The 71,871-nt window shown below is 42.8% G+C and overlaps 2 protein-coding genes and 1 pseudogene across 3 annotated transcripts; all 3 read right to left on the bottom strand.

The window, feature by feature from the left end:
• Window positions 1-38,910: 38,910 nt before the first annotated feature.
• LOC118849368 lies at window positions 38,911-39,040 on the bottom strand (annotated as a pseudogene).
• A 1,602-nt stretch (window positions 39,041-40,642) lies between these two features.
• On the bottom strand, window positions 40,643-49,535 carry LOC118848618. Of its 2 annotated transcripts, none has more exons than XM_036757584.1 (6): window positions 49,417-49,535; window positions 46,897-47,085; window positions 43,913-44,242; window positions 42,889-43,035; window positions 42,583-42,712; window positions 40,643-41,195 (listed from the first exon to the last, which is right to left on the bottom strand). In XM_036757584.1, the coding sequence occupies exons 2-6, from the start codon at window positions 46,979-46,981 to the stop codon at window positions 41,114-41,116; spliced, it is 774 nt and encodes a 257-aa protein (XP_036613479.1). In that variant the 5' UTR covers window positions 46,982-47,085; window positions 49,417-49,535; the 3' UTR covers window positions 40,643-41,113. The 2 variants fall into 2 exon arrangements, with proteins under 2 accessions (XP_036613479.1, XP_036613480.1); XM_036757585.1 differs by having other exon boundaries at window positions 40,643-41,192.
• Window positions 49,536-59,816: 10,281 nt separating this feature from the next.
• Window positions 59,817-71,230, bottom strand: LOC118846898 (V-set and immunoglobulin domain-containing protein 10-like). The gene is made up of 5 exons (XM_036755578.1): window positions 71,212-71,230; window positions 65,755-66,093; window positions 63,725-64,054; window positions 62,490-62,662; window positions 59,817-59,921 (listed from the first exon to the last, which is right to left on the bottom strand). Exons 1-5 carry the CDS (start codon window positions 71,228-71,230, stop codon window positions 59,817-59,819), a joined length of 966 nt encoding a protein of 321 aa, XP_036611473.1.
• Window positions 71,231-71,871: the final 641 nt, after the last annotated feature.

The raw sequence follows: 71,871 nt of genomic DNA, 5'->3' as shown, positions 1-71,871 counted from the left end.
GATGGAGAAGATGGAGGAACAGAGCAAGAAGTTAGAAATCCTTGCCTGCCACTTTGCATGGCTGAGAGGGGAAAAGCTGCCCCAACCCCAGGTCAAGGCATTTGTAATAGTAAAAGGTGAGATGCAAAGGTTTGAATCCCCTGGGAAGACAGAGATACAGGGGAAGAATGAGAGGAGGAAGTTGAGTCATAAATGAGGAGGAGGAGTAGGGAGCAATACATAGTATAAATAGTCAGGGCTTTCCCAGAGTGAAAGCGTGCCCTATCCTTATTAGAAAGCCCAAATAGTGCTGAACAGGAGATCAGGAGGGAGGTTAAGAGACACAGCTGGAGAGTTATTCACACAGTGGGAGTATACTTTTGCTGAATTTATTGCAACAAAAATTCCAGTCGAGGATAAGGGAGAGCATTCTCACTTTGATGGTGCACAGGTGGGATTCAGGAGCTGAAGATATCTCCCTCACAGGCAGTGAGGTGGAAAAAATAGGTAACATCACCATCCACCCTGCCCCTGAAGGAACCGCCTCTTTGCCAGCCAGTCAGACAAAGGGCAGGTATTACCTGTTAGACTGGGATTTTTAGTTTGTAGGAGGCTGACCAAATGAGGTGGCTCTCTAGGGCTACCCAGGGAGCTGGAAAACAATAGATGACTTAGAACAGACACTAAGAGAGCTGGGAGTGAGACAGACCATGTATGCACACCCATTGGAGGGCATATCAGCAAGGCAATAATCACAATATAGATGATAATTGTCAATATTCCTATGTGGCTCTGTATCACAACATATTCAAGTTATATAGGATGGGCATAGTGCTTTTAACAGCCTTGTATGGACAGTCCCAAAACCAGACAGGTCATGGAAAATGACTGTGGATTACAGAGAGCTTAATAAAGTAGTGCCCCCATTTGTGCTGCAGACATCTTGGAGTACCTGGCAAGTCACCTAGGTACATACAGGTAGTACTCGACATGGCTAACGCCTTTTTTAGTATACCCCAGGCTCCAGAAGCCCAGGATCAGTTTGCCTTTCACTGGGAGGGTAAGTGGTAGGCCTTCCAGGTCCTGCCTCAGGGCTGTTTACATAGCTCAACCATCTGCCCCAGCTTGGTGGTCTGGGATCTCAGTTTATTTCTGTTTCCTGAAGACATCCATTGGTCTACTACACTGATGGCATCATGTTTACCTGTGAGACTATTTCTCTCTTGCAGGACACACTGCAAGCCTTGATAGAACATCTTCAAGAAAGAGGATGGGTAGTGAATCTGGCCAAAATCCAAGGATCTGGCACATCTGTCAAGTTCCTCAGGGTTATATGGTAGGGTAAGACAAGAATCATAGCAATGACTGTCATAAATAAGATACAGCCTACCCCCTCCCCACCACAGTAAAAGAAGTGCAGATGTTAATGGGACTTTTAGGGTACTGGAGGACATTTACACCCCACCTGGCTCAATGTTTGTGGCCTCTAGCCCACCTAATTAAGAGAATGCCAGGTGGGAGTGGGGAAAAGAACAAGCCTTTGAAAAGGCTAAAGTGTGGGTACAAGTGAAAGCTCTGGGGATTATACAGAAAGGAGCCCCTTTCAGTCTAGATGATATAGTCACTCTGGAAGGAATGGGATGGAACCTGTGGCAAAAATGGGGATGGCGAGTGCGACCCAGAAACATAAAGTCTAGCTTAGATGATTTCCAATGCACAACCTTTCTAACTCCAGTGATTATCAAATCTCTTAATTTCCTCATAGGTTGTCTGTAGTCAGGATTATTATGATCCCATTTCGGGTGGGTCGCAGGATATTTCTGATCATCCATTGGCACATCCGCACCTGGGGGGTGCCTCCTATCCCAATCTTTCATTCTTTCCTTCTGAATCATTGCCCTTCCCTCCTGGGAGAAAAATATATTGAGAATGGACATTAATTCATCCAAGGTATATATATTAGGTCCTAGAAACAGATCCAACTATTCTGCAACTCCCCAGGGGTCCTCCATTAGAGATTTCAGTTCTTTCTTAAAGCCCCTCACTTCAGAGGTGCTCAATGGGGCATTCACAAATCCAATATGTCGGGACCTCCGTGAGAGGATACAATTCACTGGGAGGTTGGGACTTCAACAGAAAATTCTCTTGATCTTTTAATAATTGTTTAAGCTCTCTTCTAAGGCGAGGGGGGGTGGTCCTGTGAGGTAACCACCTCTTCTAGCTCAAAACCTCCTTCAGAGGGGGCCAAAATGGGTTCAGAAGCTCTAGAGGCTTTGGGCTCCATCTGCTTGTGAGCTGCAGCCACCGCAGGGTGGGGGAGAGGGGGAGCGGCATAGGGAGGAGGAAGACAAGAAGGGGGTCCCACTGTGTAGATGGGCATTCCTCCTCTTGCTTCCCCTCCTCTTTCACTGCCATCTGCTTAACCCTATTACTCAGCCAGAGGGCGGTGTAAGAGCTTTCCTGCGGATCAAAGGGATCTTTAGCATTCACATATAAATTTAACTTTTGGCATACCCAATCTTCATAAGATCCATATTTTGGCCACATAACCCGTAGGAGGGTCCATCCATCCATCCATCCCTCCCCAAACAAAACAACAAAATCTTATCATCTTATTCTTATCCTTTCCTTTATACTTTGGCAGTTTATCCCAATTCTGAAGTCTATTTTCTAAAGGACTATCTACCGGTATATCCGAAAAACTTTGCTCTGACTTTGATTGGTTTTTTTCCCATTTTAATTTAAAAAGTCCATTGCTTTCAGGTCAGAGACCCAACCGAATTTACAGGAGTGGTTGCCCAGCTCCTCTCAGTCACCCGCGGGGCTCACTTGGTGGCACCCCTAATCAGGGTCAGCCTGTAATTTAAACGAGTCAATGACTCTCAAATTAAGACCTTATGGCCCCCAATTTCTTGCCCTCCTCCAGGTTATATGCTTATAACTTATGTGACTGTCTTCTGCCCTGGCTGGTGGGATTTCCAGATCGGAGCTTTCTAGTTTCTGTTCTCCCGAATCCCTCTTTCTTTGGGACTTTACCCAGCCTAAGCGAAAATATCTGAAATGGGTCCGGAGGACTTACAAGATTCCAGGAGAGCTTAATTTGTTTATTGATGGCTCTTCGAGAGTGGTGGAAGGAAAAAGGAACAACAGCTATGCTGTAGTAGATGGAAATCAAGAGTCCTTAATGGAAGCAGGAGCGCTCCCACTAAATTGGTCAGCCCAAACATGTAAATTATATGCCCTGAACCAAGTCTTAAAAGGGAAAGAAGAAAATGTGTATACTGACTCTAAATATGCTTGTGGCATAGTGCATGTGTTTGGGAAGATTTGGGAAGAGGGAGGAATGATTAACAATAAAGGAAAGGCATTAGTACATACTACTTTAATTGCTCAAGTTTTAAAGAATTTATTATTACCACAGACAATTGCAGTAATACATGTGAATGGCCATCAGGCAGGACATTCCTTTGAAGCCAGAGGAAACCAACTTGCAGATGAGGAGGCAAGGATGGCTGGGATGGCAGGATCGGAAGCAGTGGATAATATAAATAGCATGTTTGTTTTGATTCCTTCTTTTCCCCTGTGCCTTCCATCCCACTCTTTTACAAAGGAAGAGAAGCAGAAGGCACTAGAATTGGGGGCCCAGAAAAAATATGGAAGTTGGTTTCTTCCCAATGGAAGAGAAGTACTAACCAAGGCAGGAATGAGACAGGTGCTCTAATACTTACACCAAGGAAGCCATTGGGATGTTCAGAATCTGTGTGATGCAGTCCTAACCCGGTATGTATTGCCTGGCCTTTACATGTTGGCCTGACAATTGGTGGATGGGTGCCTTGTGTGTCGAGGGACAAACAAGTCTGCTCTATGCCAGGCTCTGTTGGGTGGCAGGTCCCTGGGGTTGAGACCATTTCAGTCCATTCAGGTGGACTTTGCTGAACTCCCTCCTGTTGGGCACCTCAAATACCTACTGGTTATAGTAGATCATTTAACCTCCTGGGTGGAGGCCTTCCCACTACCCTGTGCCACTGCTTCTGCAGTTAATAAGATGTTATTGGTCAAGATATGGAATTGTGGAAGGGATAGATTCAGAACAGGGAACTCATTTTACTGCTAAGATTCTGCAGTCTCTGATTCAAGCATTAGATATTACTTGGGAGCTTCATGCTCCTTGGCACCATCCATCATCTAGGCAAGTTGAGAGGATGAATCAGGAAATCAAGAGGCAATTAACAAAATTAGCTTTAGAAATACAACTACCTTGGACGAAATGTTTGCCTCTTGCCCTTCTTAGGATTCGTACAAAACCTAGAAGGGACATAGGACTTTCCCCTTATGAGCTTAATAGTTCAAACCCCACCTCTGGGATTTCCTGTCCATAGGTATCAGCCAGGGGATTGGATATTGATAGAGGTTTGGAAGGAACTTTACCCACTTGGGAAGGGCCATACCAAGTTCTATTGACCTTAGGTATGGCTGTCCAGACTCAAGAAAAAGGCTGGACTTACCATACTAGAGTGAAAGCACCTGTGGAACCCCCTTCAACTTGGACTGTTGAACCGGCTGAATCTGGAAGTTTGAAGTTTCACCTGAAGCAAGATCCAGGAGTCCATGAGATGGATGCATGAGATATTCTTTTTTTTTGTCTTTTAATTGTAGGAATCGAGATGAAATATGGGGACTATGGGAATACAGTTTGGAGTCTTTGTGAGTATGATACTTTTATGAAAGCATCATGAGTGATGAGAAAAGATTAGTGGATGACTTGTATCAAAAATGGTGTGCAAAGTCTTCAAAATAGTGTCAAGAGGAGGGGGAATTGAGTGATATATATATATATATTATATACATAATGTTTGAGAATCAATATTCAGAGAAAAGGGAAATGGGATAAGTTTGAATCTATGAGAACTTGATTACTCAGCCCTTAGGAATGTTTTTCTTCTGTGAAGTTTTTGTTCTTTCTTCTGGTTCTGGTCTAAAGATTTACCAAATGAGAATAGGGTCACTGTGACCTGCTTTTCTTTTACTATAAGAAAAAGGAGAGCATCTCTCCCTCCCCTTACCTTATTCTTTTTCTTTAGATTTATAGATGCCACCTCAGCAATAATCATTAACCAGGGAAAGGGGGGGTTAGGTTGTCTGTGCTTGGTTTCCCGGTTCCTTGTCTAGCTTTTCGCGCTCAGATTGTAAGCCCGCCTCCCAGCTAATGGTGAGAAGGGACAGAGGCAGGCAGGATTTTCTTGCATTAGGGGTACATTTATTTGGTGCTTTGTTCCTTGTGCTTTGCCTCCTTCTGCTAGCCCCATTCTGGCAGAGGACACCCAATTCTTGTGAGAACTGAATAAAGTTTTATTTCTGTTCCTACCTTGAGATGGCTCTTTATTAAAAATTAATTTCTTTTCATAATTGGTGAGGATCTTACACCCCACACAATGCCATCCAAGAGAGAAGTGAGGACATTTCCCCTGGAAACCTGAAGCAGAGTTTGTCACCAATATTTGCCATCAGTGGGAAGCATGGACACTTATGGAGAAGCCCACACAAGGAGCACATCTGTGCTCAGGCTTCCAACAGTGCAGGGGGAAATGTCTTTGGTCCATGTTGTTGGACTGCTGCTGAGTGGGCTGCTCTCAGCTGCTCTCCTGTGGTGTGCAGACTCTGGCCAGCATTACTCCTTCATTTTCTTGCGTGATTGGAGCTGGCAAGGCTCTACTGGACAGAAAGTTATATATAAATGACCTTCATATTCTGTCAAGCCATTAATAAAAAATTATACACCTGTCAGAAAACCACACTCTTTACTTTAAAAGATCTCAAGGGTGCTGCTAAGGTAGACTTTTCTTTCTGCACTTTTATCAGAAGTTGTGCTTTGGGATCTGAGGCTCCCATGTGCTTTTAGCTCCAGGCTCAAGCTGGAACCTTCAGCTGAGCTGCTGCCTCTTTCTCATAGGAGGAGGGCTGGATTCTGGCACTATTGCTCTTTTAGCTTACAACCCAGAGACCTTTTACCACAGCCCAGATCTTTTAAAAGGCAAGACAACCCTCAGACACCTAATGATGATACTAGAGAAAAAAAAAAACCTAGAGGATTTTCCCTAATAAGGTGGAAGACAACTATTTTTCAAGCCTTGGATAGAATGGGCATTTCCTGTCCATAAGGAGATTTCTTGTGCCAGGTGCCAATCACTTTGAAACAGAATTGTCTTTTATACCAAGTTACTTTTGACTTGATTGTGCTCTCTTATTTTGACTTTCTGGTCACCAGGATAAGGTCTTTGTCAGAGGCCTCTCTTATTTAGGATGAGAATGTCTTGGGGCTTGCTGCTTAATTTTGGATTGCTCAAGTGCGCCTTATCGTTGTCCATTTAGAGGATACCATTCCAGAAAATTATCAAGGGCTTTCAGCATTAGGGCACCCTCAGCTCTTTAAACTCTAAAGTTATGCAAATGTATTAGAAGATGAAAAATCAAAAGAATAAAACTAAGACCAAGAGGCAAGGTCATGTTCTTCCTGTCTACCCCTGACAGGCCTCATTCTTACCTTTGCCATCTATCCATACTTATATGTTAGCAAGGAGCTGTCTTATCCATGAGGCCTTGTCTGTGTTTCTTGATCTGAAAGGAAAGCCATCTGGACAAGTGCAAATCCCTCCTCTAGTTTTCTCTCCTCCCTATTGTTCAGTTCTGGTGGTATGTTTCTTCTTCCGTGGATGCCTGGAGATAAGAAGAGAGGTGTCAAAGAACAGGCTGGTCACATCCGTCCCACGAAGCTAGGCCATTGATGAGAATGTGCAGGGCTCAGGGCCCATCTCCTCCCTCCCTCGCTCCTCCACAAAGCAAAACCAGTGCAATTCTCTGCCCAAGCCCCATTGCCCCAGCACAGTCTTAATGTCTCTTGTCTTCAGGTTACCTTCTATTGTGTTAGGGCAATTCCATAGTTCTTGTAGATAGACATATACTGGTTTCAGGACCACCAATACCAGAACCACCAATACTAGGACCACCAATATTAGGACAATGCTGATGATGGCTGACCGACTCCTTGGGTTCATGTTAGACTCTGTATTCACAAACCCTAAAACAATGAGTCAAGATCATTTAGAATCAGTCACTGAGAAGTGGGAGAGAGGTTTGGAAAGAGGCATATGTGAAGTGAGAGAGAGTAGGCAGGAGATGGGACTAAGAAAGGGGACTAGCAGAGATTCCATTCCTTATAGAATTTTTGGATGTTTGGGTAAACAATGAACAGAAAAGTGGGGGGTGGGAAAGTATGGAAAAGAGGGTGATAAGAGAGAAAAGTGCCTACATGGTTTGAACAGAGAGCAGAGATACAGAGATGACCAGATAAGCTATGAATAAAACATGACAATGGGCAGTATCTGGAGTGACTCTCTTCCAGAGTGCCAGTCTTTACTAAGTTCCCTCAATTCTCCCCCATTTTCTCCCCAGAAAGCCTTCTTTTTCTCCTAGTGAGCACGAATCCTCTTCCTCTAGTACACTGTGTTGGTAAGCAAAATAGGCTCTTAGCACTTAGTTGGCCTTTGTTTCCTTTGAGTAATTCAGTGTATTTCATTGAGCCTTACTAGGTGCTAAGCCCCAGGCCCAGACCCCTATTAGGTGTAGAACCTATGTGGGTGTGGATTGGTGACTAGGGTGGGGCCCAAGGTGGGGCTGGCTAAGGGGAGGTGCTAACTCTAGAGCCAATCATAACAGCCTAAGTTCTGGTCATTCAGATGACATTTGATGACGTCTGAAGCCCTATAAGAAGAGAGGACAGGGCCATTAGTGCAGGGCTGTCACTCATGGTGGTGCTGAGGCGGAGACTCCGGGCAGCTGTAGCCAAGGGCCCTCTAGCTTGTAACCCAGATGCTGAGACTTTGTTAAACTCTGGTAACCATGTATTGGGATTTGAATCACACAAGGTCTGTCTGTTAATGTTTGTACTTTGGCCTTTTCCCCTGAACTAAGTGAATGATATTTTGTGTGCTGAATTAAAGTTAGCTTGTCAATCCCTTAACCTTGCTTTCCTTAGTTAAGCAGATCAAAAGAACCTGTGCTTTTGCAGTGTGCTGGTAGCATGCTTGTTGTTGGGCTTCTGTTGGTCTTTCACTCCCACAACAGCTGCTAGCCAGATTGTTGAAACATATACCTCCTTACCCCCTACACCACATGTCCTCTGTCTGTCATCAGAATGGGCACACCCAGAAGAAGGAGACATCTTTCCTGCTTCATTATTTTAGGGGCAGCACATTCAGCCTTCAGGGATTGCTCTTCAGTTCAGGGAAATTCCCAGGGGGAGGACTGAGGAAGGACTGAGTGATTGACAACTTCAGTAACTTTCATGTGGTTCTCCAGGGAAGGTAGGTCTGTAATTCAGTCAGTTCTCTTTATTCCTTTGGGTGGCTCATGGGTGTGACCTTGGGACAGGCCTTCCAGTCTCAGTTTTCTGTCCTCTATTTTCCCCTTACATAAGGAAAGAGCAGCTCTAACTTTCCTTCCATTTCTAAGGGGCAAAGTGGGAGGGAAAGACAAGTTTTGGAAAGGTCTGAAGGTGGGGGAGTGGAAGGAAGCTTTTAAAAGTGTCCAAGTATGTGATAGCAGGGTGGGGCCCCAAAGGGGGGCAAAGGGTTCATTTACCAAAGACAGTTAAATTGAACTTCTGAATACATATCTCTCCTGAGGCTGATGTGATGTGAGCTTCATACCATCCACTGTCTTCAGAGGTCAGATTCATTAACATCAGAGACTTATCATCAAGGACAGAGAGCCTCCCCTCATATTCCTTCTGGGGAATGATCCAGCTTGGACTGCTCTGCCCTGAAGTGATGGTGAGTAGGAGCAGACTTTTAGATAATGAATACCACTTAACCATCCAGGTCTCATTTCCTATTTTGGGGTCCAACTGGAATAGAGCATTATCTCCACTTGTCCTGTTCAGAGAGGACACCACTTCTGAGATGTGGTTGCCTGTGATGGGACGGAAATAAGTCTCATTAGGGCACAGGAAAGGTGGCCCCTTAATTACCTGAGGGAATACAAAATGCAGAAATTCCTGAGGGAGGCCCTGCATGTACCACAGGCATCTCAGACACATTGTAAAATAAAAGTCCTTGTCTTTCTCTCCAAACCTGACCCTTCTCTAGACCTCCTTTCTTCTGTTGCAGGCCCCTCTCTCAGTCCAGTCCCCCAGGTTGTGAGCCTTGGATTCAGCCTTGACATTCCCTCCCCTGCTCTCCATGGCCATGTGGTCCCCAAGTCTTGTCTCTCCTCCCTCTTCAGCCCCTCTTCCATTTAATGCATTCCTTCTGCTCACATGGCCTCCCTTGGCCATACTCTCACCACCTCTCACATCGACTATTGTCATAGCCTCTTAATTCATCTCCCTGCTTCTGTTCTCTCTTCTTTCTCCAATCCATCCTCCCCAGGACAGACAAAGTAACCAAGGCACAGCCCCACCCATTCCTCTCACTTGCTCAAAAACATCCCTGAGAGGCAGAAGGGTGGAGGTGGAGGGGTGGGGAGGTTTTGTTGCTTCTAGGATGAGTGTACAAACGAGTTCTAATTCCACTCCATTTTCCACCCGGGGTCACACAGCTGGTAAGTGTCTGAGATCACATCTGAACTCAGGATGGTAAGTCTTCCTGACTCCAGGCCCTGCAGTCTGTGCACTATGGCGCCACCTAGTGGCCCCATCTGAATGCTTATTTCCCTCAAGTCTTAGATCTTGGGGTGGGTGTAAGGGTATATTAGAAAATGGAGTGGAATTGGAGTCAATCTGCCCTTTGTTGTTTCTTATTTGTAAAATGAGGCAAGTGAAGTAGATAACACCTAATGTCGCTTTCAGCTCCAGGTCTAGGATCCCAGGCAGAAGCCTAGGACAGGGTAGAGGAGCATTTGGTGGGGTGAGACAGGGAGGGGGAACAATGGGAGGTTAGGTGACTTTTTCAGGGTCACACAGACAGCATAGCTCTAACTAGGAGGATAGAGACTCAGGAAGACCAAAGTTCAAATTTAGATTTAGCTTTAGATACTTCCTGGTGTCTGACCTGGCTAAGTCACTTAGCCTCTATCTGCCTCTGTTTCCTCAACTGCAAAATGGGCAGAACTCTTATATGCCCATGGATGTAAGTACCTGTGACATTGGCAGTCATGCCCGAGAGGAACAAATGAGACCTTACTTACCAAGGATGGAAAAAGGAAATGTAGGTTTGGAGAAGGTCTGGATGGCCTTTCTCTTTCTCAAAATCAGTATGCCCAAGAGAAGGCTAATTGTCAGCCCATCCCAGCCTTCTCCTTCCCCCAAATTTGCTATTTCTGTAGTAAACACCAACATCCTGCCCAGTAATCTAGCACTGAAACCACAGTTATCTTTTCTCTCACCTTAAATTTCCTTGTTTTAACATACATATATATGTATAAATGTGTGTATATAAGTGTGTATGTGTGTATAACACATGTATATTTTAAACACACACTCATAGACATACGTGCATATCTATCTCCAACATGCCATTAGTGCTGTTTTGGGGACACCCTATGCATTTATACACATCAACACACACATTTAAATAAGTTAATGGTATATTGGATAATACACAGACACAGACACACACACATATATCTTTATGGATATAGACGTAGAATTCCCTAGGTTATAACGTATAGGAAGACCTTGTCATTTTTGGCCCTAGAGGCCCAAACCAAGAGTGATGGATAGATGGGTGGACGACCAAATTCAGGCTTTATGTAATGAAAAAAAATGTCCTAACCATTAGGGATAAGTAGTTGTGGAATGGGTAATCTCAGCAGCCAGGAGTGGGCTCTTTCTTACTATAGGCTTTTAAGGAAAGCCTAGATGAATACTGGTCAGGCATATCATGGCAGGATTTGTTTTCAGGTTTGTGGCTTCTAATGGTACCTCCATCTCTCAACCTTAAGCTTCTTTCCTCTCCTTCATCCTTACCAAGCCCTTTATTATCAGTCCTTATTACCAAAAGGGCTTCCAAGCCTTCAGGGCCAAGGCTGCTTCAGAGGTTCATCCCTTCAGTGTGGCTGATGAGTTACATTAATAAAGGGAGGAAAGTCACCAGATGCTGGCACAATGAAAGGCCATGGCTCTGGGTTTGCCAGAACCCAGCCTCTACCTGACAAGTGGGGCTGAAAAAGAGCTCAGGACTTACATTTATGAAATCTATATTAAGAAGGCATCTCAGCTGGAAGTACAGTTTCTGTTAAGCAGTGGAAATGACATAGCTCAGTGGAGCTGTGCCTAGTCCCACCTGATCTCCTCCAGCTATCCTCAGCTCTTTGGTCCTCAGACCTCGGGAGCTGGGCTCTCATCTGTGAGGATTGAGGGTGCCCAGCAGTTTCCTCACCTTGTACCCTTCATGGCCTCCCTTCTTCTTTTTCCTGCGTTGACCTTGCTATTTCTAAGTCCTGAAGGTCTTGCCTCTCCCCCTTCTTGCTCTCATTTCCTCCTCTCCCCCCTACACCCTCCCCTTTCCCCTCTCCAGCACCTCCCCGCCCCCCCCCCCCTCCACAAACTTTGTGAACTCCAGCTGAGAGGCCCAGAGTATGGGCAGGACCAATTGGATGCAATCACTCACCTCTGACATGACTGAGAAAATACAGCAGAACCCAGGTAAAGAGGAATCGGGACAGCTTCCATCTCTGACCCATTCGGACATTGCTCTAGCCTGTGTGCTCTGGGGACTCTCCTCAGTAAATGATTCAGGCTTTTCCTGTGACAGCCTTTTATCTTCATTCTAATTGGTCTCTCCCACCTATGTGCCTGCCCAGGGCAGTAATGTACAGCCTCCTGAACCGTTGCCCGGCGCATTTACAGACATACTTTACATACATTCCCACATATTCAGTCATACTCCAAACTAAACAGTGAGATCCAGCCCAGGATTCCACTAGGAGGCAGGGACAACCTATTACCTGCTCTGACAATAGGCTCTCCCTCTTCTTCCCTTCCCCTGGAGCTCTTCCCCCTTCTCTACAGAGACCGTGTTCCTAACCTCCCTCTTCCCCTCAGTTCATCTAGTCAGTTTTAGAACTCTGCTTAGAACCGTCAGGATCGGTAGGTGGATGAGTGAGAGCAAACTCAGCTAACCCCCTCTATCTAGCCAGCCCCCTGCCTCACATTTCAGCCAGCAACCAGCACCAACACTGGCATCTTGCCATCTACCCTGTAGCCACACTAGTAATACTCTCCCTTCCCTCCACCCCCATCCCAATTGCTAGAGGCATGGAATGGAGCACCCAGTCAGAAGTGAGGAACACTGAAGTTTAAATCTTGCCTCAAATACAAGCTGTGTGATCCTGGGCAAGTCATCCTAAACACTAAAATGGGAACAGTAATTAGCACCTATATCCTAGGCTTGTTGTAGACCAGCTGGTATGTAGTAGGCACTTAATAGATGCTTGTTTCCTTCCTTTCTACTCCCTATTATCTACTGTCCAGGAGGCAGTAAAAGACTAAGAATATTCTTGCTATTGGAAAGGGCATGGCAGTCTACTGTCTTGGGTTCCCCTCATCATCTCTGTGACTTTCCAGATGAAATCTGTCTTCCATGGCCACTCACTACCCTACAAATGTTATCTCCCTTTTAAAATGTAAGATCCTTGAGAGCAGGGACTATCTCACTTTTGTATATGCATCATCAGTGCCTAGCACAATGCCTGGCATGTAGTAGGTACTAGAGAAAAGCTTTTTCATTCAGTCATTCAAAGCCTTACACAGAGTCTCACAACTGAAATGGCTGGTAGAAACCATGGAGATCACCTATAGCTCAATGAGAATCTTTTCTATCAATCAATCATCTTATAAGCATTTATCAAAATGATTACTACATACAAGGATCTATGTTAAGCAATTGGGGTACAAAAAAAAAAACCAGGTCTAGCCCACAAAGAGGTTAGATTCTGTTGGGAGAGATGATATGTACACTTAAGTACACACAAAGCACATACACTGTTCACTGTAGATGGAAGGTAACCTGAGAAGGAAAGGCATTAGCAGCTCGGGGAGAGGAATGGGGAAAGTCCTTTTACGGAAGATGGCATTTAAGGAAGCCAGAAAAGTCAGGAGTAATCACATTCCTGACATGGGGCACCCCAGTGAAAAGGAATAGAGACAAGAGTTGGAGTTTCATGTTCAAAGAAAGCAGGCCATTATGCCTGGATTGTTGAGTGTATGGGAGTAATGTGCAAGAAGACTGAAAAGATGGGAAAAGGCCACATTGGGAAGAGCTCTACCTGCCCCCACAAAGGAGAAGTAACAGAGAGCTGCTGAAGTTTACTAAGTTAAGGTGTATTAGACCTGAGTTCAAGTCCAGATTTAGACACTCCCTAGATGTGTCACTCTGGAAGGAATGGGATGGAACCTGTGGCAAAAATGCGGGTGGCAAGTGCAACACAGAAACATAGAGTTTAGCTTAGATGATTTCCAATGCCACCTTACCAGTTTGTAGTCCGACGGAAAGAGCACTAGCTCTGGGGTGAGAGGTTGCTGTTCAGTCATTTCAATTGTGTCTGACTCTTCATGACCCCATTTTAGGGTTTTCCTTACAGAAATACTAGAGTGGTTTGCCATTTCCTTTTCTAGATCATTTTGTGGGTGGGGAACTGAGGCAAACAAGGTTAAGTGACTTGCCCAGCATCACACAGCTAGGAAGCATCTGAGGCAGAATCTGAACTCAGGAAGAGTTCAGTCATCAGAGTCAGAGAACTTAGGTTCAAATTCACCTTAGACAACTCACTTGATCTCCATGGACTTCAGTTTCCTCTGCCAAATGAGGGACTTAGTCACTATGGCCCCTGAGGGCCTTTCCAGTTCTGATGAGGAACTCTAAGCCTGTGAACCTAAGATCCCAAAGTGTGGCTGCTGGTGGCTCATAACAGAATTTTAGTTTCGTGAGGGAAAGGCCACATTGGGATACAGTCAGGCACTGATTGAGGTAAAAGAGAGAATTAGAGTTTTTAACTGCTGCTACTAATTGAGCCTATAGATAAATGTCATTGACTATAGTGTGGCTGGGACTTGCTATTAGATACAGGTGGTGGTGAGCAGAAGAGAAGTCAGTGGGTTGTCAATATTTTCCATCTTGTCCTTCACTATGTAGCACCCGAGAGCACCTCCCACCCTACCCCCAGACTCTTATGCAGCAATCCAAAGTGGGCTATTTGAAGTTTAGGGGACATTATTGGTCCATACTTCCTCAAGATCGCCAGCCATTGTTGATGTGTTGACTTTTTCTAGGCAAGTAGAAACACACATTGGTTCGAAGCAAAGGCATTTAATGAGAGTTTGGTAGACAGTGAATTTAAGTGCTCATTTTGTAGCAGGCACTGTGCAAAGTGCTTGAGATACAAATAACAATATTAATAGTAACAACAGCTAACATTTGGTAGTGCTTTAAGGTTTGCGAAGTGCTTTACAAATATTATCACATCTTCACAGGGATCCATGATAATCCCCAAGGACTCATGATGAAAAATGCTGTCTGCCTCCAGAGAAAGAACTGACGCTGTCTGAGTACAGATCGAAGCATACTATATTTTAAATTTCTTTCCTTCTTTTTTTTTCTTCTTTTTGGTTCAAGTTTTCTTCAACAAAATGACTAACATAGAGATATGTTTTACATGATAGCATATGTGTAACCTATATCATATTATTTACTGTCTTAGAGAGAAGGGAGGGGAGGGAGGGAAGGATAGAATTTGGAATTCAAAATCTAAGAAAAGCAAATGTTAAAAATTTGTTTTTATGTGTATTTGGGGGAAATATTATTTAAAAACACACAAATATTATCTCATTTTCTCCAACTCTGGGAGGTAGGTGCTATTATTAATTCCATTTTACAGATGAGGAAACTGAGGCAAACTGAGGCTAAGTGACCTGCCTAGGGTCACACAGCTATTAAGTGCTAAGGCAGAACTTGACCTGAGGTCTTTGGGATACCATGGTCTATCTTGGTATTCACATCGTTCTCAGGGAACTTAAATGTGAATGGCAGAAGACAATACATGAAGAAGAATTAGAATGGGGTAGAGGAAGTGTTCTGTGGCCTGGTGTAGAGCTGGTCAGAAATGGCCTGGAGCCCTGGTTCTGGACAAGAAAAAGGGAAAACTCATTCATCAGGGATCAGCATTGAGAGGCTGGAGTTCTGGTAGGAGAGGCAGGGGATGAGGATAATGGGCAGAATGCCGTCCCAGAGGTCAGTAAAAGAGGACATTTCCCCTAGAAACCTGAGACAGAGTTTGCCACCAATATTCACCATCAGTGGGAAACATGGATACTCATGGAGAAGCACACACAGGGAGGACATTTATGTTCAGGCTCAACAGTTTGGGGGAAATGTCTTTGGTCCACATTGTTGGGCTGCTGCTGTCTGGGATGCTCTCAGCTGCTCTCCTGTGGGGTGCAGACTCTGGCCAGCATCACTTCTTCATTGTCTTGGGTCGTTGGAGCTGGCAAGGCTCTACTGGATAGAAAGTTCTATATAAATGACCTTCATATTCTGTCAAACCATTAATCAAAATCATATACCTGTCAGAAAACCACATGCTTTGCTTGAAAAGATCTCAAGGGTGCTGCAAAGGTGGCCTTTTCTTTCTGCACTTTTACCAGAAGTTGTGCTTTGGGATCTGAGGCTCCCATCTGCTTTCAGCTTCAGGCTCAAGCTGGAACCTTCAGCTGAGCTGCTGCCTCTTTCTCATAGGAGGAGGACTGGATCCTGGTACTATAGCTCTTTTAGCTTACAACCCAGAGACCTTTTACCACAGCCTACCTCTTTTAAAAGGCAAGAGAGCCCTCAGACACCTAATGATGATACTGGAGAAAAAAAACCCTAGAGGATTTTCCCCATTAAGGTGGAATACAACTATTTTTTCCGGTTTGGCTAGAATGGGCATTTTCTATTCAGAAGGAGATTTCTTGACCCAGGTGCCAATCACTTTTACAGAGACTTATCCTTTATACCTAGTTACTTTAGACTGAATTCTATTCTTTTACTTTAATTTCCTGGGCAGCAGGGGTAAGGTCTTTGTCAGAGGCCTCTCTCACTTAGGGTCAGAATTTCTTGGGGCTCCCTGCTTAATTTTGAATTGCTCAAGTGCACCTTATCGTTATCCATTTAGAGAATAACCTTTCAGAATACTGTCAAGCACTCTCAGCTTTAGTGCACCCTTAGCTCTTTAAGCCCTAAACTTAGGCAAATGAGTTAGAACATGAAAAATCAAAGGAATAAAGCTAAGACCAGCTTTACTGAGGCCTGCATTTGAAAGGCCTCATTCTTGCCTTTGCTACCTCTCTATATCTATATCTATATCCAGTGGTGGGATTCAAATGAATTAACAACCAGTTCTCCATGGAACTGAGCCGAGGCACTGCCCTGGCTGCTGATGTGGCGGGTGCAGTCCCTGGCCCCGCTAACAACTTGTTCACTGAACTCAATCTAAAATTAGGTCCTGGTTCTACTGAACCAGTGTGAACTGGCTGGATCCCACCACTGTATCTATATCAAGAAAAACTTGGCTATTTGCTATTCCCAAAGTCTTCTTTCCACTTCCCATTTCACTGTCTTCCCCCAGGTCAAACCCCAGAGCTAGAAAGCATACCTGCTTTGCCTGTATCTATCTGCATGCTTATTTTTCTTCAAGTTTCAGCTCTTGTGGTGGGTGTTATGGTGTCCTAGAAAATGGAGTAGAATCAGAGTCAGAGCATTTGGAGTCAGGACTCCATCCTCAGTGGGGATGGCAGTGAGATTTCTGTGGTAGGACCAGATTCTAATTCCAGCTCTGTTCCTTCCTTACTCTGCAACTCTAGACAAGCCCCTTTCCCTTTCCAGGCCTCCTCTTTCTTATTTCTGAAATGAGGCAAGTGAACTAGATGACCCCTAAGGGCCCTTCCACTCCAGGTCTAGGATCCTGAGCATAAGCCTAGGGCAGGGTAGAGGAGTATTTCCTGGGGTGAGATAGGGAGGGGAAACATTGGGAAGTTAGGTGACTTGTTCAGGGTCACACAGACAATGTAGCTCTAACTAGATGGATAGAAATTTAGGAAGACCTGAGTTCAAATCTAGCTTTAGATACTTCTTGGGTGTGTGGCCCTGGGCAAATCACTTAACCTCTATTTGCCTCCATTTCCTCAGCTTCAACATAGGGATCATAATAACACCTGCCTCACAGGGATGTTAGGAGGATCAATTGAGATACTATTTATGAAGCACTTGGCATAGTTGCCTGGCACACAGTAGGTGCTTAATAAGTGCTTATTTTCAAAGGTGGTATTAAATGGACACCATAGTACAGGTTAAACTGGTATAATACCTCAGTAATGGAAAGAGCATTGACTTAAAAGGCCAGGTCATGGGGTCATTCATTTACACCTAGAAGGGATAATAGAGGCCATTGAGTTCAATCCCCTCATTTTACAGATGAGGATCTGGAGACCCAGGGAGCTTGACCTGAAAGTCGTATAGCTCATAAGTATTGGAGGCAGGATTTTAACTCAAGCCCAGGGACTCTAAGTGGAGTCTTTTTTTAAGACTCTCACATCTCAGTTCCTATGTTGTATCTATCTGGAAGAAGATGGAAGCTCTTCACATCCTGTTCAGGCTGAACCCTTCACTTGCGTGGATGCAAGTACCTGTGCCATTGGCAGTCATGCCTGGGCAGGGGAGAGGAACAAATGAGACTTTACTTATTAAGGATGGGGAAAGGAAATGTAGGGTTGGAGAAGGCCTGGATGGCCTTTCTCTTTCTCAAATTCAGTATGCCCAACAGAAAGCTAATTACCAGCCCATCCCAGCCTTCTCCTTCCCCAAACTTTGCTGTTTCTGCCAAAGACACCAACATCCTGCCCAGTAACCCAGGACTGTAACCACAGTTATCTTTGATTCTCCTCTTTCAACCTGCCTCCCATCTAATAGTTTTTCTCTCATCTTAGATTATATAATATAATAAGTATATATGTGTGTGTGCATAACACACATATTTTAAACACACTTATAGACATACATGCATATCTGTCATCTCTCTCTCCAATATGCCATTAGTGCTGTTTTGGGGGTACCCAATACATATGAACACACATAAACACATATCTATATATATATATAAAACATATATATATATATTTATGGTATATTGGACAATACTCATTCAGGCATAACTATCTGTACAGATATAGAATTCCTCAAGTTATAATATACAGGAAGAGCTTGTCATTTTTGGCCCTGGAGGCCTGAACCAAGAGTGATGGATAGATGGGAAGAAGACCAAATTGGGGCTTAATGTAATGAAAAAAATGTCCTAATTGTTAGGGCTAACCCCGATTCTCTCTTTGCTCCTAGTCTCTGATGAAAAGTTGGCTCTTCTCTTTGCCAAAACCAGCCTCTCCCCGTGTGCTTTAGATTCCATGCCTTTTCTTTTCAAAGATTGCCCTCAATGATTCCCTCTCTCCATGCAAAGCATTAAAAAAGTCAAACACTGGAGTTAACTGACTTCACTGCAAATTGTTTTTACCTAACCTCTACTTGGTCCTCAAAGCTCATGGCAAACCTGGTATTTTTCTTTTATTGACTCTAGCACCACACTCTCCAAGGTAGCTATTTCAAAATTTATCCTTTGTTCTCAGAGCCTCCTTGACCATCTCCTTTCTTCTCTTTCTCAATAGAGACTTGACCTCTTACATCACTGAGAAAATAGTCATCTTGTCCCAAGTTCCCTCTCTATCTTGTATCACTCCTCAGAACGCTACTTCATCATCTGCCATTTGCTCCCAGTCTCTGATTAAAAAAATTGGCTCTTCTCTTTGCCAGAACCAGCCTCTCCCCATGTGCTTTACATTCCATTCCTTTTCTTTTTTCTTTTTTTTTCTTTTTATTATTTTTATTTTTAATTTACACCATTCAGTTCCACAGATCCTTTTCCCTTTCTAGGCCTCCTCTTAATTATTTCTGAAATGAAAATTTCTCTCCCTCCCTCTCCTCCCCACTCCTTCCCCAAGATGGCATATAATCCAATGTAGGTTCTATATTTACCTTCATAATGAACTTATTTACGTAATATCCAGTTGTAAAGAAGAATTATGACCAATGGAATGAATCATGAGAATGGAGAAATGAAACCAAAAAGAAGGAAAAAAAAAGAGAGCAAATATCTGCATTCAGATTCCGCAATTCTTTCTCTGGATGTGCATAGCTTTTTCCATCATGTGTCTTTTGGAGCTGTCTTTGAACCTTGCATTGATGAGAGGAGTCAAGTCTATTAAAGTTAGCACTTACAGATAGCATGTGTCTGTAATTGTGTATATTGATCTAGTTTTGCTCCCCTCACTCGGCATCAGTTCATATAAGTCATTCCAGGATGTAATGAAGTCCATCTGCTCCTCATTTCTTATAGCACAGTAGTATTCCATTACATTCATATACCATAATTTGTTTAGCCATTCCCCAGTTGATGGGCATCCTCTTGATTTCCAATTCTTTGCTACTACAAAAAGAGCTCCTATAAATATTTTTCTGTATACTAGTCCATTTCCCACTTGTGTGATCTCTTTGGGATACAACCCTAGAAGTGATATTGCTGGGTCAAAGGGTATGCCCATTTTTATAGCCCTTTGGGCAGAGTTCCAAATTGATCTACAGAATGGAGTTCATAACTCCACTAATAATGTAACAGTGTTCCAATTTTCCCACATCCTCTCCAACATTTATCATTTTCCTGTTTTTCATGTTAACCAGTCTGACAGGAGAGATGTGGTACCTAAGAGTTGTTTTGATTTGCATTTCTCTAAACAATAGTGATTTCGAGCATTTTTTCACATGCCTATAGATATCCTTAATTTCTTCCTCTGAAAACTGCCTGTTCATATCCTTTGACCATTTCTCAATTGGGGAATGACTTGAATTCCTATAAATTTGGTTCAGTTCCCTGAACCAAAATATTTTAGATATGAGGCTTTTATCAGAGACACTGGTTGTAAAGGTTTTTTCCCAATTTTCTGCTTCCCTCCTAATCTTTGTTGCATTGGCTTTGTTTATACAAAAACTTTCCAATTTAACATAATCAACATTATCCATTTTGCATTTTGTAATGCTCTCTATCTCTTGTTGGATCATGAATTCTTGCCTTTCCCATAAATCTGACAGGTAAACTATTCCTTGCTCTCCCTAATTGCTTATGTATAGTATCAGCCTTTATTCCTAAATTATGAACCCATTTTGACTTTATTTTGTTATATGGTGTAAGATATTGGTCTATGCCCAGTTTCTGCCCTACCATTTTCCAATTTTCCCAGCCGTTTTTGTGAAATAGTGAATTCTTAGCTCAGAAGCTAGATTCTTTGGGTTATCAAAGAGTAGATTGCTATAGTCGTTGACTATTGTATCTTGTGTACCTAACTTACTTCACTGATCCACCACTCTGTTTCTTAGCCAGTACTGAGTAGTTTTGATGACTGCTGCTTTGTAATATAGTTTAATAACTGGTATGGCTAGGCCACCTTTCTTAGCATTTCTTTTTGTTAATTCCCTAGATATTCTGGACCTTTTGTTCTTCCAGATCGAATTAGTAATTATTTTATCCAGCTCGGTAAAATAATTTGGGGGTAGTTTGGTTGGAATGGTGCTGAATAAGTAAATTAATTTAGGCAAAATTGTCATTTTTATTATACTAGCTCAGCCCAACCACGACCAACTGATATTTTTCCATTTATTTGTATCTGACTTCATTTGTGTGAAAAGTGTTTTGTAATTGTACTCATATAGTTCCTGGGTTTGTACTGTTTAATTATTTAACTAACTCTGAAGCTCTGGAGGTTTCTGTTTGGGGAAACTGGCCACACCCTGTTAGCATTAAATCAGATTCCTTAGGTCTCTTTGCCTGGGTCAGAAGCAGCCGTACAACTTAGAGTCTAGGGATTCTAGCCTCACACCTTTGAGCTAACCTGATGATAACAGGTATGATTTCAAACTATTTATAGAACTTTATATACATTTCCTAGTATAGAATTCCCAGGAGAATTGAATGGGGAGCAGGAATGTGCTCTCCTTATCAAGATTATTATGGTAAATTTTAACCTAACCCCAAAAGATATTTGTTATTTGGCATTAAGACATTTATTATATCTTTAATTAGATGTAATTGCTTTGTATTTGGTGACTTTGTAAGGATCTTTAGATGTGATCAGTATACAATGCCAATGTTGATGAGACAAATGATTTTCTGTGTAAGGTAATTTGGAAGCACATCCAACTAAATGAAGGTTAACTGATTGGTAACTGGTTTTGTTTCAAGTTTTAAAAAATGATGTTATTTATGGTATTGTTATATTTCTAAATTTCCTTATATTGTATAATTTGGTAAACAATTGTATCACCTGTGTTATTAGAAAAGCAATTTCTCTTATAATCTAGATGTTAGATTAAGAATTGTACCGTCAGGAAAAAAAATCAATGGGTTAGGAAGCCGTTAAGTCATTCTCTCTGACCATGTGTTGTAATATTCTAAGTACTGCAATTGAAGAAATCATAAACTTCCAAGTTTTACCTATATTTAAAAGGAAGTTTCAGCTAAAATTATTTAGCTATCACTTATGAAAATTATGAGATTGCCAAGTAAGCTATTTGGAGTTACTCACATATTTACAAAGTTTTTTTGTTTTTTTTTATTTTGGGGATTTATTTATGTTACTTAAAAGACATTTTTGAACTAACTTAATTTTGATAAATTCCAGTCTTAGAGGTTTCCAAATAATTAATTTCATGAAAGTTTAGTGATTATTCCTTTTAACATCAGGATAAATTTTAAGCTGTTTTGAAGAAAGGAAAATACTTTTATGAAAAAATGTTTTGTAAAAAGAAATCTTTTGTGTGACTTTTAGAAAGTCTACTAAATTTTCATTTGCAAGCTAATTTGTTGCAATAATAATTTGATATTGATAACAATTTATGTCCAAACCTATTGTGAATTTCTGACTTTCATTCCTAAGTTTGTTGTGTCCTTGGACCTGCCTTGAATGGGTACTTCCAGAGAAACAGAGTCAGCAGCTCAGTGGAAGCAATATCAGAAATCTAAGGCTAGTGATTAATGCTAAGGCATTTAAATTACCGTAATGAGTTGTAAATGGGAAGGATCTTGCTATTTTGATCTGAATTTATAGTCATTCCATGGCCTCAACAAGAGTTACAATTAATGTTTGAACTTGTGCATAATATTAAATTCCTGAAGTATCTTGACCTTTCAGATTGCATATAATTAGAGATGGGTAAACAAATTTGAGAAACTGAGATATAAATATATTAAGTTGTCAGGTGAAAGTCAGGAACCGCTTTTTGTTTTGTTATAAGGAACAGGATTTCAGTACAGACAGTTATGTTAGTGAAGAGTAGTAACTTATGAGCTATCTTGTGTTATCTGGATGGAACATCTGATTTTACTTCTGTTGGTTATTTAATCTGGAATTAGGACAGATGTAGGAATGTATGCAAACGACCTAAGACTCATGTTAAAGATGTTCTCATTGTTTAAAGGGATCCTGAGAGCAGTAGGATTTTTCTGTGATGAATCTCTTACTGTTACCAATGTGGGATTATAGTCAGATATGTGGTCCTTGAGAGCTGAAGCCACCCGAAACTCTGATTCTTGGAACTTGTTATGCAGTACTTCATGGGACTGTTAACTGATGTTTTGCTGAGTCTGACTCCAGGTATGGTCATCAAGGAATGCTATTGAAACAATGATACATCTGTGACCTGCAGAGGGTGTTCTCATGGGAAAGGCTGGGAGAATGACTATTTGCATGAGCTGAAGTAGGATCCTCCTCAGGTAGGACTCAATTTCCCCAATATGATACCTAGCTGACTTTAAGCCTGGCTCAATGCAATTGGCCATCTACATAACTTTTGCCTGTAATTGACATGACATTAGGGAAACAGTATTCCTTTACTGTATTAGTTATGTCCCTATTCTTTTATGGAAAATTTCTATGATCAATAAGTTTTGTAAGCACAATATTAAATCTGTTAAATAATAGATTGATACTGAACATCTCTGAGTTATTATAATAAGACTAGTTCTATTCCTGTATAAGTTAGGGTCCTTTAATTCCTCATAATGGTATGGGGATAATTAGGCCAAAGACTTGTGAAACCAGGATATGAGTCTATTATTTAGTTAATATCATAACTGTCTCAGTTCTGTTGCAATTAGTTATCTTACAAGAAGAATGGTTTGTAGTCTATCTTGTAAATGCCTTTAAAAAAGATCTCCTTTAATTGGGGGTTATTGATTTGAATGTGGCTAGAAGTTGGAAATGTTTTATTTTGAATAACTTACTTGTTATGTATGTATGTATTGTTGGAAAATTGATTACTCAGTATATTTGTGTATACCATCCCTGTAACTTTTGTTATAATTGTAGTTAATCTGGCAATTTTTAAATAAATTCATTTAGGTATTGGAGTCCATCTTATAGAAGGTGTTCTGCTATTAATTCCTTAGTGGAATCTCATCCTCCTAATAGGGGAATGAATAATGCAGAGTATAAAAAGTGGGTTCTAATGAAAACTGAGTTCCAATTTTTTCTGTTTTTATTTGAGTTTCTTAGATATATTGTGAGACATGGGTAAAAGTTAGGGAAAGTTAGATTTCCACAGAAGAGTTAATTAAGTTTCACAGAATAATTAATGAAGTGTCAGCTTGAACAAAAAAGGAGTAAAAATTAACCAGGATGAGAGTCCTCCGCCAATGGGAATAGAGTTTGTGGTTTTGCAGAAACCACAGTTTCAGGGTATAGGCAAAACTGGTCTAAACTGGCCAGATAATGGTCAGGGTTGAAGAGAGAACTGGGTCAAATGGCTACCATGCATGCTTAATTGGCTAATTGAATGTTACCTCACATACCCACAGGGAAGAGTTTTCTGCCATTTTTGAACATGGGATGTATGTTGAGTAGGGGGGAATATGCCAAGGAGTTGCATGTTGGGGGCATATAGAGAAGATTGTGATCTAGAAGGGAGTGGACCAATCTGTTCTCTGAAGGGAGATACTGAGCTAATGGTGCATCAGTCTATGTCAGTCTAACAGAATAAAGTTGGTCTCACTCCTGTACTCTCCACTCCCCCTTCCTAAAGAAGGGTGGAGTCTGTTCCTGGCCAGGAACATTTACCAATTCCTTTGAATTCCTCAATAATAATAAATTGCCCTTGATACCTGAATTCCAGCATCAAGCATGTTTCTAACATATATCAACATGTCAATTATCCAATTTAAAAACATAAGTTCCGGGGCGGAGCCAAGATGGCGGCTGGTAAGCAGGGACTGGAGTGAGCTCCGAACCGAGCCCCTCCAAAAACCTATAAAAAATGGCTCTGTACCAATTCTAGAACGGCAGAACCCACAGAACAGCAGAGGGAAGCAGGGCTCCAACCCAGGACAACCTGGATGGTCTCTGGGTGAGGTCTATCCCACACGGAGCTGGGAGCTGGGAGCTGGGAACGGAGTGGAGCAGAGCCCAGCCTGAGCGGCATGGACCATCCAGACCAGAAGCCGGGCGGAGGGGGCTCTAGAGCCCTGAATATGTGAGCTGCGGCAGTTACCAGACCCCTCGACCCACAAGCACCAAAGACTGCGGAGAAGGTTAGTGGGAAAAGCTGCGGGAGTGGAAGGAGTTCGTGGTTCGGCTTCCAGCCCCGGGGGCAGCGGAGGTGGGGCAGCTACAGCTGTTGTTACTTTTGGCTCCAGGCCCACCTGGTGGGAGGAATTAAGTGGCGGATCAGAGCAGGAGTGCAACAGCCTGCCGAAGATCTAAGCCCAGTTCGGGCTGGGGGTTGGGGAAGGAGCAGTGCTGGTGTGGCAGAGCTGGCACCTCCCCCCCCAAACGTGGAAAATAGAACTCTCTAGTCTACAAGCAGTCATACCCCACTGAAAAACTCAAAGGTCAAGTTAGTTGGCTGGGAATATGGCCAGGCAGCGAAAACGCACCGAGATTCAGTCTCAGACTTTGGATTCTTTCTTTGCTGACAAAGAAGACCAAAACATACAGCCTAAAGAAGTCAATAAAGTGCAAGAGCCTACACCAAAAGCCTCCAAGAAAAACATGAACTGGTCCCAGGCAATGGAAGAGCTCAAAAAGGATTTGGAAAAGCAAGTAAGAGAAGTAGAGGAAAAATTGGAAAGAGAAATGAGAAGGATGCGAGAAAACCATGAAAAACAAGTCAATGACTTGCTAAAGGAGACCCAAAAAAATACTGAAAAATACACTGAAGAAAACAACACCTTAAAAAACAGACTAACTCAAATGGCAAAAGAGCTCCAAAAAGCCAATGAGGAGAAGAATGCCTTGAAAGGCAGAATTAGCCAAATGGAAAAGGAGGTCCAAAAGACCACTGAAGAAAATACTACTTTAAAAATTAGATCGGAGCAAGTGGAAGCTAGTGACTTTATGAGAAATCAGGATATTATAAAACAGAACCAAAGGAATGAAAAAATGGAAGACAATGTGAAATATCTCCTTGGAAAAACCACTGACCTGGAAAATAGATCCAGGAGAGATAATTTAAAAATTATTGGACTACCTGAAAGCCATGATCAAAAAAAGAGCCTAGATACCATCTTTCAAGAAATTATCAAGGAGAATTGCCCTGATATTCTAGAGCCACAGGACAAAATAGAAATTGAAAGAATCCATCGATCGCCTCCTCAAATAGATCCCAAAAAGAAATCTCCTAAGAATATTGTTGCCAAATTCCAGAGCTCCCAGATCAAGGAGAAAATACTGCAAGCAGCCAGAAAGAAACAATTTGAGTACTGTGGAAAGATAATAAGAATAATCGAAGATCTGGCAGCTTCTACATTAAGAGATCGAAGGGCTTGGAATGTGATATTCCGGAGGTCAATGGAGCTAGGATTAAAACCTAGAATCACCTACCCAGCAAAACTGAGTATCATGTTCCAAGGCAAAATATGGACTTTCAATAAAATAGAGGACTTTCAAGCTTTCTCAGTGAAAAGACCAGAACCGAATAGAAAATTTTACTTTCAAACACAAGAATCAAGAGAAGCATGAAAAGGTAATCAAGAAACAGAAATTGCAAGGGACTTACTAAAGTTGAACTGTTTTGTTTACATTCCTACATGGAAAGATGATGTGTATGATTCATGAGACCTCAGTATTAGGGTAGTTGAAGGGAATATGCATATATATGTATACATATGTTTATGTATATATATATATATAAGTGAATGTGTATGTATGTATATATCTATGTGTATGTGTATGTATGTATATATGTGTGTGTGTGTGTGTGTGTGTATATATATATATATATGTAAAAGAGAGAGAGTAGACACAGGGTGAGTTGAAGGGAAGATATCTAAAAGAAATAAAATGAAATTAAGGGATGAGAAAGCAACATACTGAGAGAGGGAGATAGGGAAAGATAGAATGGGGTGAATTATCTCGCATAAAGGTGGCAAGAGGAAGCAGCTCTGTGGGAGGAGGGGAGAGGGCAGGTGAGGGGGGAATGAGTGAACCTTGCTCTCATCAGATTTGGCCTGAAGAGGGAATACCATACATACTCAGTTGGGTATATTACCCCACAGGAAAGAAGAGGGAGGAAGATTAAAAAAAAAAAATAAAAGGGGGGGGATGATGGAGGGGAGGGCAGATGGGGGTGGGGGTAATCAAAACAAACACTTTGGAAAGGGGACAGGGTCAAGGGAGAAAATTCAATAAAGCGGGATGGGTTGGGAAGGAGCAAAATGTAGTTAGCCTTTCACAACATGAGTATTGTGGAAGGGTTATACATAATGATACATGTGTGGCCTAGGTTGAATTGCTCAACTTCTTAAGGAGGGTGTGTGGGAAGGGAAGAGGGGAGAGAATTTGGAACTCAAAGTTTTAAAAACAGATGTTCAAAAAAAAAAAGTTTTTGCATGCAACTAAAAAATAAGATACACAGGCAATGGGGCATAGAAATTTATCTTGCCCTACAAGAAAGGAAGGGAAAAGGGGATGAGAGGGGAGGGGGGTGATAGAGGGGAGGGCTGACTGGGGAACAGGGCAACCAGAATATATGCCATCTTGGAGTGGGGAGGGAGGGTAGAAATGGGGAGAAAATTTGTAATCCAAACTGTTGTGAAAATCAATGCTGAAAACCAAATATGTTAAATAAATAAATTTAAATTAAAAAAAAATTAAAAAAAAACAAAAACCTAAGTTCCCTGGTCTAAAAGGTTCCAAATTTGATGATTATAGTAATAGAAACATAAGGGTTGAGTTAAAACTTTCATTATTTGACCTGGTTATTGGAAAAGTAATTAAAAATTATAAATTTTGTGGGATATTTTTAACAAAGAAAGATCTCTACAAGGACTCTAAGAAGACAGTAGGCTGGAAACTGGTCACTCACACCAGTGAGCTTCATCAGATGGTGTCCTAAAAACCAGACAACTAAGTGAGATGAGACTTCTGAGCCTTAAATGGACAATTTTATTCATTGTTTACTTTTCCCCTTTTCAGTCTTTTATCTGTACTGTCTACTTACTAAGGGGGATTACACCCTTTGGTTTTGTCAATGTGTCTACTTACTAAAGGTGACTGCCCCCTTCGATTCTGTCAGTGCATCACCATCATAAGTCCCAAAACCCTTGATGAAATATTGGCCATATCAATGATTCATTAAGGAGGCTGTGCTTCTCATTAGAATCAGTTGGGGGGATGTGAAAAATGATTATTAATAACCAATATCTTGGACATTCATAGCTTTCTCCAACCCCCTTCTTCCAAAGTCCTGACTTTAAGTTCAGTTTTCTTTCAGAAGGACCTTACTGATAATGAGATTGCATTGACTCATCATCCTGGTCAGCCCCACCCAAACTAAGGTACAGAAGCTCCATTGTGTTCTGCTCAGACTTGGGTGGAGACAGAATCTTCTGTCTAGGTGGCCCAAGGTTGGGAGTGGTTCGGTATGGTTTGGAGGTGGTCTGGTATAGAGATATTTTCTCTGACCAGGTGTGAATGATGAGCGAGTGACATCAGCCTCTTTGGGAGGATATACAAACTGTGCAGGCTAACTCCTAAATGAGCTCAGTTCCAGACTGGCTCCCATGCAGGCATGCTGTGTGCTTTGAGAGAAATAAACAATGGATACAACCTAAATCCTGTTTGTCTTTCTTAGACCAAACTCTTGAGGGTGCCAGGATCTATGCTCTACAAAAATGCCAAAATGAAAATCCTATCGCACAGACCTGACCTTGTCATGCTTCTCTGTGGTGGTAGAGAGTCTAGAAATGTGATCTCAAGGATCACAGAGAATGCAAACTACTTTGAGTAAAGGCAAACAGCAAAAGAGGCTCCAACTATCCCATATGAACACTTGCTCTTGACCCTGGGCCATCCCTAGCACTGAGCCTTCTTTGTTCTGTTTCTATATAATATCCTGACCTGGCCTGGGTGTGGTGTAGGGATCCACCACTCTGTCTTGTCACTGCCACAGGGCAGGTTTCATGAATAAATTTCCTTTTTATGACCCAATTAACTCTAATAACCCTAATAAATCTATATCTTATAAACCACACTGGCATTGTCAGCTTCTTTCTTTGGAATCTGAATACCTACCCTTTTACAGTGGGACTTTTCCTTTGAATGGTCTGTACCACTGGAGGATGAGCTGCTGAGACCTCCACGGGGGAAATCCTGAATTGTCCAGACATATCCATCTGTGGAGGTGTGGCCGGTATCTTAGATGCTTGTAGCCAATGGGGATGCTCTGAAAAAGCTGGGTGGGACAATGGTGCTTAGTTGAGGAAGGCAGGCTGTGTGCAGCCACAGTTGGTTGGCCACTACTTTGGTCAATGAGGTGGTCTACAGAAGTCCAAATAGAACCTGAGAGTAAAGTGAGGAGGCTGGGGAAAACCTCCAAGGAGAGTGAGATGTGTAGTCCTCTGAGACCCTTCTGGCTAGAGGGCTGATGGAGAAGCCGGAGAAGGAGAGTAACAAGTTAGAATTCCTTGCCTGCCACTTTGTGGGACTGGGAGGGGAAAAGCTGCCCCAACTCCAGGTCAGGGCAATTGTAAATAGCAAAAGGTGGGATGCTAAGGTTTGGATCCCCTGGGAAGACAGAGATGCTGGGGAAGAATCAGAGGATGAATTGGAGGTCGTAGATGACAAGGAGAAGGAAGAGGAGGAGGGGAAGGAGGAGGAGGAGGAGGAGGAGGTGTAAATAGTCAGGATTTTCTGAAGGGCAAAGAGGGAAAAAGAGGGGAGAGGAGAGAGAGAGGGAAAGGTGGGAGGGAAGGGAAGGAAGGAAGGAAAACAGATTTGTCCTCCTTTCTTGAAGAGGAACATGGCATCATGAATTGGATTTAAGTGACAGAGTTCCTGCCCACCCCTCAATTAATTGACTTGTCAACACTTTCAGTAAATGGTGAGGGAGGGCATTTTTGCTGGAATGGTGCATCTATGGGATTTGGGAGCTAAAGGTATGCTCCCCAAGACAGAGCCCAGTGCCCCATCCTCTCAGGTGGCTGAGTCACAGGGTAGAAATAAACCCTGCCCCTGGGACTAAGGGGAGGGTGCAAAGTCTCCCCGCAATGCTGGCAATGGAGAGTGACTGGAAGCCTGATGTAGAACTGACTTTCCATTGGTCGCCCAGCAAGAATAAACAGAGAGTAGCAGCCCTAATTGATACTGGGAATCCTAGTTGATTCCAGGGCCCCTGAACAACCATCTCCCCATAATTCTATGAACCAATCAGAATAAGTAGGGAAGAGCTGAGGTGGCATTAATCTCATCTTTTCATGATTACTGCTGCAAATAAATATTAAGAAGTTTGTAGGTAGAGGTCACTAGTAGCTTGTATAATAAAAAAAGGCTATGCATAGAAGGTGGTATGGGGTAGACTTTTCAACCAGGAATTTCTAGAAGGGGAGAGGAGGAACAAGCACGTTCTAGGTATGGGGAGGGGAGAAGCAAGTACAAAGGCATATACAAACATATGGCTGAAGCATAGTGTGTGGAGAGGGATAAATGTATAAGAGGATGTGTAGGAAGGGGCCATTGGCAACTAGCTAGGTGGTGCAGTGTACAGTGCATCAGACCTAGAGTCAGGAGGACCTGAGTTCAGATATGGTCTCAGACACTTCCTAGCTGTGAGGCACTGGGCAAGTCACTTCACCCTGTTTGCCTCTTTGGGGCTTTCTTGGCAAAGATACTGGAGCGGTTTGCCATTTCCTTCTCTAACTCATTTTTACAGATGAGGAAACTGATGCAGACAGGGTGAAGGGACTTGCCCAGAGTGTCACAGCTAGAAGTGTCTGAGGCCAGATTTGAACTTAGGGAGATGAGTCTTCCTGACTTCAGGCCAAGTGCTCTATCCAGCACTCCTCCAGCTGTCCTACATGTTGATATCCCCTCAAACTAATCAGTCAGCCAGCTGGTCATCCAGCATTTATTATACACCTGTCATCTGCCAGGCACTGTGCAAGATACTGGGGATACAAAGTCAAAAATGCAACAATTCTGCCCTCTAAAGGCCATACATTGAATCACACCCTGACCTACCGTTTATCACCCTCGAAACTCCCATGACCTCCATCTTTATGCACCTCAGTCACCCAAGGCAATGGTTATAACTTTATAATCTGACTGACTGAAGCATTTATCAGATATTTATAAAGCTCAGCATTATGCTAATTGCTGGGGTTACAAATACAAAAATGTGACAGTCTGGGCTCTCCAGGAGCTCACATTCCAGTGGTGAAGACAGCACATACGGAAGGTTTCAGCTGCAAGTCCCATGGAAAAATTTTGTGGTATTTAGGCTGCAGTGGCAAAGCAGAGATTAATGTTAACAAGGGAAGCCCTCCAGAAATGTGCTCAAAAAGTACTAAAAAGCATATTTGAGTGTTACCAAAATGACCTCTGTGAGGGAAACAGTTTGTTGATCAGATCACCCAAAGCTCTTTCAGGGGCTTCACCCAGAATTCCCAAATCCCCTTCTCTGACCATAATCAACCTTCAGTCTCTCCCTCTGACTCATTCCTCCTAAACCTTTTCATTGTCCTCATCCTATCCTCCAAGTCTCTCCAGCTCTTCTTGTTCTCTTAGTCCATTAACTCTTCTCTGGTCTCACATTTCTCCTTTCACAATCCTGACTTTGTTGTCCACTAGTTCAGCCATGATCCATGAGCTACCTTTAAAGCCATTCTCCCTTTTCCAACCATCAGCCTTAATCAATCCCAGCCCTCAGTCACCCAACTCTATTTCTCTTCACATGCTGTTGAATGCTCCTGGAGAAATTCTGGAAACCGTGTGTGTGTGTGTGTGTGTGTGTGTGTGTGTGTGTGTGTGTGTGTGTAGACAGACACACTGGTACCCTTCTGCCTGAAGAATGAATTTGTCCAACTGTTCTGAAAAGTAATTTTTAACTCTTCTGGAAAATATCTAAACAATTCATATACACGGATTTAGGGATGGCAGTCCCAAGGAGGTAAAAGACCCCATGTGAGCCAAAATGTTTATAGTAGCATTTCCTATGCCAGCAAAAATGTGGAAACAAAACAGCTTCCCATCAATTGTGGAAAGTCTGAAGAAATTTTGGCATCTGAATATAATGGAATATAATTACTCTGAAAGAAACAATAACTATGAAGAATTCAGAAAAACTGAGAGAGATTTGTATGAATTGATAGACAAGGAAGAAAGGAGGACCAAAGGACAATAGAAAAAATGCCCACAGTCATGGAAGGGAAAAGAATGCTGATTTGAAGAGGCTGTGGACCGCAGTTGTAGGAGGAAGCCTGTGTGTGTGGGGGGGGAGGGGAGACATATACTATGCCATGTGGTCAGTGTGTTGGTTAATTTCATCTAACTCTACTTCTTTGTTAAAAGCATTGGTTCCATTTCTGATGGTTAGTGGTAGCTATTGACAAATAACAGTGATGTAAAAAATGCATCCACGTAAAGCATTAAAAAAGTCTAACACAAGAGTCGACCAGTTTCACAATGAATTTTTGTTGTTTAATCTCTACTTGGTCCTCAATGCTCATGGCAATCTTGGTATTTTTCTTTTATTGACTCTTTAGCATGACACTCTACAGTAGTTATGCCTTTTTTCCTTTGTCCTCAAGTCTCCTTTACCATCTCCTTTCCTCTCTTTCTCAGCTTAGATTTGCTTTCAGACTTCACTGAGAAAATACAGCCATCTTGTCCCAAGTTCCCTTTCTGCCTTACATCACTCCTCAGAACCCTACTTCATTACCCCCCATTCTCTCTTTGCTCCCAGTCTCTGATGAAAAATTGATTCTTCTCTTTGCCAAAGCCAGACTTTCCCACATGTGCTTCAGATTCCACCCCATCTCATTTTTTTTGGAGAGGGGAAGGCAGGGCAATTGGGGTTAAGTGACTTGCCCGAGGTCACACAACTAGTAAATGTATCAAGTGTCTGAGGCCGGATTTGAACTCAGGTTCTCCTGACTCCAGGGCCGGTGCTCTACTCACTGAACCACGTAACTGCCCCCATCTCATTTCTTTCGGAAGATTGCCCTTAATGATTCCCTCTCTCTTTCACCTTTAATCTCTTCTAACTCACTAGCTTCTTCCTCATTATCTACATATATAATGATGTCTCCCAAGTTCTTTAAAAAAAAATCCCCCAACAAAATAACCAGTCTATACCTGATTCTGCCACCCTCTGAAGCTGTCCTCCTATATCTCTTCTCCCTTTCACAGCCAAACTTTGAGAAAGTATTGGATATACTCCTTGCTTCTATTTCCTCATTCTCAAGCCATTTTCAGTCTGGTTTCTAATGCCACTACTTGACTGAAACCTTTCCTTCCAAAGTTGCCAACAATTTCTCAACTGCATAGCAATAGGATGATAGTGGTCCAGTGGAAGGATAACTAGAGTTATATAATCAGCAAACCTAGGTTTGAAAGCTAACCTCTACTTATCCGCTGTATGATCCTGGGCAACTCAGTGAATGGGAGGAATGCGATGGAGCCTGTGGCAAAAGCGGGGGCAGGCCACTTGCCCTTGGGATTTTAGTCTCAATTATGGAAAGAGGCAGAGACCAGATACACCTATTGAAAAGCAATTATTAATTATAATAACTATACAGTAAAAACACTATTGTTTGAAGAATGTCTTTGAGTGAATGAGTCATTTTGACTATTATAAATACCCAAATTGACTATAAAGAACATATGAAAAAAGATGCTATCTGCATCCAGAGAAATAACTGATAGATGTGTAGAATTATATATACAATATACGTACATATATACATATATGTACATACACACCTGTTTTTTACTAATGAGAGCCACCTCTGAGGCAGAGGTGAGGGAAGGGAAAAAAGAAGGGGGGGAAGGTAATTTACATGATAACTTTCTTGTATATTTAAAAAGAATAACAAGTTCTATATAGTGAATTCATGACTTCATGTGCAATCATCTTTTTTATTGTGCTTTGTTATGGAAGTGCTTGTTTCATTCCAAAATTTTTTAAAAATTAATTTCGCCTCTAGAATTTACCTGTTCCTCTTCTGGTTGATCTCCAATGGCACTTGCAATGTGTTTCTACAATGGGCTGCTCCCATGGTGGAGCAGCACAATTGAACAAATTGCTGGGTATGTGGACAGCTCCCTGTGTCCAATATGTGCAGCCTTCCTTGGTGGGTGTGTCCTTTGCAGGAAAAGACTGGAATGTCTTGAAGACATGGACATCTAGAATCACCCACCAAAGAACAGAGTAGCCAGTCAACACCACCAGTCTAGAACATGGCCATTTCTTCTCTCTGGACATAAGCATGGAATTGTGGAAAAGGGATGTGATGACCTGAACCATGTTCCTGGCCTCACCCAGCTCTGGAACTCTGTCATGTGGGTCACTCTAGGGTTGGAGAACCTAGCACTGCAGGCACCATTGTGATGAAAGCAAAAACATGCCCAACTGTCCTCCATTTGTTATAACACTTCTCTCTTCAAAGATCAAAAGGGAATCATCAAATGTCCTGTAAACTCCTTGCAGGTTGGGTGGTTGTACCTTGTGTAACCACACTATCAAAGTAAGTGAAGGAATATGGCCGATTCCCCAAATCTGTCCCAAGTAGCAACAACATGGACACCCCCAAATGGTACATAGTGGCTATGTGGTCCACATTTATGACCCTGGCTGCCACTTGGTAGGGTGGTATGCTATACCTTAGGATATGTATGTGCCCAGGGAACAATTGTAGATACCCTGCCTGCCAAGCCTGTAGCTAATCTACCCTTTGTCAAAGCCCTCTGGACACATGCTGTTTTCCACTGGTACAATCACCTTTTAAATGTCATTGTACCTGGTATTGGATTAGAACTTATAAAGACTCAAGTAGAGGCCTTTACACATTTTATACAAAGTGCCCTTAATTATAGTGTTGAGGCACAGGGGCTGTCTACATTATAAGTAACACAAATATGTAAAATGGTATTAAAAAAATAGAATGACACTAGACATCTTGACCGCTGCCCAAGGCAGACCTGTGTTGTAATACAAACCTCCTGCTGTGCCCTTATCCCTGATAATTGAAATAACACCACCAAATTACTGAAACATGAAAACCCAAATTAATGCCCTAGACCAACCACCAGATGCTATAGATTCTTTCATCGCCTCCCTAGGGGTGCAATGGAAGGAAATCGTAACAATTGTGGTAATTTTCCTATTGGTTATATTATTTTCTTGCTTATGCTCATATTGCTTCTGCGTATTATGTCTTCAATGTAATTCAGTGTTTGGGTTCTCTGTTGCCTGCATGCTAACAAAACCCCTTGGGGAACTTTGTGGATGATGTTTGAAAGAATGTATGAGCAGGTCAGGAGAGAGGGAGTATGTGGTGGTAGACAAAGCCCAGGAACGTGACCTTGAGTCTCATAGAGAATGTAAACTACCTGAAGTCAAGGTAAACAGCAACAGGAGATCTAACTGTCACATGGGAGCACTTGCAAGTGACTCTGGGGCATCCCTGGCACTAAACTTTCTTTTTTCTATATAATATATAATATCTGATCTGGCCTATGGTTGGAGTGGGGAACCCCTACTCTGTCCCATCACTGCCACAGGGCTGGGTCTCATGAGTAAATTGCCCTTTTACAACCCAATTAACCCTAAAAATATAAACATATATGTGTATGTGTGTGTTTATACATATATATATATACACACACACACACACATTGTATACAAACACACATATGTATATTCACACACATATGTATATACCACTCTGGCATGATCATCTTCTTTCCTTGTAATCTGAATACCTTCCTGTTATGGTGGGACTTTTCCTGCGCCCCTACAGCTTCCTACTCAAAAAGGTCAATGGTTCCCTATTACCTCAGAAAAAGGCAGAATCCTAGCCTGGTGTGTAAGACCTTCCACAGTCTAGTTCCCACAGCTTTCTAGATATTACTCCTGTTCATGCATTCTTTCTAATGGACCTGCTAGATATTCCCCATACATGATATTGTATCTCCTGTGTCTGTGAACTTGCCTAGGTTGGCCCCCAGAACTGAAATGCCAACACCCCTAGTCTCTCCCTCTTAGAATCCCTAGTGTCTTTCAAAGCACAACTCAGGGGTCACTGCTTATCTTAGGCCTTTCCTGTTTTCCCCAATTATTAGTGTTCTCTATTGTTTGAAATAACTTTATGGAACTTTGTATGGACTGTATGTCATCTATGAACGTATTGTATCCCCCCGGTAGTAGACGATAAACTTCTTGACAGCAACATCCAGGATTCAAGATTGTCTGGGATGATTCTTGAATATTCTTTGAGAATGTAGCTAAGAGCCCACAACCAGAGAAGGAACTAAGGAGTCTGAATGCAGAACAAACCATACTACTTTCTCTCTTTTTTCTTTCTTGTGGTTTTTCTCTTTGTTCCGATTCTTCTTTTACAACATGTCTAATGTGGAAATATGTTTAATATGACTGTACATGTATAACCTCTATCATATTGCTTTCTGTTTTGGGAAGGGGTGACAGGAGAGAGAAAAAAATTTGGAACTTATAATCTTATAAAAGTGTATGTTGAAAACTTTCTTTACATGTAATTGGAAAAACTAAAGTACTATTAAGTGGAGAGAAAAAAAAAAGGGAATGCAGCTAAATACAATGACTAGGCCTGGCAATTAGCTGGACAATGAGCTGCTTGGTACAATCAAGATATGTGCCAAGACTAGGCACCAAGTACACACTTCCTATTTTTTTATGGTCTTTCTACTTCAAAAAATGGTATTTATTTATTAAAAGCAAAGAAGATTGTACACAAAACTGAGAAACTATATTATGTGTAGTTTGTCTTTCTTTTGAAGTAAAAATGTAATAATTTCAACATGTAACTTCAAAAGCATCCTGCTCATCTGTTCTTCCCTCTGGCTTTCTATTCTCTTCCTTGCATTAAATAAAACAAAACATTTAAGTGACTCTCTTGTTTTTCATTTCTTTCTTCTTCTTCTTCTTTTTTTTGATGTGGTATTTCTATCTATCTTGCCTCTCCCTTGCACTTCCCTTTTCTTTCACTAAAAAAAAAAAGCAAAATTAGAGCCCTTGTAACACAATGGCATACTCCAGTAAAAGAGATTCCCACATTGGCTGTGACTGGAAAAGTATTTATCAGGTTTTTCAAACACTATGTTGCTGTTTCCTTCTGTGTGTTATGTACTTTATCTGTTCTACTGATTGACCTCTCTACTTTTTAGTCAATATCACACCATTTTGATGATTATTGCTTTACAGTATAGTGTGACATGCAGTACTGATAAGGCCTCCTTCCTTTCAACTTTCTTTCATTTTTACCCTTCATATTCCTGACTTTTGTATCTTCTGGGTCAGAGGTACCAAGCTCAAATAGAAATGGGGCCACAAACTCCATATAAGAATCACAATCTTTACTTAGAAAACAACATATTAACATTACCTATGTTCGACAGTACATTTATTTACTAAAAGAGCTTTCTGGCCCCATGTCTGACACCTGCTCTAGAGGAATTTTGGTATTACTTTTTTCTCTAACTTTACAAAATAATTATTTGGTTATTTGGTATTGCTCTAAAAAATTAGTCACTATCATCATTTATTCCATTGCCCTGGTCTTTCCTGGACAATTTTTATTTATTCACTTACTTAAGTGCCTCTATTTCTCCACTGAGTGTTTTGAACCACCTGTTTTCTAGAAGCAGGATGCAAGGACCTTTCCAAGGGCTCTAAGGACCCAGTAAAGGAAGAAATCCAGCAACCTGACCTTCTCCTGCCCCAGTCTTCACCAAAGTCAGGATAGACCTGTTGGGATATTTTATCCAGGCCTGTGGGAGGTAGCATGGTACCATGAGAAGAAAACTGGATTTTGGGCAGAAAACCTAGACTGGAACCCTGGTTCCACCACTTACAATTGTGTGAATGTTGCAAGTTTTCTTGGCCTCCATTTCTTCTTCTGTCAAAAATGGGTGCATGCTTATAATTCCCGCCAGTGAGGTGGCTGAGCTAGTGGATTGCTTGAGGTGAGGAGTTCTGAAGTACAATAGGCTAAGGTGATCAGGTATCCACACTAAGTCTGGCTTGTGGTTTGTCCTTCATTCTCAAAGAAGACCATGACATCAGGGAGATGATGATATCACTTGCAACTGAATTGGATTTGAGTGAGGGAGGGCTGTGCAAAGTCACCAGCCTCCCTTTCTTCTCCAGAGCCATCTTGGTCCAGTGGCCAGATATAGATCAGGATGACTGGAGATATCCCAGGATGCAGTGGGAGCCTTGGCCTTTTTAAGGTAAGGTCTTTCTGAATTCTTACTTTGAGTGAGGCAACACCCATTCAGTGAATAGGCCTGTTTAAGAAGTGAGTCAAGGAATGGCCCTTGTAATTGAAAAAAAAAATCAAACTGGGAGGGGAAGACCCTCGTGGGGTATCATGCCTTTACCTGAGGGTGTTCTACCCAGAGGAAGGCAAATTTTGATGGCTGAAATGTACCTAGACAACCTGGGGGTCACTGGCTAGATTTCTTTCTTTCTTAAAGACCACGTTTTGGCACATAGTGAGAACTTAATTAAAAAAATGTTTTCCTTCCTTCATTCATTTATTCATTCCAAATCATACAATGTGGCTTGTTCTGAGGAACCCTTGTGGTGTGTGCTTAAATAACAACGGCTAGTTAACATTTTGATGATGCATTTTTAAAAACAACTTACATGCACTTAAAATGATTAAGATGTACATGGACTAGAAAATGATTAAGTGTATGAGAATAGTCATACCGAGTAACCTGAGAAATTCAAACATTCCTCTAAAATATACCTATGAAGAAGTTATTGTTCACAAAAATGCTTTCATTAATACAACTCTTTAAAATTAGGCAAAGCACTTTGCATACATTATCTCATTTAAACATCACTACAACCCCATGGAGGTAAGTTTATGGGCATTATTATGACCATTTTATAGGTGAGGAAATGGACTTTCAGACGTTAAAAGACCTGTTCACAGTGTTTGGGGATCGGGTGAGGATTTAAATCCAGGTATTCCTAACTCCAAGTCTCACTTATTCACTACGTCAAGATACCTTAGTTAGTTTCTTTACATGGAGGAGAGAAGAGCCAGTTGCTGGTGGGATGGGAAATAACAGGGGTTACAAATAAGAGCTCAGCTCTGAAGTAGAAGGGTCCTGCAAGCCAAATAGCAGAGTAAGGAAGTAGGTGTAACTCTATTAGCAAAAAAAGAGCCTAGAAAGTGTGTAAAGGTTTCAAAAGAAAGTCTGAGGGAAAAGAGAATTTTTATTCAGAGGCCAAAGGGAATGCACAATAATTGCTCATTTGGCACTTTGAGATCACTAAGTCTATAGCTCTAAGTAGGATATATTCTCCATCTGAAGTCTCTGGAGGACAGTGGGGGCCAGAAGGAAAGCATCTGGGGAAATGGCAGAGGTCAGCCCATCTGGAGTGCAATGGATAAACCTTGCCCTGGGCAAACCACCTTCCCGAACATGGAATCACCTCTGCCAGGTAAGCCTGGCACTAATATAATGAGCCCTGGGAGTGCAGAGCTACCAGGTTGACTAAGGAGGGGCAAACCAACTCACATCTGAAAAATGGAGTATGTTAATGCTCCCATGCTGATCTATATGGGATCTGCCCCATGAATGGTTCCTCTAGTTCCAACCTAAGAAAGATAAAGAGCCTCATTCTCAAAAAAAAACCCTGGAATCTAGCTTTGATGATTTCTAAGGTCACCATGCCAGTTTGTAGTCTAACGGAAAGAGCACTAGTTCTAGAGTCAGAGGCTGTTGTTATTCAGCTGTTTCAGTTGTGTCAGACCCTCCATGAGCCCATTTTGGGGTTTTATTGGCAAAGATGCTGGAGTGGTTTGCCATTTCCTTCTCCAACTCATTTTACAGAGGAGGAAACTGAGGCAAACAGATTTAAGTGAGTAGCCCAAGGTCACATAGCTAATAAATATCTGAGGCCTGATTTGAACTCACAAAGGGTTCAGTCAGAGGCAAAGGACCTAGGTTCAAATTCTCCTTGATGAATACTATGTGTGCTCTTAAGCAACTCACTTGCTCTACACAGACCGGAGTTTCCTCCTTTGACAAATTTGGGGCTTAGCCACTATGTCCTCTGAGGTACTTCCCAGTTCTGATGAGGAACTCTAAGCCTGTGAATCTAAGAACCCAAAGTGGGGCTGCTGTGGCACTAGTTTCAGGAAGGAAAGGCCACAGACATAGTCAGACACTGATTGATATACTGGAGAGAATTAGAGTTTTTAAGTACTCCAACTAACGGAGCCTATATGTAAATGTCACTGACTATAGTGTGGCTGGGTCCTGCTATTAGATACAGACGGTGGTGACCCATGAGAGAAGTCAGTGGGTTGTCAGTATTTTCCATCTTGCCCTTTAATATGTATCCCCTGAGAGCACCTCCCACCCCACCATCCCCAGACTCATAAGGAGTTAGGCAAAGTGGGTTACCTGAAGTTTAGGCAACATTATCAGTCCATGTTCACTGAAGATCTCCAGCTCCCTTTGGTGGGTTGCCACTTTTTAGGCAAGTAGAAACACAATAGATTCAAATCAAAGGCATTGAATGAGATAGGTACTTTTAGTAGTGCTTTAGGGTTTACAAAGTGCTTTACAGATACTATCTCATCTTCACAGTGATCCAAGATAATCCCCAAGGACTCATGATGAAAAGTGCTGTCTGCCTCCAGAGAAAGAACTGATGGTGTCCGAATACAGAGTGAAGCACAGTATTTTTTCACTTTCCTTCCCTTTTTTTTTGTTCGAGTTTTCTTTCACAAAATGACTACTATGGAAATATATTTGACTTGATCACACATGTATAAACTATGTTAGATTGCACACTCTCTCAGAGAGCATTTGGAATTCAAAATTTAAAAAACCAAATGTTAAAAAGTTGTTTTTACATGTAATTGAGAGGAAAAAATATATATCTGTATATGCGTATAAATGTATATATGTATATGCACATATATGCATATACCAAACAAGAATTATCTCATTTTCTCCAACTCTGGGAGGTAGGTGCTATTATTAACCCTATTTTACAGATGAGGAAATTGAGGCAAACTGAGGGCAAGTGATTTGCCCAGATCACACAGCTATTAAGTGATGAGGCACTATTTGACCTGAAGTCTTTGGGATACCATGGTCTATCTTGGTATTCACATTGTTCTCAGGAAACTTAGATGTGAATGGCAGAAGACAATACACGAAGAAGAATTAGAATGGGGTAGAGGAAGTGCTCTGTGGCCTGGTGCAGTGCTGGTCAGAAATGGCCTGGAGCCCTGGTTCTGGACAAGAAAAAGGGAAGCTCATTCATTAGGGATCAGCATTGAGCGGATGGCGTTCTGGTAGGAGAAGAGAGAATGAGGATAATGTGCAGAATGCCATCCCAGAGGTCAGTAAAGAGAGGACATTTCCCTTAGAAACCTGAGGCAGAGTTTGTCACCAACATCAGTGGGAAGCATGGACACTTATGGAGAAGCACACACTCAGGCTTCCAACAGTTCCGGGGAAATGTCTTTGGTCCATGTCGTTGGGCTGCTGCTGTCGGGGCTGCTCTCAGCTGCTCTCCTGTGCGGTGCAGACTCTGGCCAGCATTACTCCTTCATTGTCTTCTATGGTTGGAGCTGTCAAGGCTCTACTGGACAGAAAGTTCTATATAAATGTCCTTCGTATTCTGTCAAGCCATTAATCAAAATCATACACCATCAGAAAACCACATGCTCTGCTTGTAAAGATCTCAAGGGTGCTGCTAAGGTAGCCTTTTCTTTTTGCACTTTTACCAGAAGTTGTGCTTTGGGTTCTGAGGCCCCTATCTGCTTTCAGCTCCAAGCTCAAGCTGGAATCTTCAGCTGACCTGCTTCCTCTTTCTCATAGGAGGAGGACTGAATTCTGCCACAATTGCTCTTTTAGCTTACAACCCAGAGACCTTCTACCAAAGTCCAGCTCTTTTAAAAGGCAAGAGAGCCCTCAGACACCTGATGATGAGACTAGAGAAAAAAAATCCTAGAGGATTTTCTCCAATAAGAATACATCTATTCTTCCAGTTTTGGCTAGAATGGGCATTCCCTCTCCAGAAGGAGATTTCTTGCCCCAGGTGCCAATCACTTGGAAACAGAATTATCCTTTATATACCTAGTTACTGTAGACTTGATTCTGTTCTCTTAGTTTGACTTCTTAGTCATTGGGGGTAAGGTCTTTATCAGAGATCTCTCTTATTTAGGATTAGAATTTCTTGGGGCTTACTGCTTAATTTTGGATTGCTCAAGTGCACCTTATCACTGTCCAGTTAGGGGATATCCTTCAAAACCACTGTCAAGGCCTCTCAGCTTTAGGGCAGCTTTAGCTTTTTAAGTCCCAAATTTATGTAAACGATTTAGAAGATGAAAAATCAAAGGAATAAAATTGAGAACAAGAGGCAAGATCATGTTCTTCTTCCTGCCTCCCCCTGACTGGCCTCCATTTTGCCTGTGCTATCTATCTATATCATCTATATACATATCTATAATCTATATCTATATCTCTATATCTCTATACATATCTATATCTATGATCTATATCCATACCCACATCTATATCTACATACATATCCATAATCTGTATCTCTATATACATATCTATACCCATACCTATATACGTATCTATACCTATATCTATATGGTCTATATCTATATACATATCTATATCGCTATATCTATAGATATATCTATATTTAAAATCTATATCTATATCCATATCTATATGTGTATCTATATCTATATACATATCTATACCTATAATCTATATATCCATACCTATACCTGTATCTATATCTATATACGTATCTATATCTCCATATCTATATCTCTATACATATCTATATCTATATCCACATCTATATCTACATACATATCTCTATCTATATGTGCATCTATATCTACACACATATCTATATGTATAATATATATCTATATATACATATCCATACCGATTTCTATATCTATAATCTATATCTACATCTATAAATGGCTAGCAAGGAGCTATCTTACCCATGTGTCCTCGTCTGTGTTTCTTGATCTGAAAGGGAAGTCATCTGGACAAGTGCACATTTCTCCTCTGGTCTTTTCTCCTCCATATGGTTCAGTTCTGGAGGTATGCTTCTTCTCCTTCTGTGGATGGCTGGAGATGAGAAGAGGCTGGTCACATCCCTCCCATGAAGCTAGGCCGCTGATGAGAATGTGCAGGGCTCAGGGCCCATCTCCTCCCTCCTTCCTCTACAGAGTAAAACCAGTGTAATTCTCTGCCCAAGCCCCACTGCCCCAGAACAGTCATAATATCTCTTGTCTTCAGCTTACCTTTTATTGTGTTAAGGCAATTCCATCGTTTTTGTATATAGACACATACTACTATCAGGACCACCAATAATACACCAGTCATGACCGGGATGGGGACGATGAGTGACCAACTCCATGGGTTCATGTTAGACTCTGTACTCATACTCCCTAAAACAGCAAGTTGGCATAGTTCAGCATCAATCTTTCCCTGACAACTGGGATAGAGGCTTGGAAAGGGGAATACGTGAAGTAAGGGAGAGTAGGAAGAAGGGAATAGGAAAGGGGACTAGCAGAGATTCTATTCCTTATGGAACTTTTTGACATTTGGGTAAACAAGGAACAGGAAAGGCAGGGATGGGGAAGTTTGGAAAGAAGGGTGATAAAGAGAGAAAAGGGCCTACATGATTTGAACAGAGGGCAGAGATACAGAGATAACCAGATAAGCTATGAATAAAACATGACAATGGGCAGTATCTGGAGTGTCTCTTTTCTAGAGTGCCAGTCTTTACTAAGTTCCTTCAATTCTCCCCCATTTTCTCCCCACAAAGCCTTCCTTTTTTTCCTCTAGTATACCTCTTTACCCTCTACATCTCATCTCCTCCATCTCTCACCAGAATGGGCACACCTAGAAGGAGACATAGTTCCCGCTTTACTATTTCAGGGGCACATTCAGCCTTCAGGGATTGCTCTTCAGTGCAGAGAAATTCCCAGGGGGAGGGCTGAGGAAGGACTGAGTGACTGCAAGTGTTTACGTAGTTCTCCAGGAAAGGTAGGCCTGTAATTCAGTCAAGTTCTCTTCATTCCTTTGGGCTGCTTGTGGGTGTGATCTTGGCACAGACCTTCAGCCTCAATTTTCTATCCTCTACTTTCCCCTTATGTAAGGAAAGAGCAGCTGTGCCCCTCCTTCCCTTTCTAAGAGGCAAAGTGGGAGGGGAAGACAGGTTTTGGAAAGGTCTGAAGGTGGGAGAGTGGAAGGAAGCTTTTAAAAGTGTCCAAGTGTGTGAGAGCAGGGTGGGGTCCAAAAGGAGGCAAGTGGTTTATTTACCAAAGACAGTTAAATTGAACTTCTGAATACATATCTCTCCTGAGACTGATTTGATGTGAGCTTCATACAATCCACTGTCTTCAGAGTTCACATTCTTTAATATCAGGGACCCATCACTGGCAACAGACAGCCTCCCCTCATATTCCTTCTTGGGATTGATCCAGCTTTGCCTGCTCTCCCCTGGAGAGATGGTGAGTAGGACCAGATTCTTAGATTCCATATACCATGTAATCAGCCAGGTGTCATTTCCTGGTTTTGGGCCTAGGTGGAACTGAACATCATCTCCCTGAGTCCCGTTCAGAGAGGACCCCACTTCTGAGGTGCAGTTGCCTGTGATAGGATGGAAACAAGACTCATAAGGGCACAGGAAAGGTGGCCCCTTAATTACCTGAGGGAATACAAAATGCAGAAATTCCTGAGGGAGGCCCTGCATGTACCACAGGCATCTCAGACACATTGTAAAATAAAGGTCCTTGTCTTTCTCTCCAAACCTGACCCTTCTCCAGACCTCCCTGCTTCTGCTGTGGGTTCCTCCATCAGCCCAGTCCTCCACTTCAGGAGGCTTGGAATCAGCCTTGACATTCCCTCTCCTGCTCTCCATGGCCATGTGGTCCCCAAGTCTTGTCTCTCCTCCCTCTTCATCCCCTCTCCCATATAATCCATTCCTTCTGCTCACATGGCCTCCCTTGACCAGACTCTCACCACCTCCCACATGGACTACTGTCATAGCCTCTTAATTCATCTCCCTGCCTCTATCCCTTCTTCCTTCTCCAGTCCATCCTCCAAAGAACAAAGTAATGAAGACACAGCACTGCCCATTCCTCTCCCTTGCTCAGAAACATCCCTGAGAAACAGGTGGGAGTGGAGGGGTGGCGGGGGTGGGGAGGTTTTGTTGCATCTTGGATGAGAATACAAACAGCTTCTAATTCCACTCCATTTTCTCCCCAGGGTCACACAGCTGGTATGCGTCTGAGGTGATATCTTAACTCAGGAGGGTGAGTCTTCCTGACTCCAGGCCCAGCACTCTGTGCACTATGGCGCCACCTAGTGGCCCCATTTGAATGCTTACTTCAAGTCTCAACTCGTGGGGTGGGGGTTATGGTTATTAGAAAATGGAGTGGAGGGGCAGCTAGGTGGCGCAGTGAGTAGAGTACCAGCCCTGGAGTCAGGAGGACCTGAGTTCAAATGCGGCCTCAGACACTTGACACGTGTGCTAGCTGTGTGACCTTGGGCAAGTCGCTTAACCCCAATTGCCCTGCCAAAAACAAAACAAAAAACAAGCAAAAAAAAAAAACTGCAAAGATTCAGATAGCCTTTGGCTATATAGAATTTTATAAAAAAAAAAAAAAAAAAAAAAAAGAAAATGGACTCCACCTGCCCTTTCTTATTTCTTCTTTCTAAAATCAGGCCAGTGAAGTGGATAACACCTAAAGTCCCTTCCAGCTCCAGGTCTAGGATCCCAAGGATCCCAGGCAGAGGCCCAGGGCAGCTGAGGTTAGATAGGGAGGGGAGAACACTGGGAGGTTAGATGACAGACAATATAGCTCTAACTGGGTGGAGAGAGTCAGGAAGATCCGAGTTCAAATCTAGCTTTGGATACTTCCTGGGTGTCTGATCTTTGTAAGTCCCTTATTCTCTGTCTGTCTCTGTTTCCTCAAATGGGCAGAACTCTTACTTGCATGGAGGTAAGTACCTGTGACATTAGCAGTCATGCCTGAGCCTGAGAGAGGAACAAAAGTGACTTTAGTTAATTTATAGAAATGTGTGTATATAACACAAGTGTATATAAGTATATATGTGTGTGTGTGCGTGTATAACACACATATATTTTAAACACATATTAATAGACATATACACATATCTATCTATCTCCAGTAAGCTGTTAGTGCTTTTTGGAGGACACCCTTTACATACATACACACATAAACACACACATTTATATAAATTTATGGCATATTGGATAATACACACATAGGCATATCTATCTTTATAGATATAAAGTATTCCCCAGGTTACAATGTATGGGAAGAACTTGTCATTTTGAGCCCTGAAAGCCTAAACCAAGAGTGATGGATAGATGGATGGAAGACTAATTCAGGCTTTATGTAATAAAAAAGTATCCTAACCCTGAGGGCTAACCAGTTGTAGAATGGGTCATCTCAGGAGGCAGGAATGGGCTCCTTCTCACTGTAGGCCTTGAAGCAAATGCTAGAGGAATACTGGTCAGGTGTGTTATGGCAGAATTTCTTTTCATTTCTGGGTGGCTTCTAAGGTTACTTCCATCTCTCAACCCTAAGCTTCTTTCCTCTCCTTCATCCTTACCAAGCCCCTCTCCCTCAGTCTGCATTATCAAACCAGCTTCCAAGCCTGCAGGGCCAAGGCACAGGGGGCTAGGGCTGCTTCAGAGGTTTATCATTTCAGTGTGGCTGATGAGCTACACTGAAGGGAGGAAAGTCACCAGATGCTGGCACATTGAAAGGCCATGGCTTCCTCTGGGGCTGCCCCAGCCCAGCCTCTCCCTGACAAGTGGGGCTGAAAAAGAGCTCAGGACTTGTGTTTGTGAAATCTATGTTAAGAAGGCACCTCAACTGGAAGTACAGTTTCTGTTAAGCAGTGCAGGTGACATAACTCAGTGGAGATGTGCCTAGTCCTGCCTGATCTCCTCCAGCTATTCTCAACTCTTTGGTCCTCAGATTCCAGAGCTGGGCTCGCAATTGTGAGGAGAGTGACAGTGCCCAGCAGCTTCCCCACCCCATCCCCTTCATGGCCTCCCTTCTTCTTTCTCTGGTGCCATCCTTACTATTTCCAAGTCCTGAGGGCCTTGCCCCTTTCCCCTCCCTTTTCCCCATTCTTTCCCCCCCTTTTCTCTTCCTCTTCCCCTTCCCACTCCCTCCCATCTTCCCTGTCCACCTGCCCCCCAACTTTGTGAACTACAGCTGAGAGGCCGGGATCATGGGCAGGACCAGTTGGGTGCGATCACTCACCTGTGACGTGACTGAAAGAATTCAGCAGAACCCAGGCAAAGAGCAATCCGCACATGCTCCATCTCTGACCCAGGAAATCAAACATTGTACTAGGCTGAGTGCCCTGGGAAACCTTTTCAGTAAATGGTTCAGGCTTTTCCCGTGATGGCCTTTTATCTTCGTTCCAACTGGCCTTGCCAATCCGTGTGCCTGCCGAGGACAGTAACATACAGCCTGCACTGGTGCTCTCTGTACTTGCATACAGACTTTACATACATTCCCCCTCATTCAGCCATACTCCAAACTAAATGGGGAGTGCTGTCTCCTCTGAGACCAGCCTATGCTTTACAGCCAGTCCAGGATTCCACTAGGAAGCAGGGACATCCTATTAACTGCTTTGACAATGGACTCTCCCTCTTCCTCCCTCCCCCTGGGAACTCTTCCCCTTCTCCTCAGACTTTGTTCCTAATCTACTTCTTCCCCCCAGTTTATCAGCTGAGGCTTAGAACTCAGCCTTGGGCCTGAACTGTCAAGATCAGTGCGTGGATGAGTGAGAACCAACTCAACTCACCCTCTCTATCTAGCCAGTCCCCTGATTCACATTGCAGCCACCAACCAGCACTTACCCTGCCATCTTGCCATCTACCCTGCAGCCACACTGGTAAGGCTCCTCCTTCCCTCTACCCCCAAACCAATTACTAGAGGCATGGAATGGAGTGCCCAGTTTGGAGTGAGGAACACTAGAGGTTAAATGTCACCTCAGATACAAACTGCTGATCCTGGGCAAATTATCTAACCTAAGGTGGCCTTAAAGTCAATGGGGATAGTAATCTCCCATACTTGTTGTAAAGCTGCTGGTATATAGTAGGTACTTAATAGATGCTTGTTTCCTTCCTTTCCACTCCTTTTTATTTACTGTCCAGGAGAGAGTAAGAAAAAACAAAACCTAATAATTCTCTTGCTATAGGAAAGGACATGGTGATCTACTGTCCTAGACTCCAGACAAAATCTGTCTTCCATGGCCACTTACTACCCTATAAATGTTATCTCCCTCTTTAAAATGAAACATCCTTGAGAGTAGGGACTATCTTACTTTTGTACATGCATCATCAGCACCTAGCACGATGCCTGGAACATAATAGGTACTTGATAAAAGCTTTTTCATTCAGTCATTCAAAGCCTTACACAGAATCTGACAACTGGAATGGTTGGTAGAGACCATGAGAATCTCTTCTATCAATCCATCATCTTATGAGCATTTATTAAATGATAACTATATACAAAGATCAATGTTAAGCAATTGGGGTACAAAGAAAAAGCAAAAATAGTCCTAGGCCACAAGGCGTTTACATTGTGTTGGAGGAAACGACGTGTATATATAGTCAAGTACATATGAGGTATATACAGTGTAGATGGAAGGTAACCTGAGAGGGGAAGGGGAACTGGGGAAGATCTCCTATGGAAGGTGGAATTTGAGGTGTCTTAGAGGAAGCCAGAGAAGCCAGAAGGCAGGGGTAAGGAGGAAGCACATTGCTGCCATAGGGCACTCCAGGTAATGCCAATCAGTGATTAAAGATCTTAAAAAGACCATAAAAACAAGCAATACAATAAATATGTATGATTCTAAGACTGATGATGAAACATGCTATCCATTACAGAAATGTGAGATTTAGGGTGCAAAATGAGGTGTGTGTGTATACTTTGACTAAAGGCCCCACTTGAGGACCTAGAGGGCCAAATGTGGCCCTGAGGTAGCAAGATCCCCATCCTTGGCTTGGACGGTAGCCAAATTCCACCTCATTTCCCCTGAAAGGGCTAGGAAAGGGAATTGCTGGAAAACTCCAAGGACAAGCAAACCTTCTAGGACTGAAGTCACTGTCCTGTTGTTTTCTGGACTGGAGTGGAAAGCCATGGCCTCCGGGGCCTCTGTTTAAAGAGGGGGCTCAGCACAGGTTTTCTCATTTCCCACCACCTACACTGCTTTTGGGCTTTGTCTCTCTGTGGGAGTGTATGTATGCATGCCTTTCTCCGAGGGTGGGCAGTGGCACCCCCTGGGAGAACTTCCCAAACCCTCCAACTTCTAACCTAACTTCCCTAGGACTGCCCCAGGGCACCCAGCTCCCCGCCAGAGCCCCAGGCTCGCCACTCTTAGACCCAGGAGCGGATTCCCCTGCACTTCTCCCGGGTCTCTCAGGCTCCCGACCCCACCACAGGTGTGCTTGGGGGAAAAGGCAAAAGCCAACAGCACCCAGTATTCTCGGCCGGGTCTCCCATTCAAGTACTAAGCAGGCCCCACCCTACTTAGCTTCGGAGACCCGGTGAGTTTAGGGTTAAATTTTCCTGGCCATCCCAAGGGCCCACGCCGCCTCGGCTTCCACTCAGTACCCACCAGCCTGCGAGGGGTCCATGGGGGTGCTTCACCTCTGGCTGGTCTGGTCACACGTGTTTCGCAAGTCGGCCAGGCCACACTGCCCTTCCTCCCTTGCGCCGACCCTCCCCCTCAGCGGACCGGAAAGCCGGGTCCCTCTCCAGTCCACTCACCGCTCGCCGTGAACTCACTACTGACCGCCACCAATCCGCCTGGCCACCTCAGCTCGGACCGACCACCACTAACACATCTTGCACCTCAGGCGCCAGGAGACCCAGGATGTCCCAAATCCTCCTCCTTCCCTTCGCTTCGCATGCCGGGCACCAGAACACCAGCCAGCCCCTGGCCCGCCTCCGGGCCAGCCCGCGGGCCGGCCACCACCAATCGGCCTTGTCGCTATACGCTGAACACGCCTCCACTGATCAGTCTGGCGCCCGCACTCTCCGCCCCCCCCCCCCTCCCAGTCAGAACCCGCCCCTGGATGCCCAAACTCCTCCTCCTTCCCTTCGCGTCCCACGCGTGACAGCAGAACCCCGGCGCACCTCCGGGCCAGCCCGCGGGCCGGCCACCACCAATCAGCCTTGCCGCTATACACCGAACATGCCTCCACTAATCAGTCGGGCACCACAACCTCCAGGCCCATAGTCAGAACCGGCCCCTGGATTCCCAAACCCCTCCTCCCTCTCCTATTCCCCACTTTCTCCGCCCCCCCCCCCCCGCCCCCGTCTCGCTGGCCACACCAAGATCTGATATTCCTCAACTCCAATATCCTGGCTGGATTTTGACAATGACTGTGGGACATGGCCTTAGGCTGTAGTGCTCCAGACTGACACAGCTTTCTTAACTTTTCCAGGTTGGCTGTCAAGTGGAGTTGATCATAATCAGTCCATTTACAAACATTTATTAAAGTTGCCTACTATGTGCCAGGCAATGTACTAGGACAGAATTGAAACAGGCTCTACCCTTAAGAAGTTTCTATTCCATCATATAGGACAAAATGTAAGTTGTTTTGTGTGCTCTCTATGTGTATACAAAAGACAGAAAAAAATATAAGGTAGTTTTGGTAGGGAATGCTCTAGTATGTGGAAGGTGTAACCAGAATGGACTTTGTTTTCTTTGAATGACTCAGCTTACTTCATTGAGCTTCCCTGGGCACTGGGGCTTGCTCTTCCAGGGCAGGAAGCCCAGCAACCATGCCAGGAATCAGAGAACTTCCTGTGTGATGAGTCATGGGGCTGGCTGAGGGGAGGTGTGTTAACCTGGTCTACGCTAGGGGGAGGGGCCAAGTCAAGAACCAATCGGCTCTGGTCGTTCAAGCAGCGCTTAATGATGTCAAAAACTCTATAAGAGGGGAGAAGACAGCTTGAAGATCCTCTCTTCCTTTTCGGGTTGGAGCCAGAGATGCCTACAGCCAAAGCTGAGCTGCCGGTAGCAGAGCTGACTGGAGGCTAGTGGGTAATCTTCTTACCGTAGAGGGGAAGCATGTATACGATTTTGCCTTATACCATCTCGCTTCTCTGTGGCCTCCTGATTACCTTTGTGAGGCGGACTTATTGGGCCTGGAAGCTTTTGATGAAAATATCAAAATGGGGACACTGGTTTGTGGGCTTGTTACTGTGGAGTGTAAATACATGCTTTAGTTCTCCTGCCTTCTGCCTAGAGAATTCCTTATATCCTGTGGTTCCGGACCTTTTAGGCACATATGAGACTCTCTTTGAAATCATAAATTCTGCCTTCCTAATATATTTGGTGATGAGGTGGATGGGATCGCTAGATATAAGATCTCTATTCAGAAGCAGAAGAACTTCAGAGGAAGAGATGAATATCCCAGGGTGGGAGGATCCATTTTATTCCTCCTTAGCAAAGGAATTGGCTAAAAAAGCCGGACCCTTTGAAAACTGGGAACCAAAGCTACAGAGAAGAGATCCTAAGGATTTGGAAAGGTGTTTACAAGAGGTTGGGAGTCAGTCAGGGGCATCACTATCTAGGCAAAGCTGGATAGTGTTATCAGCCTACTGGCAGTATATGAAAGATTGAGATTAAGTGAAAGAGATGGGGGCACTCCTACCCCACAGCAAGAAGGGGAATCTCAGATAGCAGGAGAACAAATTGCTCCTCAAGTACCCACTGACTCAGATGAGAACTTTTCTATTAATGTGGCTAGGAGCAACAGGAGGCCAAATAAGCCAAGAGTGCATTCCAACTCAGCCCAGACCAAGCCTGACTTCCTGCTTTGTCCTTGCCATGGTGGCAGGGGAAGCGAGTGGGGGGAAAATGAGACAGTGTTAGGGGCTGAGACAGAAAACGCTACTAGGGTTCAGGACATCCCTCGCACAGAGAATGGGAGATGGTTAAATACTCAGACAAGCGTTCGTCCCATAGAGAGGAGGAGGACAGAAACCCAAGGTGGCAATTTAGTTACGAGGGAATTTCAGGAAGATTTCTCACCACAAGAGGTCACAGATATTTTGAGTAGATTCAGCCAAAGAGTAGGAGAACCATTAATATCTTGGATGGTAAGGCTCAGTGATCAAGGGGCTGGTGGAATATTAGTAGATAAGAGGGACTGTATGAGATTCATAGGTATCAGCCATGATCCTCTAGTTCAGCAAGCTTTTAGGGAACATCATCAGCGAGGAGATGATGGTCGCAGGACTACTCTGTTGGCATTAGCTGCTGCGGGATGCAATAAGAGATATACTAATGATTCTATGTGGCCCACTGAGCACAGACCCTGGTATTCACTTAAAGATTGTATCATGAGACTAAAGGAGGAGGTAATGAAGACTGCTATTATGACAGGAACTGCAGACAAATATTACAATGATCCCACAGGAATCCCTCATAGGAATTTAATAGTTAGGACAGCTCCCCCTGCTTATAAACAACTGATTTTGAATCTGTTACTTGGGGAAGTAGGGAGCCATCTTACAGAGGTGATAAATAAGATTTTACAGTTACATGACTTAGGAGACTAGGGAAGGGATAGATCTCCTTGAGAGAGAAGGGTGAATACCCAGCAAACTTGGCGCCAAAATGGAGTGACAAGAAAAGAAATGTTCACTGCTCTATTGAGAGCAGGGGTAGGTTTTGAAATGATAGATGGAATTCCAACCAATGAATTGTACAGGATGTACCGAGATAAAGGACTCGATAACAGGAGAGACAGGGAAATAAGAACTGCTCCTGCAAATGCTACAGATGTTGAACCTTCATACCCAAGTGAATCACATGCTAGGGAATACTAGGAAACAGGCCAGGCCCCAGCCCAAATTAAGGAAATACGTAAGCTAGATTGCAGACCTCACAGTAACTTGACCATATATTGGAAAAATGGGTCAAGTACAGTAACTAGGGCATTAATAGACACTGGGGCCGAGGACACCCTTATCTATGGGAATCCAGACAAATTCAGCCATGGAACTCCTATTACCATCACAGGACTAGGAGGGACTGAAATATCAGCCAGACAAGTTAAATTGATGATGAAAATTGGACAGTTGCCCAAGAAAGAATATAGTGTGGTTATTGTGCCTATTCCTGAATACATCATTGGAATAGACATTTTGAAGGGTATGACCTTAAATTTACCTGAAGGGAAATACCAATTTGCTGTGAGGAAAATAGGCATTAATGCAGTCTTAGTGGGGAAAATCAAGATGGATCCAATCACTTTGCCCGAACCTTCTGAAGTAATAACTTTGAGGCAATATCGTGTGCCAGGTGGGCAAGATGAAATTGCCAACACCATAAGAGAATGTGTTGAGGCAGGAGTGTTAGTCCCTACAACTACTCAATGGAACAACCCTGTCTGGCCAGTCCGAAAGTCAGATGGGATATGGAGGATGACAGTAGATTATAGACAGCTGAACAAAGTGACTCCTCCCTTGTATGCTGCTGTTCCAGACACGGTTACTTTAATAGAGAGAATACAAAAACATGAAGGGACTTGGTATGCAGTTATTGATTTGGCCAATGCCGTCTTTATGATCCCAATAGACCCCAAGCAATGGAACCAGTTTGCTTTTACTTGGCAAGGCCGACAGTATACATTTACACGCCTGCCACAAGGATATATTCATAGCCCAGCTATTTGCCACAGGATTGTAGCTGAGCATTTGGATGAATTAAGCTACCTGGTGTACAGCTTACACATTATATAGATGACATCATGATACAGGGAAAGAATATAAAAGAAGTGGAGGAGAGTTTAGCATTATTAATTGACCATATGAAAAGCAAAGGATGGGAAATCAACCCCGCAAAGGTTCAAGGGCCAGCTCAAACTGTAAAATTCTTGGGGATACAGTCCAATAGAGGACTGCGAGAAATTCTCCCACAAGCTCGACAAAAATTCAGGATTTTCCCACCCCTACTAATAAGAAAGAGGCCCAAAAGTTCATAGGGCTATTTGGTTATTGGAGACACCACATCCCACATTTGGGACAAATTTTAAAACCCTTGTATAAAGTCACCAGAAAGAAATATGAATTCAATTGGGGCCTTGAACAAAGTAGAACTTTTGAGGAAGCAAAGGCTGCTATACAATTAGCTCTGGACTTATGGCCTATGCAAAATGGGCCAGTGGAGTTACAAGTGACTGTACAAGATGACTATGCAAATTGGAGTCTGTGGCAAAAACAACAGAGCTGAAGTGTACCTTTAGGCTTTTGGTCAAGGAAACTGCCCTCATCTGGAGTGCAGTATACACCTTTTGAGAAGCAGCTGTTAGCTGCATATTGGGCTTTAGTAGAAACTGAGCAATTAACCCTGGGTCATGAAGTGATATTAAGGCCTGGAATTCCAATTATGACTTGGGTAATGGGTACCCCAGCTTCTCACAGAATTGGACATGCACAAGAGGCAAGCATAATGAAATGGAAGTGGTATATTCAGAATAGGTCCAGAGCAGGCAAAAGTGGAGTTTTTGCTTTACATGAATCAGTGGTGAACATTGGCACTGAGAGAAATGAAAACCCCCTTGAATCTAAGCAACAGATGGTGCCATCCTTAGTGAAATGGAATAATGGGTAAGATGGACTAAATGTAGAACAGAAGAAACATGCTTGGTTTACTCACGGGACAGCAAAATATTTAGGACAGAAGAGACATTGGAAAGCAGTAGCCTATAACCCCTGTACTAGGGGAACTCTGGAAAGTTCTGGGATAGGGGGAAGTAGCCAATATGCTGAACTGATGGCAGTACATCAGGCCATCAGAATGGAGAAGGTAGGACAGTGTCATATATTTACTGATTCATGGGCGGTAGCTAATGGATTAGCTACTTGGATGCCTATATGGAGGAATCAGAATTGGGAGATTCATGGCAAACAAGTTTGGGGTAAAGAGTTATGGGAAAATATATGGGACATGTCTTTGGTTACGGATTTGTCAGTTTTTCATGTTGATGCTCACGTGACCCTGACCACACCAGAGTGTGAGTACAATGCACACGTGGATCGACTGGCAAAGATTGCCACTGAATGTATTGTCCCTACTCCAACTCCAACTGATGACACAGCCTTAGCAAGATGGGTCCACCAGACCGCCGGCCATTTAGGGGTCCAGGCCACCCACCGATGGGCACAGGATCGAGGTATCAGTATCTCTCATGCATTGTTAAAACAAATAACAGAGGGGTGTTGTATATGTCAATTAGAAAAAGAACGAACTCTTCCTAGGATAGTAACTGGAGAAGTAGCGAGGGGAAAAGTTCCAGCCCAAATTTGGCAGATAGATTATATTGGCCCACTACCCCAGGATAAAGGATGTAAATATGTATGTACGTGTGTTGTCACCTATTCAGGTGTACTAGTGGCTTGTCCTTATAAGGACGCAACTCAGAAAAACACCTGTAAAACCCTAGATATTGTAAGTTTATACTATGGAACCCCAATGCAGATTCAAAGTGACAATGGGTCACATTTCAAGGGCAAAGAAGTGAAAAGATATTGTGTGTTGAATAATATAGAATGGATATATCATATTCCATATTACCCACAAGCATCTGGGCTGATTGAAAGAATGAATGGATTGTTGAAAGAACAGCTGAGAAAATTAAGCTCTAATAATTCATATTGACATTGGAAGGATAATTTGTCTATTGCCTTACGTAATTTGAATAATAGGCCCTTAGGGGGGAGTACACCTCTAGTCAGAATGATGACCCCAAATTTGCAGATTAGAGAACAGCAAACACGTGAGATCCAAAATATTGAATTTTGGACTGTGAAGGAAGATGTCCCCCTACCATGTCCAGGAACACCTGGTTCGGCAGGATATGATTTACATTGTATAGAGAATTTTAGGTTGAATAGGAAAGAGATAAGAAAAACCCCTACTGGAGTATGTATGAGAATCCCCAAGAATCATTTTGGACGGATATTACCTAAACCAGGATTAGCAGCTCAAGGAGTACATGTATTGACTGGAGTGATAGATTCAAATTATCAAAAAGAAATTGTTGTGACGCTCCAGAATTTGGGTGAAAAACCTGTACAATTTGGTAGGAATGATAGGATAGTTCAAGTGATTATTATCCCCTGTGAAAAAATACCCTTTGTGAAAACTGACCCTCCTCCCAAAATAACTACTAGAGGGGCAAAAGGGGCTTGCTCCATTGATAGAATAAAGTTGGGAGCTAAGGTATGGGTAAAACGGAAGCCAGATGATATTCCAAAGGCTGCAGAAGTCATAGCCCATGGGAAGAACAACACTGTAACAGTTGCCTATTCAGGGGAAGATAATTACCAAATCGTACCCCTGAACCATATATTTTACCGTGAATAGGGCTATAATATTAGATTCACGGACCCCACAGGTATGGCTGATGCTGGTAATTGACACAAGCCACTCAGAGGGAAGCTGACTTTGTGTGATTAACGGATGAAACCTTGTACATCTGGGGAAAGGCTGGGAGGACAATCCTGGTCTCCATCTAGGGTAGGATCCTCTTGGCTTAGTTTCCTCATTGTGTTCCGTTTAAAGAGAAACATTTCCCATCTGAGTTTGGCTCTGATATTAGATCTCTGCATAACAGAAATTTCAACTAAACTGGAGATGATTTTATTCGAAGGATAATAGCCCATACTTGCCTACTCTTTTTGTTCTCTGTTTTAGTTAACCTTGTCGCTAGTTCTGTCTCCTGCTGGTTTAAGCACCCTGCAGTTTCCGGTGACTGACTAAGCACGTAGCATTCTTGGAATTCCTGCCAGCTCGCTAAAGAACTGAACTCTGGAATGGGACTCTTTGGGGCAGGGACACCTCTACATCCAATTTCAGCAAGAAGAAGCTATGGAAAATGAGACCTTCACCCCTTACCCCAAGATTTTGAGCCCCAATTGTTTGAGGGGGGGGAATAATGATAGTGTTCTGTGTACTTATTTTGTGTTATCCTTGCTATATTGTTTTATTGTTATGATATTATTGATCCTATGTAATGGATACAAAGATCTAGGGGTGGACATTTGAATTATTAATAATTATTTTGGGACTATTGATTGAAGAGATTATCTGGCTGGGATCTAGGGGTGGATCACATTTGAATCATAAATCAATATTTGGGAATGTCACTGAATGATATATTTTGCTTTATTGTGAATGATATGTTTTAGTTTCCTGCATAATTGGATCACAATGTTCTAGGATATATAATTTAATTTGAATTATGATTGGATTGTGCATCCTAGAACATTGTGAGGGGTGGAGTGTAACCAAAATGGACTTTGTTTTCTTTGAATGACTCAGCTTACCTCATTGAGCTTCCCTGGGCACTGGGGCTTGCTCTTCCAGGGCAGGAAGCCCAGCAACCATGCCAGGAATCAGAGAACTTCCTGTGTGATGAGTCATGGGGCTGGCTGAGGGGAGGTGTGTTAACCTGGTCTACGCTAGGGGGAGGGGCCAAGTCAAGAACCAATCGGCCCTGGTCATTCAGGCGGCGCTTGATGATGTCAAAAACTCTATAAGAGGGGAGAGAACAGCTTGAAGATCCTCTCTTCCTTTTCGGGTTGGAGCCAGAGACGCCTACAGCCGAAGCTGAGCTGCTGGTAGCAGAGCTGACTGGAGGCTAGTGGGTAATCTTCTTACTGTAGAGGGGAAGCATGTATACGATTTTGCCTTATACCATCTCGCTTCTCTGTGGCCTCCTGGTTACCCTTGTGAGGCGGACTTATTGGGCCTGGAAGCTTTTGATGAAAATATCAAAATGGGGACGCTGGTTTGTGGGCTTGTTACTGTGGAGTGTAAATACATGCTTTAGTTCTCCTGCCTTCTGCCTAGAGAATTCCTTATATCCTGTGGTTCCGGACCTTTTAGGCACATATGAAATTCTCTTTGAAATCATAAATTCTGCCTTCCTAATATAGAAGGGTGGTAGATACTGTAGAAGGTGACATTTAAGCAGAGTTGTGAAGGATACTAGGGATTCAAGGAGGTAGAAGTGAAGACTGAGAGTACTGTAGGTATGGAGAAGAGACATTGTAATGGCATGGGGACACAGGGAATATTGTGCATAAGCAGCAGTAAGAAGGTTGGTTAGACTGGACTCCAGAATCTGTGTGTGGGAGGGTAGGGATGTATAAGGAACCTGGAAAGATAGGTTGAGATGAGGTTCTGAAAGCTTTGAATGCTAAACAAAGGAGTTTATAGTTAATTCTAGATGTAATAGGGAACCTGAGGGAGTTTATGGAGTCAAGGGGTTACAAATTGGGCTTGAAGGGACCTACGTGGTGCAGTGGATAGAGCCCTGGTCTGGAGTCAGGAAGACTCATTTGGTGAGTTTGAATCTGCTCTCAGACATTTACTAGTAGTGTGACCCTGGGCAAGTCACTATACCCTGTTTGCCTCAACTTCCTCATTTGTCAAATGAGATGGAAATGGCAAACCACTCTAGTATCTTTGCCAAGAAAACCCCAAATGGGGCCATGAAGAGCTGGACATGACTGAAATATGACTGAAGAACAAGAAGGTATGTCTGCTCTCCTTCTTGGCTAAACTCCCGAGAAAAAGCCTTCTATGCCCAGTACCTCTACTTCTCTTATTCTCTTCTCAATGCTATGGAATCTGACTTCTGACCTCATTCAGCAACTGAAACTGCTCCTGTCAGTTAGTCGACAAGTACTTATGAAGTGCTTACTCTGTGCCAGGTACAGTGATGAGCGGTGGTAATACAAAGAAAGGCAGAGAGTTGGCTCTTGGCCTAGAAGAGCTCATCTTCTAATAAAAGAGACAACATGGAAATGACAGTCCATAATGAGGGGACTGTCCAATAATCCCAGTGGCTAAAAGTGTCCTAAGTGTTGCTGATGCAATTCCCCATAGGAAAGAGGCCAGGCTAGGGAGTCTCCTTCTGGAAGTGTCCAAATGGAATGTAATGAAAGTATGTTGGACAGATTTTGGAGCATTTGTAAATATCCTGCAACTGGTTCTTGTCAGCTAACCATGAAGTCGTTTGGTTGGCTGTGCTTTGGCTCCTTTCTTCTGTCTTCGTAGCAGCTTTCTCTTGGTTTGACCCCTTCATTGTTGACATCTGGTGAAAGACAATACTATAAGTGGGGAATCCTCCAGCTTTTTCCTGTTTGAGGCCCAGAGATGGTCTTGTGAAAACAGGCCTCAGTTCTTTGCTTGCCTTGGTATTTTTTCTTTCCTTCTAGGTGAAGGAATGAGAGATGACCACCCTGTGAGTTTCAAAATGTAATGAGAGTGAGCCATTTGGGAATTTGGGAGGTGAGTCAAGGCTAGTCTTGCAGCTGGCAATAAGGAGCAACCTTCAGGATCTTTGTGATCCAGCCAGCATTAGATGAATTTGAATGTGAACTTGGTGGGACCAATGTTAATTAAAAATTGTTCTGAGTCTGAGTCCACTTTTCCCAGAGACTAATTTTAAGGTGAGTGTGCCCCAAAGGTGTATGGGGAAAATATTTCTATTTTTCTTGCTGTATCTTCAAAGTAAGTCTCCTTCTGTAAAAGCTAATTAATTTTAAGAGGTTAAAAGATACTATGGCATTAGTCCACTAGTAGTTAACAGTGTGAGGGGAAAGAAAACCTGTGGGGTTCTGGCCCATAGAAGCCCAAGGCTTCGTAGTCCTAACGTTCAAGTGATACACCCTAGGACCCTAAGGAGTTGATGTAGCTAGCCGGGCTCTGGGATGTGATCCAAGAGGGCACTCTGTGTATGAACATACAAGATATCTATATTGTAGAAATGAAAGGTAATCTCAGAGAGTAGTCTCTAGAAGTAAAGAGTGTATGGGTGCAGAAGGTGGCATTTAATCTGAGATTTGACGGAGATCAGAGAAGCAAGGAGGTAGAGGTGAAGAGGGAAAGCATTCCAGGCATGGGAGACCAGCTGAAATAGGACAAAGTCAGGAGGGAGCTTTGTGTGCAAAGAACAACAAGGCCAGTGACCCTGGATCATAGAGAACTCAGGGGGCTAAAGCACAAGAAGACTAGAAAGGGTTGTGAAGGCCTTTAAATGCCAAAGAGAGAAACTGATGTGTAATTTTGGTGGTGATACAAAACTACTGCAGTTTACTGACTAGGAGGGTGGCATAGTGAGACTTGCACTTTAGGAAAATCACTTTGGCAACTGTGTGGAGGACCCAAGGCCTGAGAGATCAAGCAGAAGGCTCTGGCTATGGTCTAGGCCTGACGTGTTGAAGGCCTGCATACAGGGTGGTGGCTGAGGGAAGAGGGAAGGGGGACTAAACGAGACTGAGCAAAGAAGAATCCTTTTCTGGGTCATAGATGGAGACCTAGAACATAGGTCCTTTAGTCTATTCCCCTCATTTTAGGAAACAGGACTAGGAAGGTTATGACTTGCCTAAGGTCACATAAGTAGTAAGTAGCTGAGCTAGGATCTGAACTCGGATCCCTTGATACCAAATCCAACATTTTTTCCTCTGTCCAATGTTGCTTTATTGTGATTCTTCCTAGAGAAAGTAAAAGAATTTATCCAGGAAAGATTTATTGAACATTGGCCACATGCAAATCTCTATGCTAGGTGCCATGTGTGATACAAGGATGAATTAGTAAGATCCCTGACTTCATAAAGCTTCCATAGGATATAAGAGAAATACAGAAATGACTATAACACAATATAGTTTGTAATGCATGTGTAGGCTTTATATATACTGACTACATCTTTCCTTCAGTGTTCCAGGCGTGCCTCTGAGGCAGCTATGAGGCTGTCTTCTTTACAATGACTTCTTATGAGCGCCCACCAGTGTGCTTCTCAGTTTGAATATTGGTTATTATTAATTAATAACAGGCTCAATCAGTTTTTAGAAAAGAGTTTTTATTCAGGTTGTATGATAAGAACAGCTGGTACAAATATATCCCCAAATGTCTGTGGAGTGCTCTCCTACAAATACATATTGAGTTCAGGGGAAAGTGGATTCAAGCTTAGAGAGCACATTGCAAAAAAGAGGTGGCTCAGCTCCTGTAAACACTTGTGCTATAGTCCTCAAGATGGTGCGTGTGTGTGTGTGTGTGTGTGTGTGTGTGTGTGTGTGTGTTTCTTTCTTATTCTTTGATCTTTACAGAATTTGTATGGAGTCTGTCCTTGGCTCCCAATTCAGACATTGCCATCAGCTGTTCCAGGGACCCTGCTAGGATGATGCTAGAAGATGGAAAGTAATGAGAAGGTAGGAAGTCTAAAATCCTTGAGCTTCAAAGGATCCTTCTCTGATCAAGGAGGAAGGTATACCTAGGCTGAGGCTAAGAGTGCCCCACAAGTGATTCCTCCTCAGAAATGCTTTTCTATTTTCTCTGCTGCTAGACACTTCAGTCCTTGACTCCCACTAGCTCTGCCAACTTATACAGGTCCCAGAGCATGGGAACAAGTGCCACCACCAATCCACACAGACTTTCTGTGACACCTAGGGAGGTACCTAGGCCTAGTTCATTCCTAGTGGATAATTAGGATATATTCTCATCTGATAAATATAGCAGGGCTTAGCATCTTCACCCTATTCTTTAAAAGGAAGTGGGATGTTTGATTGATTTCCGCCAATTACCCTCACCATGACTGACTAGTGAACCAGTAGGGGTAGCTAGGCAGTTGAGTGGGTATAGTGCTGTGCCTGAAGTCAGGAAGACTCATCTTTCTGAATTCAAATCTGGCCTAAGACACTTACTAGCTGTGTGACCCTGGGCAAGGAATTTAACCCTGTTCACCTCAGATCCTCTTCTCTAAAATGAGCTGGAGAAGGAAATGGCAAATCACTCCAGTATCTTTGTCAAGAAAACCCCAAATGGGGTCACAAAGGGTTGGATACGACCGTGACTGAACAACAAAAGCAACAACAAAAAAGGCCAGTATCTATTATAGGTTGTGAGAGATTATATCCAGATAGGTTAATCGATCAACTTTTAAGCACCTACTATGTGCAAGCACTTTGGTGGGTATTTGATAATACAGAAATAGTAGATAATATAGGTTTCCTGCCATCATGGAGTTAATAACTTAGTAATGGAAGGCTACTCAGAGGACTTCATGGAAATCAGTCCTATGAATTGGGCTCCTGCCTAGAGACCCAGAGATCTGTAAGGTGACTGCTGGGAAGATCTAGGGGAATAAACAGGTAGATGGATGGAATTATTTAGACATTAAATATAATTTAGTGACTTTGGGACCTTGTGACACAAAGGCAGAAGGGCAATCATGTATAAAATAGAAGGTTTGTGCCTGTCTAGGACAGGGGCGTAGAACTTGTGGCCTCCAGGCTACATGTGGCTCTCCAGGTCCTCAAGTGTGTTCCTTTGACGAATCCAAACTTCACAGAAGGGGATTTATTCTGTGATGTTTGGATTCAAAGGACCTCACTTGAGGATCTAGAGGGTCACATGTAGCCTTGACGCTGCAGATTTCCCACCCAGGTGTAGGACTATGCCCGAGTGGAGGAAAAAGTTAGCTCTGACTTTTCTCATCAGTCTCCTCTTGTGTGCAGAGACACTTCTCTTGCTGATCCTGAGGTCCCAGCGGATTAGAGGATAATTTGTCAGTTATTCTAAGTCTGCACATCTGCCCCATCTGGGGGAGGAGGGCCTTTCAGCCTTTCCTTTTAGCCTTTGCATGGTTAGAGGGAGGAGAAAGGGTAGCTCTATCCATTGGCCAAGCAAGCAAATTACGGCTGGAGGGTCCTGGTTGCTTTCAGTGTGTTGATTCTTTTCTAACAGTGGCTGAGAAACCTGAGGAATGGGGTGGGGGCTTCCACTGTTGTTTGTCAACCAATGACATGCGCTTTACGCCTTGACGTTGCTGGGGCTTGTTGACCTTGCGCTTCTTAGCTCCTACCTCTTCAGTTTGCCCCTTGGCTGGGGAGAACCTGATGCCCAGTGTCCACAAGAGGATCCCAAGGAGGAGAAGCCCCTTCCACAGTAGAATCCACTTCAAGGGACAGGAATATACATTCACAGGCTCTATTTGATCAGAAACAGAGAATTGGCCACATGGAACATGAGACAGTTCGGGCTGTTTGGGATGATGGGTGGGAATTAATCTGGGCAACTTACTCCTAAGAGGTTGGGCAGATTTCTAGGATGCCAGACCACTCATTAGAGCTTTTAGGTGTAGATAGGGTCAGAGTATTGATATCACCTGTGGAGCAGGGCTAGGGTTACGGTAAAATGATACTGCCTTCTCTGTAATTCCTTCAATGATGAAATGTGAGGTCTGTAGATGGGCCCATTCCAAAGCAGGTCATAAATATTCCCCCTGACATCAAGGTTATCCCTGCTGCTCCCCAAACCCCTCCCTCCCCCTCTACTCCTAGGAAAGTTTGGATTGCTCCCTTCACTGGAGTGGCCTCCAAAAGCCTTCGTAGAGGAGGGAACATGGATATGGGACAAGAGCATTTCTCCCCCAGTTCAGTGCTTCCTAAACCATATGGGATCATGTAACTGAATGCGGGGGGTTGCAAAAAATTTGGCAACAAAGTTTCTTAAGTGCAATGATCAAAAATTAGTTAATAATCAAATGCATAAAGAATCTGAGGTATTTCTGGTAGAGCTTGCCTGTGTTGCAACATGCAACTTCATTGCAGCCTTGGTTCTAGACATACAACATGCATACTTTGCACTGCACATGCCATTATTCTACACAACACAAACAAACACTGCCAGAAACACCAGCTCAGATTGGAGACTATTGTCTTTAATAAATCATAAAATTATATGCATATCAAAGAATTGTTTTAAAATAAATTTGTTTATGATTTATTATCAGTAAATGTTTGATTTGTATACCTATTTTATATACCTATATACCTGGGTTTGGGTAAAAATTTCTCGGGTGAAAAGGGGTCTCAAATGGAAAAACTTTCAGAAGCATTGTCCTAGTTCCAATGAAAGGATTTGACTTAGCCATCTAAAACTCCTACTGCCACAGTTCGTGTGTGGTATGAATTACCCAGCTTTCCCACTTAACCCTGAAACTCCCCCTCCCCACACCTCCCTCTCACTTCTGGGATCCATCACACCTACCCGGTGGAGCTTTGTCTGAAGCATAAATGTCCCTCAGAGCACAGATATCCTTCAGGTCTATGGTGATATTTCTCTGATCCACAGGATTGCTGGCCAAGCAGGTGAGTGAGGAGTTTGATAGACCCATGGGTAAGGACAGACTCAGGGTTCTGGAGTTGGGAGATTCCTCTGACATTTCTGATTGCTTCAGCCCACTCAGGAGGTTCCAACTCCTCCAGATCACTGTTATAGCTTTCCCAGGCCCCGAGACTTGGCAATCCAGGGTGATGTTGCACCAGAGCGGTGTGAGACACTGTGACTGGATATGGATCTGAGGAAAAGGGATGGGTTCTGGGGTCAAAGGAAAAGAAGAGAAATTAGGGCCCGGCATGTGGAATATCAGGAGTCACCACTCCTCATGCTGCCAGCCATCTTTCACAGGGTGTCATGCTTCTCAAAAGGATGTCCTTTATAATATTCACAGATATAGAACAATCACCATTAGAACTTGTCAGGGAAATCTGGCCCCAGGCAAAGGAAGCACCAACTGGACCTTCCAATCAAAACTAAAATTCATGCTGTGAAAAAATACAAGTAATTGAGGGAAATTTAGTTGACTATGTGGGAAATTTAGTTCTTAAATTGGCTTCTCTGCTTCTGAAAGAGCACAGTTTTTGCATCCTCTCAATTTTGGTGCTCTGAAACAAATCCCTGGGCATTCTATCCTAGTTAGAGCTCTGATAAGCACTATTCCATTTTTCCAAAGGAGAAGGTGAGGGCCACAGAAGAGAAGAGGTTCATTCTACTGACCAAGAAACCTAAAAGTTCTGACTCCTCCTTTCTCTTTTGGTACTAAAGACTGAGTTAAGATATGTAGTTAGAAAATGAGTGGTGGTTTTTTTTGTAATTGTTTTGGGATTTAATGATTAGAATCAGAGTAAAGGGAGGGTGGGGGAGGGATGATTATAGATGACTGAGTTAACTTCAAAATAGGAAGATGCTATGATTTGGAGGAACTTGGGAACTGGGCTCCAGAATGAATCCTTCTCTACTCTCTCTGAACCCCCTTCCACAGACTCTGACTTGCACAATAGACTTTGGAAAGAAAGAGGTACAAAGAATAGCTTGTTTCTGTGGGTGAAGAGGGCATCTGAGCCTGTTGACTTCAGTAAGGTCTCCCTTCAGGAGGGAAGGGAATAGGGGAGAAGCAGCAGCAGAGGCAGCAGAAAGAAAAGATGCAAATGAAAAAGAAGAAGAAGAGGAGGAGAAGAAAAAGAGGAGAGGAGGAAAAGAAAAATTAGTCATAGCAGCATCAGCAGGATCACACATCTAGGAAGCATGTGAGGCCAGATTTGAATTCAGGTCTGACTCCCAAGTCCAGGATTCTATCCACCTAGCTACCTAAAACAAAGCAAAACACCACAAAAACAACAGAAACAACAACAAAACCCCCGTCATGTTTGTTACTTAACTTCTCTAGCCCTCGGTTGCCTCATTTGTAAAATGTGCAGGGGTTCTCTAAGAAACTTCCCAATAGAACTGTCTGAGCATAGCTCAGGCTACCTTGGGTGAGTCAGAATATGGTCATGAGTTCTGTGGTAAGGGAAGTCTTCCATCAGAGATGGAATGACTACTTGCCTTTGATGCTGTAGAAGGATTTCCCTGAGGTTAGAGGTTGGGCTAGAACCAGTGCTTCCTAAACTGTGGGTCCTAACCCCCAAATTTGGCAACAGTAAGAGGTTTCTGAGCATGCAATGACTAAAAATTAATTTAAAAAATCAAACACCTAACGAATCCAGTGTTTCTGGCAGTGCTTGCCCATGTTGCATTGTACAACTTCATCGCAGCCTTCTTCTGAACAGAAAGTATGTGCACTTTGCACTGTGTATGCCCTCAGGCCATGCAATATCAACCAAAAACTGCCCGACCTCAAAAAGGGGTCTCCAGTGGAGAAAAAGTTTGAGAAGCCCTGAACTAGATGACCATTGAGGTCCCTTCTAACTCTGGGGTGCTATGTTTCCAGGCTCCCTGGCTATTGGAGTCATATTTACCATAGACAGAGAGGGCAAAGGAGTGAACCATGAACATTCCAGATATGAATATGACCCGAGCCTCATATAATCCACTGTCCTTGAGAGTCACATTCCTAATAATGAGGGAGGCATCATGCAGGGCTCCCAGCCTCTTTTTGTATCTGTCCAAGGGGCTGTGCCAAAGAAAGGAGTGGCTCCCAGGCCCAAAGGAGAGTAGCTGAAGGTTCTCAGAATTAAACCTCCATTCAATCTCTTGGATTTCTGCTCCTAGGGAGACATTGAGTGGGAGCAGGATGTCTCCCCCAACAATCACATCCACTCTGTGGCAAGAGGTCCTGGCTCCTTTCTCCTGGGTACCTGTGTTGGAAGACAAGAGGGTCATTCAAAAGGCATTCATTTTATTCCACAACCATTTAATAAAGCTCTTATTAAGTGCAAAGCAGGTGCTTGGCACTGGGGAATCTACAAAGATAAACAGGACATAGCTCCTGGCCTCATGGGGCTTATCACCCAGAAGATAGCTATCATTTCTAGTAATAATAGCTAGCATTTATACAGAATTTTAAGGCTTGCAAAGGGCTTCACACATTATCTCATTTTATCCTCACAATCACCCTGAGAGGTAGGTGCAATTAATATCCCCATTTTGCAGCTGAGGAAACTGAGTCACAGAGAGGTAAGGTGACTTGTCCAGCATCACACAGCTAGTAAGTGTTGGAAGCAGGATTTTAATTCAAGCAAGATTTCCTGACTTCCGTACTCTGGACAATGAACCATCTAGGTGCCTGGAGGGCACATATACAGGAGTGCAATTTATTTAAATTGCAGTATCATAATATCAGGTGAGAGCTGGAAGGAGACTTAGTGAGTGCTTGGTGTAATCCTCTTATTTTACAGGTGAGGAAACAGACCTGCAGAGAACTGACTTGCCTAAAGTCACAGAATAGTTATCGGAGTGGAGAACTGAACCCAGGTCCTGGAGCTCTCTTTCCTCTATACACCAGCCAACTCTCAAAGCTTGAGACGTCAGTAATTGAATGACCTCAAAGATATAGGCATTCTTGTATAGGTACTCCATTGATGGAGACCACAGGGCTCCTGTGGGGCTTTGTCTGAAGCCCCTTCTCATCCTGGGAGATTCTTGTCTGTTTGTTCAGGTGTTTTTCAGTCATATGAGACTCTCCATGATGCCAAATTGGGGTTTTCTTGGCAGAGATTCTGGAGCAGTTTGTCATTTCCTTCTCCAGTTCATTTTACAGATGAGGAAACTGAGGCAAACAGGGTCAAGGGACTTGCCCAGGGTCGAACAGCTGGTGTCTGAGGTCAGATTTGAATTCAGGAAGATGAGTCTCCCTGACTCCAGGGCTGGCACTTCATCCCCTGAGCCACCTAGCTTTCTGATTTTTGACTATGTCCTCCCATAAATCCTCCACAGAAGACTTATTCAACACATCGAAGGCCATTTTGTAGATGTTGTGATCTTCTGTGATCTTCTGTGCTGGCTCTGAATTACTTCTGATGGATGCTTGGGCCACCTCTTTCCTCAGCCATTCAGTTCCTTTTATTCTACCTTCTTTGTACCCAAGTCACAGTTGTTAATATATACAGTATCCCAAAAGACTTAGGGCAGTTTAAATTTTTTAAAATTAATAAATCAATTTTTAATTGTTAGTTTTCAATATTCGCTTTATAAGATATTGAGTTCCAAATTTTCTCCCCTCTTTCCTCCCCTCTCCCCCAAGACAGTATTCAATCTGATATAGCCTGTTATATGTATGATCATATTAAACATATTTCTACATTAGTTATTTTGTGAAAGAAGAATCAGAACAAAAGGGCAAAACCATGAGAAAGAAAAAAAGGAAAATAGTGTGCTTCAATCTGCATTCAGACCCCACAGTTCTGTCTCTGGAGGTGGATAGCATTTTCCATCATGAGTCTTTTGGAATTGTCTTAGGTCACTGTATTGCTCAAAAGAGGACTTAAGGCCATTTTAAGCTGTAAGAGCTAAACCTTATAAAACAATAACAAATAGTAATAATAAATAAAGCAATAAATCAGAAAATCAATTTAAGCTTTAATCGTTTAAAACTAAATTAAGGCTTTTGGGACACTGTATACTATAAAGCTTCTCTAAGACTTTTGGGACTTGCTTTATTGTTGATAAAAGATGTCTCTTATATCAGGCCTCTTATGCCACACTTCAGAACTCCATCGATCCCTGAGCTCATAGATCTCACAGGGCTTTTCTGCAACAACCAAGGGTAAATTGAGGCAGCTTTCTGGAGTCAATAGCTAGCCTTGGCATCAGGACAAATCACTTAATTGCCATTGCCCCAGACAGCTCTCTTAGACTTTAAGTTGCAGAGGTGATCTTTTTTTTTTTTTTTACTAGAGGAAGTTGCTCCCTGGGAATCTCTTTCACTGATAAAATCACCGGTCTTAATAAATAAAAAAAAAAAGTACAGGTGAAAAACCAGGGAGTGGATAAGGTGTGTTCTCTTAGCTAATAAATATAACTAGAGAGCAGATTAGGGACTGCTAGGTGGCGCCGTAGTACACAGAGTGCTGGACCTGGAATCAGGAAGACTCATCTTCCTGATTTCAAATCTGGCCCCAGACACTTAGCAACTGTGTGACCCTGGGCAAGGCACTTAACCCTGTTTGCCTCAGTTTCCTCATCTGTCAAATGAACTGGAGAAGAAAATTGCAAACAGCTCCAGTATCTTTACCAAGAAAACCCCAAATAGGGTCACAAAGAGTCTGAAAATGATTGAATTAAAAGCCATAGTCCCTGGACCTAGTCTCAAATGCTCAAAATTTTATCCCTGTCCCCAACGAGGATAACAAATACCTATTCCCATCTTGCATGACAATCTGTGGAGAATATACTTGTGTTCTTTGGGCCCATGAAAAGAGGAGTAGAAAAAGGAAGAGTTTAGGCAGCCCTAGGTGTGAACGATGCAAACTTTCCAAACCAAATATCAGTTTTATACCACCACATATTTTGGAAACCAACATGTCATCCATGGCTCAAAACTGAAGTTCTGATTATGCCTTGACTAGGTTCAGTCTTTGGACCTGTGACTTCTTTGGTATAGGTAATTACTAGTGATTAGTACTTACTGTGCAACCTTAGAGAGTTGCTTGGGGCATTGAGAGGGATGTGACTTGTCCCATGTTATAGCCAGTGGGTATCAAATTCAGGAATTGAACAGAGACCTTCCTGACTCCATGGGTGGCTGCTAGCCAGTCTCTCAAGCTGTATCTCAGTAGTGGGCATTTACGTAGCACTTTGAAGGTTGCATTGAGCTTCTGAATGTAGCCCTTGCTTCCAAATTATCTTTTTCATCTCTGTGGTGACCCAAGGGTCCAGGAAGTCTCTACCCAATGAGACAGACTTTGTGGTGAGGCGAATAGAATAGAGAATTTCAAGCCTATCATTGGAAGTGAGACTGCCCCATCATCTCAAAGCAAACAGATTTTACTTTTTTAAAAAATGATGACTTTTGTTTTTTACATAATCATAATTTCCCCCACTATACTTTCCTCTCCCTGTCCTTGAGAATTGTCTCATATAATAGCCAATACTTTTAAAAGACAAAAAAGGGAAAAGAAGAAAAAATCAGCATAAATGTTCAATACAATGAAAATGTCTCACAATATGTAACATGTACAATACTTGTGGACCTCCTATTTCCGCAAAGAGTGGGGTGGGGTGTCATCTCCTCTTTCCTTTTAAGCCAGGCTTGTTCTTTGTGATTTTGCTGCATTCACTTTTGATTTTTTGGTGGTTGTTAATTGTTTATGTTGTTTCATAGACTGTTTTCTTTCATATTTCTAATATATTGTTTCATATGTATCATATATATTTCACATATTGTTTCCTTTGCTCTGCGTACTTCACACTAGATCAATTCATGTTGCAGATCTTTCCATGATTCTCTGTATTCATCACATTTCTAATAAATTCATGTACCATAATTTGTTCAGTCATTTCAGCTGCATCTGACTCTTTGATACTAGAGTGGTTTGTCATTTCCTTCTCATTTTACAGATGAAGAAACTGGGGCAAAGAGGATTAAATGACTTGACCAGAGCCATACAGCTAGTAAGTGTCTGAGACCAAATTTGAACCCAGGGACGATGAAACTTCCTGATCCCAGGGCTGGCACTCTATCCAATGTGCTACCTAGCTGCCCCTTAACAATAGCAGCAGCAACAACAACCATCATAATTTGTTTAGCTATTCCCCAATTAATGTTTATCTACTTTGCTTCCATTTTTTTGGGGGAGGGCAGGGTATTACAAAAAATGCTGCTATAAATATTTTGATTTATATAGGGACTTTTCTTATACCTCCATGGGGTAGAAGCCTAGTAATGGAATCTCTGGGTCAAATGCATATGGGCATTTTAATCACTTTATTTGCATAATTCCAAATTGCTTTCCGAAATGATTGTACCAATTTGCAGCTCCACCAACCATGCAATAATGAGTCTAACTTCTCAGATTCCTCCAACATTTACTAGTCCCATTTTTGGTCATTTTTCTCAATTTGCTGAGTGTGAGGTGAAACCTCAGGGCTGTTATATGTAGCTAGTGGCACAGTGGATAGATCCTTGGACTTGGAATCAGGAAGTCCTGAGTTAAGATCTGGCCTGTGACCTTGGGTAAGTCACTTCACATCTCTCTGCCTTAGTTTCCCATCTGTAAAATGGGAACAATAACAGAATCTGCCTCCCAGGGCTGTTGTAAGGATAAAATCAGATAATATTTGTGAAATGTTTTGCAAACCTTAAGAAGAGAAGGGAACAAGTATTTATTAAATATTCCTATGTGTCAGCCCCATGCTAAGTACCTTGGGAGGCATCTGAACTCAGGTCTTCCTAACTCCAGGCCCAGCCTCTTTCCACTGTATTGCCTAGCTGCCTTAAAATGAGATCTTAATGCTAACTATTACTATTATTTTGATTTGTATTTCTCTTACTGGTGATTTGGAGCATTCTTTCTTGTGGTTGTTAATACTTTGCAATTTTTTCTTTTGAGAGCAGTTTATTCATATTCTTTGAACACTAATCTATTGGGGAATGATTTTTGGACATATACACACATGCACACATATATAATACACATACGTGCATATACATATATGAAGAAAGAGATTATATACATCAAGATGTCCCCCCCACTCAACTGCTTCCCTTCTTATGCTGAATGCATTAATTGTTAGGGCAGATTAACAAATCTTTCTAAGGAAAGGTTGTTCCCCAGATATTTGAAATGTCTCTGATTCACTCTTTCTATTGTATTTTTTTTTTACCTCTAACTAATTACCCATTCCCTGAATTATTTCATGGCCTCCCAATTGGTCATTCTGCCTCCACATTCATCCCTCTCCAATGCAGTGGAAGCATTTTGAAGCAGTGGAAAGATCAGCTGGTCGAGGGGTCCAAGCATTGCTCTCCCACTTACTGTCTCGGCGACCATGCATGAATCCCTTAAGGAGGTTCAGTGTCCTTGTCTGTAACACGTGGAAGTTGTATTAAATGTTCCTGAGGTCTGAGGACCTTTTAGGGTCTAGATTTATGGTCCTGTGATCTTACATAAATACCATCCTCAGGCGAATGTTCCTAAAATACTGCTTGCTACTGAAACTCAGAGCTGGTGCCAAGGAAGAGGCAGGAATCTGCTCCCACCCTAGGCCGAGAGCCCATGGAGCACCTGGAAGGGCCCTGATAGAGTTAGTGCCAATTGGCTCTAATACCTCCCCTCTTCCACATCAGGGCACCTCCCTGCCCTCAGCCTTACTGCTAATACTGCTCCCTTTTCACCTCTTATCTCTCTTTATCCCTGTGTGAGGAGCTGCAGAATCATTCATTTCATCCACATGTGTCCACATTTCTTGTTTTTCCCACAGTGTCTTGCACTGATATAGGAGGCAGTATGTGTAGTGATGTAGTAGAAAGTAGGAGCCCTATATCTGATAGAGGTTTGATTTGGAATACATATAGGGAATTAATATGCATTTATGTGAACAAGATCCATTTTCCTATAGATAAGTGGTCAAAGGATGTATGAGTGGATTTCAAAAGAAGAAACGCCAGTTATCAATAACCACATACAAGAATCTTC

The sequence above is a fragment of the Trichosurus vulpecula genome, chromosome 4 (assembly GCF_011100635.1).
Source record: "Trichosurus vulpecula isolate mTriVul1 chromosome 4, mTriVul1.pri, whole genome shotgun sequence".
Lineage (NCBI taxonomy): Eukaryota > Metazoa > Chordata > Mammalia > Diprotodontia > Phalangeridae > Trichosurus > Trichosurus vulpecula.
The sequence above is the reverse complement of the archived record's forward strand: the minus strand, read 5'-3'. Positions and strand labels throughout refer to the sequence as shown.

Bases quoted from the DNA above. Each gene is read 5' to 3' on its own strand.
- LOC118848618 (XM_036757584.1), bottom strand. From the start codon at position 46,981: ATGTTTGATTTCCTGGGTCAGAGATGGAGCATGTGCGGATTGCTCTTT. The intron at 43,036-43,912 runs GTAAATAAACCA...TTGCTGTTTTAG, and splicing joins GTTCAATTTAACTGTCTTTG to GGAGTATGAGTACAGAGTCT. The intron at 41,196-42,582 runs GTAAGATAGCTC...CTTTCTGTCCAG, and splicing joins ACACAGACGAGGACACATGG to TAGAGCCTTGACAGCTCCAA.
- LOC118846898 (XM_036755578.1), bottom strand. The intron at 64,055-65,754 runs GTAAATATGACT...CTTTGACCCCAG, and splicing joins CTTTGCCCTCTCTGTCTATG to AACCCATCCCTTTTCCTCAG. The intron at 62,663-63,724 runs GTAGGTGTGATG...CTGATCAAATAG, and splicing joins TTCAGACAAAGCTCCACCGG to AGCCTGTGAATGTATATTCC.